The sequence below is a fragment of the Ursus maritimus genome, unplaced genomic scaffold, assembly GCF_017311325.1.
Source record: "Ursus maritimus isolate PB19 unplaced genomic scaffold, ASM1731132v1 scaffold_7, whole genome shotgun sequence".
NCBI classification, from domain to species: Eukaryota; Metazoa; Chordata; class Mammalia; order Carnivora; family Ursidae; genus Ursus; species Ursus maritimus.
In genome coordinates, this window is record NW_024426885.1 from 56,455,929 (window position 1) to 56,516,876 (window position 60,948).

The 60,948-nt window shown below is 40.1% G+C and overlaps 3 protein-coding genes across 11 annotated transcripts in view; 2 read left to right on the forward strand and 1 right to left on the reverse strand.

The window, feature by feature from the left end:
• The window catches only part of RUFY2 (RUN and FYVE domain containing 2), a 45,662-nt gene extending 41,404 nt beyond the window's left edge, over positions 1-4,258 (forward strand). For all 5 annotated transcript variants that reach the window (XM_040624093.1, XM_040624094.1, XM_040624090.1 and 2 more), the window contains 2 exons: positions 1,847-1,924; positions 2,012-4,258. In XM_040624093.1, coding sequence (XP_040480027.1) covers positions 1,847-1,924; positions 2,012-2,155 — 222 coding nt within the window. In that variant the 3' untranslated portion in view covers positions 2,156-4,258. The remainder of the gene's footprint in view (positions 1-1,846; positions 1,925-2,011) is intronic.
• Positions 4,259-5,518: 1,260 nt separating this feature from the next.
• On the reverse strand, positions 5,519-16,127 carry HNRNPH3 (heterogeneous nuclear ribonucleoprotein H3). 5 transcript variants are annotated; one of them, XM_008695947.2, is made up of 10 exons: positions 15,972-16,127; positions 10,901-11,035; positions 10,230-10,368; positions 9,520-9,704; positions 8,982-9,068; positions 8,552-8,667; positions 7,008-7,143; positions 6,120-6,215; positions 5,950-6,042; positions 5,519-5,818 (listed from the first exon to the last, which is right to left on the reverse strand). In XM_008695947.2, the coding sequence occupies exons 2-10, from the start codon at positions 11,010-11,012 to the stop codon at positions 5,742-5,744; spliced, it is 1,041 nt and encodes a 346-aa protein (XP_008694169.1). In that variant the 5' UTR covers positions 11,013-11,035; positions 15,972-16,127; the 3' UTR covers positions 5,519-5,741. The 5 variants fall into 5 exon arrangements, with proteins under 5 accessions (XP_008694169.1, XP_008694171.1, XP_008694167.1 ...); XM_008695949.2 differs by having other exon boundaries at positions 9,565-9,704; positions 15,953-16,123; XM_008695945.2 differs by having other exon boundaries at positions 15,953-16,123.
• A 19,040-nt stretch (positions 16,128-35,167) lies between these two features.
• On the forward strand, positions 35,168-55,636 carry PBLD (phenazine biosynthesis like protein domain containing). The gene is made up of 9 exons (XM_008695944.2): positions 35,168-35,251; positions 45,089-45,188; positions 45,566-45,664; positions 48,292-48,401; positions 48,488-48,517; positions 50,875-50,963; positions 51,226-51,404; positions 54,003-54,065; positions 55,135-55,636. Exons 1-9 carry the CDS (start codon positions 35,168-35,170, stop codon positions 55,245-55,247), a joined length of 867 nt encoding a protein of 288 aa, XP_008694166.1. The 3' UTR covers positions 55,248-55,636.
• The last annotated feature ends 5,312 nt before the right edge of the window (positions 55,637-60,948 follow it).

Genomic DNA, 60,948 nt, shown 5'->3' on the forward strand with positions numbered 1-60,948 from the left:
AGAAGGATCCTCTAATATCCTGTCTGCTGGGTATAAGTTGGGTGGCTGACGTTCTGGAATTGGGCAGAGAATAATAGCCATGTTTACAGAGCAATAGCTTGTTCCCTTCTAGTTTTGACTCTGCTTGAAAACATCGGTTTCCTTGAGGAAGCAGCTTTAGCTCTCTGGACAGGTTTTCATATCTGTAAAATGGGAGCTGTAGGTACTGATCTCTGAGGTCTCTTCCTGCGGACACACTAGGCCTCCCCCTGCAGTGTTACAGCTTTTCTCCTTGGGAAACAGGAAGGGAAAGTTCAGTCCAATTAAAATAAGTCTGGTGGTGCCTGGGTGGCTCAGTCGGTTAAACATCCAGCTTTCATTCAATTCACCTCGGGTCATGATCTCAGGGTTGTGAGATCGAGCCCCACGTTGGGCTCTGGGCTCAGCAGAGTCTGCTTCTTTCCCTCTACCATTGCTCTTCCCCGTTTGCATATGCTCTCTTTCAAATAAATAATTCTTTAAAAAAAATAAAGTAAAATAATTCTGGAAGACCAAGCTCTGATGTCAGAAAGATTACTTCTGCTTGGAAATCTACTTCATAGCAGGCCCTCCATCCCTTAAGGCATAGCTTGGTGGGAAGCAAAGTGCTTCCACTAGGTGGCTTTTGGACACTGGGGAAGTCGCTTTCCTTTTTAATGGCGTTCAACAAGTTGCATTGGATTATCTTTAAGGTCCCATCTTGATTTAAAAAAAAAATTCTACAATTCATTTGATTCTTGACTGGTGTGTTGTTATTCAGGTTTTTCCCCCCTCTGGCTTACTTTATTGTAAGAATACAATAGTATATGTATACATGTAATATGTATACAGTATATGTGTTATCTGTTACTGGTAAGGCTTCTGGTCAACAGTAGGTTATTAAATGTAAAGTTTTGGGGGGAGTCAAGAGTTATATGCAGATTTTTGTCAATGTGGAGCTCGGAACCTCAATCCCCAGTTGTTCAAGGGTCAGCTGTACTTGGTTCTTTGGCAGCAGCAACATGGCTTAGTCTAGACTGTTTTAAAAAAGAACACGTGATGGGAGAGATTAACCAGAAGCATTGAAGACTGTTCCTTCACCTGGGTCTTCTCATATAAAATTGGCATCATCTAACAAAATTGCTTTTGTAGGGAAAAAATGTTCCTAGCCAGGATCTTAGATGGGTTAAGAATGGGTCAATTTAGAAATTTCAGGTGTCATGTTAATTCTGACCTGCTAAGGACAATACATATTTTCTATTCATCTACACAGTAGCCATTAAATTTGTTATAGAATTTAAGGGAAATTAATAGCCATGTAAAAAACTTAAGGTGAAGTCTCCTCTAAAATAATGAATTCTAACATCTGATTTCCAAATTCTCTTCAAATTTTAAGGACTTACTGTGGTGTATAGTATACAGAATGACAAACTCATATGCATTTCATAATGAAAATGTTTCCTTAAATTTTGTTGGACTAGGTAATCTCTAAGCCTCTTTCTTCCTTAAAATTCCCATTAATAAATTTTTAACATTTTATAATGGAAATGTCCAAACATAAACAATTGTACAGGGAAAAACTAACCCATTACCCAGTTTCAATATTTAACAGTATATGGCCTATCTTGTTTCATTTATATTCAATCCCTATCCCTTCTCCCTTACCCAGATTATTTTGAAGCAAATCCCACACTTATTCTCCAGCTATTTCAGTATCTCTCAAAGAAAAGGACTCCTTTCCAATTCCTCTCTCTGTATTCCTACAAGATGTTCTTGGCTGAAAATGTTTTCATATGTAATTCTTAGTGATAACAATTTGAGCATTAATACTCATGCTTCTTCCTTCTAGGGACTGGTTTGGTTGAAAGACAAAGAAGCAACACATTGTAAACTTTGTGAAAAGGAATTCTCACTCTCTAAGAGAAAGGTAAGGGAGAGAGGAAGTGAGTCCAAAGGACTTGATGCAAACATGGCTTCTAATTTAACTTTTTTCTTTGATTTTTCCATTTATTAGCACCACTGTAGAAACTGTGGGGAAATTTTCTGTAATGCTTGCTCTGACAACGAACTGCCTTTGCCTTCTTCACCAAAGCCAGTACGGGTTTGTGATTCCTGTCATGCTCTGCTGATCCAGAGATGCTCGTCTAATTTGCCGTAAGACTCCAGAAGTACCTACACTGAATGGTTAATGTATGAACCATGTACATGATGTATTTAGATAGCCCCTCTAAGCAGCTTTCAGACTGTATTGGTACCAGTTTTCCACATATTCAGCTCATGAGAATTAGAAGCTGTAGAATAGCTCTTCATTGTTACTCAAAAATAACTTTCGACAGGGCATGCTTTAAAATAACTTTCGCTTAATACATAATTGATGTAATCATGTAACATAACGCCACTAAAAAGGCCAGATAGCAGAGCTAACACACATTTGCCTTATCCTGTAAAGGCCTTTTTAAAAACAGGGGTTCAGATTCTTTTATTCCGTAAAATTGTCAAGTTGGTATTCAATGCCTGTAATTTTCTTAATGCACTTTAAAGCTTCACAGTTCTCAGAAAGATCAGAAATGCATTGAACTTTTTACAAGTATTAATATTGCAGTTCAACAGACTTTTCATTAGCTTGCTAAGATTTCAACCTTAATTACTTGTCCTTTCTGCCCCACTTCCTTTGCCCATTTTGCATTAGGAAAGGCCAATATTTTATCCTGTAAAATTTCCTTTTAGTCTTCCTCTAATCAATGTATTTACTGATACTTTTCAGATACAGTAGGTTAAAGAGGTATTATTTTACCTCAACTTTTTCCTTGTTTTGAAAGGAAGTTTAAACCAGTCTTTTACATTGTTACTTGCACATTTTTCCATATGCTACACCTGACTCGCCAAACTGCAACTTTTTTAGGGAGGGCTCATACCTCTTTAAGAAAAAAAAATCCATCCCCAGAAAAAAATGTTTATTAACAGTAAGGGATTACAGGCTCCTGACTGAGTCTCCTGTAAGCATTAAAGGAGAAATCCAAAATAGTTTACCTTTGATAGGACTTAAGTGCTTAAAAATTTTATTTCCATTCCAGTAACTTTTAAGAAGCATGACAGTGTAGCAATCCACTACTGCAGTTATGTATAGAGTGAAATCTTCACCCCACAGTGCGGGCCTCCAAGCCAGGATCTTGAGCAGATGAAGATGTGGTCTCAGCCCTGCCATGAAATACATGATCTATTTCAAGCATGAAAGATTGAATAAACACTAATCCCATTTTACCATACTTGTAGCACACCAAGAATATGTAAAATGTTACTCTGGTATAATCCTTGGAACAGCATCACCACTTGGGAGATCCTTTTCTTCCCCCTTTGGTGTTAACTTCAGCCATGCTAAGTCTGTGAACCTTTCAAACAGGTCAGATAGGAAACTTCGATTACTCCCAGGAGCATTAGATTTAGTGAATCAATCATGGCCACCCCCTCCCAACTAGGACGGGGTTCCTTATTCTGCAGGATCCTTTCCTCAGAGTATATATACTTTCACTAGGGTTTTAAATTAATTTTCTAAATTGCCAAAGTATGAAATCAGTATTTTACTTGAGGATTTATTTTCTCCATATCCAGTTGGCTTTGAGGTCTTCAGTTAGAACTGCTGTACAGATTTTTAGGTGGTCTTTCTTGAATGCCAACAAATATTGTCAAGAGAAGAATTATATTCTTGAACTGTTTTGTATTGATGGGATAAATTAACATTTTTATGATTGCTAAAAATAAGCAAATATGAAATTTCAAATACTAGGTGTTTTTTATAACTGTGCATAAATAGTACAAATTTTAAAATGTGATTTTGCTTAAATTCCAAAGCTGGGTTTCACTCAACAAAGAAACCATGATTTTCAGACCCCCTTTAAATTGTTATTCAAAACTCCTGTTTATCACCATTGATTTTTGGGCTTTTTTAGTCAGGCTATTATGACAGCAATTCAATTTGCTTCATTTAGTTTGGGCTCTTATTTAAAAGCCATTTATACTAAATGTTGGATTTTGTTATCAAACTTCCAGTTTGTACCGTGAATCTACACTTTCTAATCTTCAAGATTTGCCCTCCTAGAATGTATTATCTTAATGAATTTCACATACCATTCCCTTGTCTAGCCAGTACTACCACAATAATGCTGTCATGGTGCCAAGGAATTGTGACTGTAATTCTTCTACTCTGCAATGTTTTAAAATAAAATGTGAATTTTATAAACCAAATAAAAGATATGAAAAATTAGCCTTTCAAAGGGCAACTTGCATTAACTTTAATACCTAGATTTTACTAGGGCAGGTCCTGGTAAAATAAAAGCACAGAGGATCTTTAAAAAAGGTAAGTGGTATGAGCCTAATATTTAAATGGGTAATTGAAGGGAGGGGTACAAACATTAAGATGAATCACTGCTTGAACTGATAGGTTCCATTTAATAAGCTAACAACTTCCAACAGCAGAAATCACTCAAGTGTCACTTTTGTCTGTTTACTTAAGATTATCTTCTACCATTCTGATTTACAATCAGTAACCGACACACAGCATTCTAGGACAGAGGCCATGCTATTCTCCCATGTTGATATTTATTACATTAATAACATTTCTAGCAAAAACAAGTAACAAGGTTGATAACTAAATTCACATTGACAGGTTTCATTTTGATCCATTAGCCAATTTGGGGGAAAAAAAAGCCATATTGATCAAAGGGATTAAAAGTAAAAAGCACCTTTTCCTTGCTACATATAGTATTTTTCAACACAATGGCTCTAAAACTCCAAACAGATATCAAATGCAAAATCCAACTTCCAGGACTCTCATTTTTATTAAAACTATCACATGGACTTGTCTCTTAACATTTGTTTAGTCATTTATACAGTTATTGAAAAACCATATGCTTTATTGGGCAGGAAAACTGAAAATACATCTGTGAGAATTATACTCCACAGTAAATATTTTTGTACTGAATTCTCATGTCACTGAGACTCTTAACCTAGTCAAAGACATTTTGAGATAACTATCACTTTTTTGGAAACATTTTTTGGTACTTCAGTCAAGTGCTGAGTGAATTTTATTCTAAAATCTAGGGCTAGAATTTAAACTTCCCACATTCTCATCCCCAGGTAACACAATTATGAATATTCAGAAATCCAAATACCTCTTAAGATCAACATTTCAGAGCTATGCCTGATAAAGGACATTTGAAAAGAATGACTAAAATAGAAATTAGCTGAATTTATACTCCTGAAGCCACCTACACTCATCTTTAGGTTTTTATATTTACAGTATTTTCCAGGAGAAAAGAAAAAAGTTAGTTACACTATTTTCCAAGCTCTATTCCAGATGTCTGCTTATTAATAAGACTTGAAGTTTATGCAAAGGTGAACCACTGCCCTCTAAAATTACACGATACTACTTCTTGTAGAGCTAATAGTAAAATACATCAACCCAGATCTTATGAAAGCAGCACATCCTTAGGAGTAACTAGTATATAAAAAGTATCAACATCAGTGGTTTGAATATAAAAATTTATTTTTAAGTCAAAGTATGCAACAAATAAAACCTACAGAAAACAGATTTTCCCATCACAATCTGTTGCTTTACCAAATAATATTTTGAAAACACATTCCTTCAGTCATTATAAAGTTCTTAAAATACAAAAGAAATTAAATCTGTAAGAAAGTCTAGTAGACCAGACGCTGCTGTCAGGACTTTTATGTTGGTTGGTTATGCTTTAATACATGCCACGCCATCCACCTCCACTCATGCCACCTTGCCCATAGTAACCACCACTGCCTCCACCACCACGGCCTTAAAAAAAAAAAAAAAAAAAGTTTTAGCAGGACGCATCAGTGCATACTTCACTGAAGATAATACATGAACTTAGAAGTGTCTACACACATGGGGACTAACAAATCAAACCACTGTAACCAGACACTTACCATAACCACCTAAGCCATCAGGAGTACCATATCCTCCACTGTAATTGTTACCCATTCCCATTCTTCCAACAGATCCATAGCCTCCCTGATTATCTTTAAAAAGGAAAAAAAAAAAGTTTGAGATTGATTGCAAAGTGTATAACTCTGCTCATTTAAAAAACTTTACCTACCCATTCCATCTCTGCCATAGCCTCCCATTCCAGAACCTCCCATTCCAGAACTGCCTCCAGGAGTAGAATTCAAGAAGAGTTCAATGTACCGATGTTCTTTAAGACAAAAAGAGGAATAGGGAAGGAATGATGGATCAAAATTTATCAATAAAACCATAAAAAGGATAATTAGCTAGTATTAACCTGAGCTAATATTAACCTGAAAGTATGCTTACATACTTCCTTGTGGAGGATAAAATGAATGCCGGATAGGGCTAAAACCTAACCTATGAAGTTTTGTTCACGAACTGTGCAATGCTAAACACATAAAAGAGTGGTCAGGGCCTCCGTTTCCTTATCTATAAAAAGAGCCGATTCATTATTTCAGAACTAGTTACTGTGCTTCTTAAAAATGCATTCCATGCCCAAAGAAATGAATCAGAATCATGAAAATAATGTCCATGAAAACTATTTACTGACTACAAAGTGATCTGTGTGTGGCCAGATTTACTGGTCAGGTAAAATTTAATGGTTTAAAATAGATTTGATGGCATGCAGAAATAACTTACGCAACTAACTCAATGGATGGGTTAAAAAGTGCTAATTTGCAAATGGCAAGGGAACTCAAGCTAAGTGCCAAGTAATACACCCATTTTCCCTTTTTAATAACTTAAGCTCAGATAACCTGTCAAGTATTTGAAGACTTGAATTAAGTCTTCAATAAAAAGCCCCCTGGGAAGCCATTAAAGTCTGAACTTCTTAGAGGCCATATGGTTTCAGGTCCCAGTGACTGCCAAGAGTTACTACCTACAGACCCTGTAACATCTCACCTTTGAGGAATTACGAATGTTATTTTATAAGCAAGTTCACACCTAAGAAATGAGACAGCAAGCCAAGGATACCACTTACGCATGTTATTCTTATCTTTAGACATGGCAGCTACAGCATCTTCATGTGTCACAAATTCTACGTCTGCTTCTCCTGTTGCTCTGCCATCAGCTCCAATATCAATATGCACTCGTATTGGATTTAGTGGTGAGAAGAACTAAATAAAAGAAAACACTTATTTACTAGTTTTTCTATTCAGATTATTAAAAGTAAATTACCACATACTTTGGTTTTCCCTCATCCATTAAAACAAACCCTTTTACTGCCCCGTATTGCAAAGCTAACAAATCAACTACAAATCAACTACAAACAAATCAACTACACACTTTCGGGCTGTGCAAAGAAATGATTTCTTTAAAATAAGCTAAGTGGGGGTGCCTGGGTGGCTCAATTGCTTGAGAGTCGCCTTCGGCTCAGATCATGATCTCAGGTCCTGGGATCAGGCCCCGTATCGGGCTCCCTGCTCATCAGGGAGCTTGCTGCTGCTTCTCCCTCTCTGTCAAATAAATAAATAAAATAGTCCTTCATTCCCACTCTCAAGAAAGGTTATTTCAGGGCGCCTGGGTGGCACAGCGGTTGGGCGTCTGCCTTCAGCTCAGGGCGTGATCCCGGCGTTATGGGACCGAGCCCCACATCAGGCTCCTCCGCTATGAGCCTGCTTCTTCCTCTCCCACTCCCCCTGCTTGTGTTCCCTCTCTCGCTGGCTGTCTCTATCTCTGTTGAATAAATAAATAAAATCTTTAAAAAAGAAAGGTATTTCAAAATTATTACTTGAAGGATAAATAGGTCACCAGAGACGTAGAAACATGTGCAGAGAATTTAGGTGTTTGACTCAGACCAATGGAATTTGACAAACTGACAGAAACTGTACAGGGTTAGCTCCAAAATATATCACTTAGTTGTAAATCACAAGTTAATCAGGTTAAAGCAATCCTAAAAGGTCCCTGGAACTTAGGACCAATCAGTTAACAGTAAGATTTATAGCTAAATTTCTTTTAGAGCTAGACAGTAAACACTCTTGGCTTTGTTGGCCACTGAATCTCTACTGCAACTACTCAATAGGCAAATGAATGGATCTGACTAGATGCACATGGGTTGGTTTGCAGATACTCTAACCAATTTGAAACCAACCAGTTTCAAATCAGCAATAGCGTCAACTCCATTTTCACAGCTCCTGTTTCTAATCACACTGTAGCTACAAAGCTGAACCAAGCAACTAAATCTTACTGACTTGTTACATTTTTGTTACATTTTCCACTTTCAAAACTTGACACAAGGGCAACAATCTTCCAGTCCTCTCCACTCTAATGCTGAGCCATCTTTTCACTAAATTCTTAACTGGACTTTATGAATACTACTTTCTACTTGCTTGAATCCTAGATAAGTCAGCATACAATGGTCAAAAAAAGATTCATCAACCAGTATAGATAAGAATATGTATACTTTTTCCTATTAAATGGATTCTGACATTAAAACGATAAAGAAAAACATGAGATTAAGAATGCTTCAAAATTAGATACCAGGATAAAATATAAAATCACTGATAAATTACTAAAGCTACTCACATTAGCAATGTCATTTTCAGTTGCACGAAAAGGTAATCCTCTCATATGTACAAAATGACCACCATGAAAACCTGAACTTGCATCACCAGCTCCACCATAGCCATGTCCTCCCATACCTGAGAGTAAAATTTCCAAAGATTATAAACTACTGACACATGTAGTAAAACATTTCAACAAAACACTTCTTCCCTATACATACCTTTTCCTATTTGTATTTTTTTCTTTGACAACCAATTAACCTTAACAGTTGCTCTAAACATCGAATCGAGAATTTACCTGTAAGTATACATCTATATAAGGCCCCACATAGGTATGCACTGAAATATGCTCGAGGTGATGATTTCATACAAGTCAACTATTACCACCACATGGTTATAAAACAAATACTTATTAACATTCACCTAAAAATGAGTAGGTCTTTAATATTTACCTCTTCCATCTCTCATTCTGTCATCAAAGCCATCATTTCCATAGCCATAATTATTATAGCCACCATAGTCATCAAAACCTCCATAACCTGTGTAATTTAATGAGAAATACATGAATACACTTTCAAGAGCTACATTTTATAATCCAGTTTATAAAAATCATTTTGTGGTAAGCAGTCTGGTTATCTTATTATTACAAGTTTACAACTCCCAACTTAGTGCATGTGAAAATAACACTCAGTGGAAATAAAAAATCTCAAAAGAATACATTTAAGAGATCAAAATTAACTTTCATCCTGATGTCAAACAAAAAGTGTCAAAATATACCAATACCTTCATTTTAATTTCTGTATAACTTATCTAGGTGCCAATATGTGCATCAATCAAGTCCCATAGCTGGCCACGGGAATCCATTATTTTCATGAACAGGTTTTAAAACCTAGTAGGTACTGAAATTACTGCCATTTCTGTATTTCTTGACAAAGTGTCAGGAACATTAAGAAAATGACAACAGAACCTTTGTTCATTAGATACACATACCACCATCATATCCATCACCTCCTCGTCGCATTCTGTCATACATACTTCCACGCCCAGCTCCATAATAACCCCCTCTTCCTCCTATCGGTCTATCATATGGTCCCGGTCGCTGGCCCAGCAATCTTCTTGGTGGATCATAAAATCCTTTGATTTCACTCCTGCTACTTCTGAAGATCTCAATATACCTATTTAAAAATGGTTTAAGGTACAGGTTTCAGCATGAATGTATTAGAATAAATAAGACATTGGGCAAAAATGCAGTAAGTTTTTCTACATCTAGATACATAACCCAATTTAAATTGCCTAAATACACCATAAATTAACATTTTTTACACCTACAAACTTAAATAATTAATATTTAAGTTTTACATAGACAAATTAGTCACTTGAAAACAATTCATATAATATAAATATATTTTTTAGCTTGTTTCCTTTAGTACATGATAGATGTTTAGAGAAAATAGCAGATTATACAAAAGCATTTATCAACAACATCCTACAGAGAAATGGAAACAATCTAATTTTAATTTAAGCAAACTATTAGCATTAATTCCCCACCCAAATCTGTAGTTTCCAAGTTAAATTTAGATAATTATCAATTCTTTTAAACTACCCCAGAAAAATGTTATTGTAACCCCCCCATTAAGCAATAGTGACCCACAACCCCCAAAAATAAAAATTTAACACCATCCCAAACTCTCCATCCCCACCTGTGCCCTATTCTTTCCTTGTGTTTCCCCAGAGCATTTTCTGCTATCTCCTTTGAAGCAAACTGCACGAAGGCCTCCCCTGTGCTTCTCCCCTGGTAGTCCATCGTCAATGTTATCCCATTTGGCACGATTTCCAACCCTTTAACCCAAGGACAAATAACCCCATCAAGGGGAACAGTGTTAAAGGCTGAAACATTCCCATCTGAATCAAATATTTAAAACAAGTCTAAACAAAACAAAACAAAAACAAAACAAAAAAGCTTAAGTTTCCCATCACCCCATAATACAAGCGGAAGATTTTTTCAAATATTACTGGATTACATATTTTTTTGCAACCAGTGTCTTTTTAAATTACACACACTAAAAGCTCACCTATATTACATTTAAAAAAGCTAAATCAAATTTAACTATGCTCCATATGGTAATTCATGGTTCATTTCATCATACATAATTACTCTCAATTAAGTTTATTGCACATTAGTTAGGTTTTACATATTCTACATATTCTGTATTCAGTATTAACTGGAGCATATTTCATAACTTAATACATTAACCAAGATATCATACTCAAAAGTCCCCAAAACAAATGGGTTTTACAAATTAAAAACTGAGTAATATAATAAAAATATAAAATTAAAACACAACTGAACTTTGACTAATACTAGAGGTACCTTGAAAGAACTGAACTATTTCCTCTTTGCTGCAACCAAATGGCAGTCCACGAAGTCGTACTGTCCCATCACTAGCGTCATTTGGACCATTATGTTTCATAACCCAATCCATCTCAATAACGTTTGATTTAAATGCTATAAAAAATAAACAAGCACATAAAGCAGTCAATCAAAATATACTCTTGCTACAGGTACTGAAGAAACACCGCTCAATGGTGCACAACAGGAAATATAACATGGCTTGTTGACAATGCCACAATGACACCTTCCCATTTTGGGGTAGGCAAAGACTGGGAAGTGAGTGATACCTGACCCTTCCCTCCAAAAAGTATCCAATTTCTAAGGACCAAACTTCATATAATGCCCAGTCTTAAGAAAACTTACATAATTACAATATTAGTCTTCAAATTCTGTTTCCTGACTGTCATCTTGATACCAACTCTAGCCTTTTCCTCATCTCTCAAATTTTCATTCACATTTTTTCAGGACTTATTCCTTTGAATCATTATGTAAATTTCTTAAAACTTACTCAAAAGCTGCACATAGCACCACTGTCCACTCACAGCAAGAGCCTAAGTCAAAAGTTCATTGAGTACTTCTTTGATGTTAGAAAAATGGCATTACAAAGTCAACTTTTTAGATGCACTTTAATTCTGAACACATCAAATTGTTTTGGAAGGAGGAAAAATTCCTCTCTATTTTAACTAAATCTAAACACTCATCAAAAGCCAAGTTTTAAAATAAGTTAATTAGGGTGAGTTTTAAAATTGAGGTAAAAGTCCACTCAAAAGTGAATGCCTTCCAACAGTACCGGTGTTTTTTGAAGCTACCTATTGGAGTTATTGGAGATAGTACATTCAAAACCAGTTCACTCACTGCTATACATTTAAACACAAATTTTAAAAAATGTAATACATTTACATTAAAAAAAGTATTTTAGAATACAGTGAGAAGCCCTACTAAAAGAACCCATCCCCACCCAGTTCCCTTCCCAAGAGACAACAATCCTTTCTTTCAGAATTCCAACACTTTAAGGAGGCTAATGCAGAAGTCCTTCAGCTGCAAAAACTTACCAGACCTTACAAATTTCACTAAGCAGCTGTAGGAATCCTACTCACCTGAGTATTTCAAACCTTTCCCTCACCACCTCCTCCCCTGTAAACAAAACAATTTGTTCACTTGATTCCTTTACGCTTCAAGATATTTCATAACAGTGTTCACTAGTATTTGATTTCACACACCATCTAATTGTATCAGTCCAACTGTTAAGGGGAGCATCTGCAAAGAGTAAAATTTTTTCCCTAGAATATGTGCATTTAAAATAACCTAAGGCAGACATTTTCCAAATGTGTTTATTAATCAAATACCTCTGCATATGAATACCTTTCATACTTGTTTTGCTGTTTTAAAAATCGTGGGAGTCACTCTAGAAATAGAGATCCAGAGTGGGAAGACTACTATTTTTGTATTAGATATTACAACTAATTTTTAGGAACCTAAATGCCAGATATGAATTTTTAAGAAAGAGAGAGAGAGAGAGAGAGGGAGAGAGAGAAACTGGTTTTGAATCCCTATTCTGCCACTTACTGGCTGGTTGATTTAAGCAAACCTAACCTCTGTGTTCAGCTCTAAAATATAGCAGTGGTGCCCATAACCTCGCTAGACTGTTTTAAGACTTATTTATAATGCTTAGTCTGCAGCATGGTAATCATTCAATGGTATCGGATTTTAAGGGAACGTCCTGTAAAACTACTGAAATATACCACGAACAAAATAAATGAACCTTAAAGGATGGAAAACTATCCTGAGTCTTGAAAGGAATTAAGGATAGTTACAAGTCGTTTCCAAAGTCAGCGTAGGCTTAAGATTTCAAGTTTCACTAGGATTTGTCGGGGGGAGGGGGGAGTGTTGGAAATGTTTACTACGGGTTAGCTAGATAAAAAATACTGTTCTAAAGTAGTCCCGAAAGAAGGAGACCCTGAATCAGTTTGGGAAAAAAAGTTGGACATACTGAAGATCTCTACCATTTTCTTAAAAAAACAAAAAAACCGAAAGAACTTTAAAAAATGGCACCAACTTAAAACAAAAACAAACAACAAAAAAACCCACAAAAGATCAAAACAAAACAAACTCTTTCCTGTAAAGGTTGATTCAAGAATAGAAGGAAAAGTGGAGAGGAGGTAACATCACATGTTACTTCCTCATGAAAAATATTAAGTATTTTGCAAAATCAATCTAATCTGTTGTGAAAAGACCTCAGTGTGATGCTTTTTATCATTTAGCCTTTTCTTTCTTCACTGTACAGACACTGGGGAACAAACAAAAAAGGATGGAAATTGACTTATCTTTTCTATAAAATATAGCCCTTTCCAAGAAACACTAGCAAGCAAACTAGTTTTGATTTTTGGATCAGTCCATACCAAAGAGACCTATATAAAACAAAGCACTACGTCTATAAAAATCACACTACACTGTTAATGCAATTTTAAGTGGACGAAAAAAGAAAGTTAACCAGATTCAGAAGACAAACTATTTTACAGGATGACTCTCCACCCCACATGTATTAAGAGTTCACAACTTAAAGCCACAGAAGATTTCTTCAAAACTCAAAATTTGAGTCTAGAATTCTACTTACAAAACAAAACCAAGAGAAACTCTGAAGGCACACAAAAAGACAATCTGCTCTAATACATTAACAAAGCTGTCTCGGAAACAAGAGTTTACTAATTATTCAGGATAATCCATCTCAACCTTTCTCTGCAACGTCATGACTAATCTCAATTCTGCTTTTAAGACTGCCAAGTGTTAGCACCAATTAAAAATACCAGCAGTTGAACTAAGATAACTGTAGTCAGTTTTGAATAGGACTTTAATTTCCTAAAAGTTAAGTGAAAGAAACCAGTCACAAAGTCCACGTATGGTTAAATGGGTGAAGTTTACGGTATGTGAATCATATCTCAAAGCTGCTAAGCACCTAACAGAGGTCAAATGAAACATCAAATTCCTTTACAACATACAGAGGCAGATACTATCTTCTGAAGTGTAACATATAAAGTTAGGGTGTGATGCACCAATAATGTAACTTTATAAATGGTAGCCCAATGGTCCTAAAAAAATGAGAATGAACTTCAAACTTTGGAAAAAAGTGGTGTGATATGTCTAACTAAAATAAAAAATTTACGTCATTTCCCCTTTCCAATATGCTTGCTCTTTAATTTTCAGTAGAAAAAGTAGACACACCACTAATACCTAAAGGGTATTCTAAAACAAAGTTACCATCACCTACTGCAACTCAGCCACTTGTTTACCAAAATAAGAACACCAAAAAAAAAAGAACATGGTTATTAAAAATATAAAGGCAACCAGCAATCAGATGGATCTCCAGATGATGCAGCTGAAAGAGGGCAGAAAATGGTGTTTCTAGGGTAATCCAATTAGGAAAGCAGTTTTATCACGCACTATTTTACAGGAAACTGGGCTTTTTCAAAGGCTACTAAAAATTAAATCGTCAACAATAGGAAGGTTCTTTGTTTTTTAAAGCTGAAAAAAAGAGTTCTTGTAAGGACTCAGTTATTACTGGAAACTGTTACTCTCAGGCTGCCTGTCACTTTGTATCCTACTCAATGAAAATTACAGACCCAGTTCTCTTGTGTTCTAAGGACCAAAAATCATCACACCACCACATGACTGGACTTTCGGTTTGTCTTTTTGTTGAGTAGGCTTATTTTCTGGGTCAAAATATTACCACAGTCCTATACTAAATAAAAAACATGCTTAGCTACCAAAATAAAAATAAAGGCTAACTGTATTTTACTTCTACAGCCTTTTTGCACAACTTGTAACCTATGGAGATTTAATATTGAAAAGTCAGTAACTCAAATGCTACACAAATTTATGCCATCACTGATCGTGTTTTAACAAATGTTTCCCAAAGGCAAAACTCCTACTTAAATTATAACCCAGTATGTGCCAACTACACAAAACCATTGCTAAACCAAACCACCCCCGCCCAAAAGTTCAGAAAGCTATATCATATTCCCAAACGACCTATTTGCAATATGCCCATTTCACATTCCTATTCGGTAAATCACCCGCTTTACTGCTTACAAAACAATTACCCACAAAGTGTTTACGTTTAAAATAAACGTGAGAAGAAAAAAAACACCCTTTGGAAAATGAGTACGTACTCTTTTCGAAGTTCCAAATCTGGAATATAAGGGCCGGCTAAGCGTCCTTTATTCCTCCCCGGAGACTTTTCGTTTATCTAGCTGCCCTAGAGACCAGAGAGCTAAGGAGAGTACGCCCCCTCCCTCCCCGCCCCCCGCCTCCGTCCGGCTGCCAAGCCTGGCTTTAAAACCTTCGCCACCGGGCGGCGGAATTACAAAGGAGGCCGTCTGCCTCCTTTGTCCTGGATTTGGGAGTTGAGCGCCTTCGTCGCCATTGGCTTTCCTCCCCCAGCTCCAGCCTCTCTCATCCTGGGAATCTGCGTCAGAAGTCACTCGCACTCCCGCCAGCCCTGGTAGCCCAGACGAGACTGCGGAGGAAGGGAGGCCGCGGTGGGAGGCCAGGCCCATCCGGCGCCATTTCCATCGGGAGCGCGCCCGCCAGCCCAGACCCTCCCCCCCCAAGTGCCCAGCCTTTCCCTGCTCGCTTCGCTCCCCACCCTCATCCCTTCCGGGGCGCTCTGACCTCCCCCCCGGCCTTCTAAATCAGTTTTTGGAAGCTGAGGGGCAAAAAGTAGAAAGAGAGAGGAAGGGCGGGAAGCCGAGGTGGCCGCGCCACCGTACCCAAAATGGCGGAGGCAAACCAGCACGGAAAGAGGGGAAATGCTGGGTGACCCCAACTCCAGGCCTCAGTCTCGTCCACTGGCTTTCACCCGAGCAAGACCTCCCCCCGGCAGGCCGCCCTCCTTGAAGTGGGAGATCGCCTGGGAGGCGCAGTCTGGCCGCCTCCAAGCGACGACCTCCGCACTTCCCCCCCCGCCCCACCCCCTCCCAGTCTCTCTTTCGTCCTTCTCCCGACTCCGCTCTCGAAACCACCAGCCCAACCTACCCCCTTTTACTTCAGATACCCTGTCGGGCGACAGTAACACCGACTCCGGTGCTCGCGGGGTCGGTCGGGAAGAGGAAGAAGTCGCCCGCCTCGTGTAGCGCTCGCCACAACGGTTCTTCCAACCGTCTCCGGCGGTCGCAACCGCTAAGGGAGCTGCGCAGCAGAGCGACTGGCTTGGGGGGATGGGAGAGAGCGAGCGAGAAGGAGGGGGTGGGGCGAGAGCAATGAAGACAGGCCGGCCCACTCTCGCGAGACAACGAGTCGATCCCGTCTTGGCGCTGAGGCAAGAAGTGCGCTTGCGCGCTAATGGGTGTTCTGTTTGTTGCGGGAAGAGGTGGAAAGTAGCGGAGCTGGTCCAGTTAGAAAAAGACGAGGATTACTGTAAAACTGTAAAATGCTCAGAGCCCATCTTTTTGCCCACTTCGGGGGGATGTGAAGTGTCAGTAGTGTGTTGAAGTGGTTTGGTGAAGTTCGATTCTCTGTCCGCACCAAGAACAAATTCCGTAGAGGCCGCACCCTTACCCCAGCGTCACCTGCAGGGAAGGGATGCCACGTGGTTCGGCGGCCAGAAACGAGGAGGGCTTTTCTTGTCGTCAGGTTTGCGCTCTGCAGTAAAAAGTGTTTCCACCCTGCGAAGATACAAAAGTGTCCACCAAAACACCCCCATTTTGGCTGTTGGTCTGGGGCTCCTCCCCTGTCACTAGGGAACCGGCCCCGCCCCGCTCCCCACAGCGGGTCTCCTCCACTGAGGCCTCTAGATTTCCCCTCAGATAGTCCCGGGAGAAAGTTACTCGCTTTCTCCTCGTGCCTGCCCGTTCTCTCTTGCTTTTCATCTCTCCACTTGTTTTTCTTGAAGTACAATTAACATACAGTGTTATATTAGTTTTAGGTGTACAACATTGAGTGGACAATTCTATTCTCAGTGCTCATTAGGAAAAGTGTAGTCACCATCAGTTACCACATAACGTTATTATACTAGTATTGACTATATTTCCTATTCTGGGCTTTTCATCTCCGTGATTTATTTATTTTATAACTAGAAATTTGTACTCTTAATCCCCTATATCTATTTCACCCATCCCCTCTGGCAGCCACCAGTTTGTTCTCCCTATTGAGTTCATTTGTTATTTTTTGTTTGTTAGTTTCATCTCTTTATAACCTCAGTGACAAGTCAGGCACTCATGACTGAGGAGTTCAGGTTGTTTTCTAAATAGGGCTTTGCATTCGGAAATTGCACGTACAAGTGACACCTAATACTTTTGGGTTGTGCTGGCCTACCACCAAGGTCCTTAGTGACACCTTATGGCTTTTTTTTTTTTTTTTAATTTTCAAAAAAAAAATGCAAGCCAAATTTCTGTGGGAAGGGTGCAGGGCAGTCCTGGTAAAGAGATCAAAGCAAGTTAAAGTGCAAATGTAGAAACTGTTATGAAGTGCAAGGAAGGGAAGGAAATGAATTTGAACACAGGGATGTTCCTGTAGGTTGGAAATGTGGACAAAACTAGGTTGCAGGCCTTTAATATCCAGCCAAAGACCTTGTACTTTGTACTGCAGATGTTGGGAAGCCCTTGAGGTGGAATGAGGGGGGTATAAGCGGTGTTAGCAGCAGAGAAGCTTGAAAAATTTTTTACCCCATGAGATCTCAAGTGTGTAAGGTGGAGGCAGGAGGCCAATTACCTGCATATAATGGACATTTCTATGTCATGGTTTAATCCACCCTCAAACCTCCTTTAGACAAGTGTGCGACCTTCTTGGGGTTGCAAATAACTTAACTACGCATTCAGGAAACAAGCATTATTTTAGGCAAATTGAAGTTACTTCCCCTAACAAACATTACCAGCTCAGGAGACCTGCAGTTAATGGTTCATTGGCTGGAGACTTTTGGACAGGCCTGAAACTTGTCCTGGTGTCACTGACACCTTGAGCCCCTCTCCCAGTTAAAAAAAAAGTTGCCGTTTTAGTAAGCTCCAAGCTCCCACACTACTGATGGAGTTCTTCGCTGGGTTCAAGTTACATCACTTCTTTACTCTTTCAGTCTTTCAACCTGATTTGGTAGATGGAATTCTGTAATCCCTTTCACCCCTTGCCTGAATTCAAAAAATGTATTCAGTGCCTGATTCAGTTTGTCATTCTTTCCACATAATTTGTATGATTATGGGCCACAATCCTAAAATCATTCTAATGACCTTTCACCACTGAACTGCGATGTTTTCTTTGTGTTTTGGCCACAATTCCCTTATATCAGGCACTCTGCTGTTTGCCAGTGTGAATGCTTAGGAAGGACTTGAAATTAGTACCTGCATTCCTTTTGCTTTTTATTATTACAGCAAGTAGGAAGCTTTGAATTTGAAAAAAAAAAAAAAGTACACTAATTTTGGGGTAAACCTAATCTTTTTTAAAAATGATTTTTGTTTTAATTTTTATTTTTTAAAAGTAATGTCTATACCCAATGTGGGGCTTGAACCTACACCTCAGAGCTCAAAAGGCTCATGCTTTACCAACTGAGCCAGCCAGTTGCCCCAGGGGCAAATCTAATTTTTATTTGGCTTCCTATTTTACTACTTTTCTCAAAAAAAAAAAAAAAAAGTCTATCAACTATTCCTATTTGCATATTGAATTCTCTAAGTCTTGGTGAGAGTGGTTCACCACTGCTCCAGTGATCCCTACAGAATTATTTCCAGATTGATCTCTGTGGAATTGTTACCATAGAGATGGTTAGAACTGAGAGCTCCCAGCTGCTTTTGGGATTTTGTTTTCTCTTTGTCTTCCTTTTGGTCATTTCAGTGCTTCAGTGCTTTCCTGTTAGCATAGAGATCAGAGGGACCCTGGAAAGAATCTTGTTAGAGGGCGCAGTAAGAGAAAAGATGAAAAAGTAGAAGGAAATGGAAGTACCTACATTACTAAGAGGAAAACAAGACGACGAACATGTGATCATGTATTACCATCAGGATGAAGAGGAGAGGAAAATTCCATGCAGAGCGCAGAGAAAGAGAAAGAGAAATTGAAAGACAATGCACCCTTCTGGGAGAGGGGAGGCACATACACTAAAAATTAGTTAAGATAGTTGTTTGCATTACCCCAATGGCATTCTAAAATAACAAAAACTGGATTACCATAATCTTTTTGCCATTATGGAAAGCAAATAAGCTAAAAAAGGTAGCAAACCCCACAAATAAGTTTCTAGGAGTAGGTTTAATTAGTTAATGCCTTTTTAACACTAAATCTGCCTTACTAAGGTTTTGTGAAATGCTTGTTCATATTTACCTATTGTCTTTAGAAAGCAGTGATCTTCCTTGTCATGATTCAAAATTATTTCTCAAGACAAGGCTTAATTACACGGTTTACATTCTTTTTTTTTTTTTTAAAGATTTTATTTATTTATGTGACAGAGAGAGGCAGCCAGTGAGAGAGAGGGAACACAGGCAGGGGGAGTGGGAGAGGAAGAAGCAGGCTCCCAGCGGGAAAGCCCAATGTGGGGCTCGATCCCAGGACCCCGGGATCACGCCCTGAGCCGAAGGCAGACGCTTAACAACTGAGCCACCCAGGCGCCCCCACAGTTTACATTCTTGACACTTTTTTGTTTCTTTCAGTCAACTAAGTGTTCATTCTGGGACTAGGGAAACCCAAAGGTCTCTTCCAATTTTAATTATTATACACTAAGTAAACAAATGGAAACTTCAAAGGAAGAAAGCACCTAGCACATTCTTTCTCTAATTTTTAAAAATAATTAGAAGTATTGAACATTCTTTCTGTTCTAGTGGATTGTTGTGAAGAACAGGGATAACAGCTACAAAAGATAGCTACTTAGGATTTTAAATCAAATTATTGTACAGCTTTTAATGTGACATAAACGCATTAATAACTTAGAAGCAGCACAGATAATAGAGTAACAGACTGTTTCCCGTTGATCTTAAGTTTCTGAGTGGTAGATGAAAATATAGTTTTTGTTATATATATATGCATATATATATTTCAGTGTACAAACAATGATGTTTATATTGGGGGTAGAGCACTTTAAGTAACTAATTCTTTTTTTTTTTAAGTAGGGGCTTGAACTCATGACCCTGAGATGGAAACCTGAGCTGAGATCAAGAGTCAGATGCTTTACTGCCTGAGCCACCCAGGCACTCCATTAGTAACTAATTTTCAGTGCAGTCTAGGAAAGTTATTATTTTATGGACCAAGAAATAGAAGAACCAAGAGATAAATTAATGCTTCAAAGTTTACAAAGAAAATCAATGGCAAAACTTAGAATTATCTTCATAATCAAGGAGTCAGACAGGCCTTGGTTCTAATCCCAGCTTTGAAATTTCCCTACCAGCTGCTTGATTCTGAGGCATTTAACTTTTCTGAATCTGTTTTTTTTTAATCTCTAAAATGGGTGGTTAGGTTGTTATATAGGGTAGAGATTAGTAATTGAAATAATTCTAGTCCCATTCTCTTTCATGCATGTTTGTCATGTCATTGTTTGTAAATGTGGCTCATTCTTGGTAGATTCATTTCAACAGTGAATTTATTAGAATTTTTTTGGTAAGTATGGTGTCCTAAGCACTGTATTGGGGAGCAGCAAATTAGTTCAGGGAAATCTGTGAACTCATATGAATACCAAGGATCACCTCTGGACAGAATAAGTAATATGTCACATGTAATGTACTGCTGTTTTTCTAATATAGGCAGATACAATTACTGTTAATAAAATGGAAATTGAGGGAGGGGGTAAGGGGTAGGGTAACTGGGAGATGGATCTTTTTTTTAAAGATTTTATTTATTTGTTCAACAGATAGAGCACAAGCAGGGGAAACAGCAGGCAGAGGGTCAACATGACTTATCACTGATAATATTAGTTTTGATCACCCAGCTGAAGTAGTATTTGCCAGGCTTCTGCCAGGTTAACAAGTTTCACTGTTACTTTTTAAAATTCTCTTCCTATGTTCTACTCTTTGGGAACAAGTCACTTGAGTGCAACCCACACTCAAGGGGACAGAGGCATATAAGCTCCATCTCCTGGAAGGGAGAGTAGCTAGATAAATTATTTGGAATTATTCTATAAGGAAGATTTAACTCTTCTTCCTCCTTTCCTTCCTCTCTTCCAATTTTTATGTCAGTACAGACCCTTAGATATTGATTTTATAGTTGGAGTATAATTCAATACTACCTTATTATTATTTGTATTTATAATTTTTGCTCAAATTGTTCTTCCTTAGACTACAGAGACTTCTTCAGGTTGGCTCCTGTATCCTTTGACATACCAGTATCCTTTCTGTTTTTTGAGTACTGCCTTATTTTCTGGTACTAGAAGATGCTCCAGGCTCATCTGGTATTTCTTTACCCTGGCCCTAGAATCAGCCATTTCCCCATAAAGTCTCAGTTCCTTAGGGAATATTGTTTAATTTCCACATTTCCCCAAATTTCCTTTTCCTTTGGTTATTGATATGTAATTTCATTCCATTGTTGGTAGAGGACATACTTTTTATGATTCCAAGTATTTAAATTTACTGGGACTTAATAAACTTAAAAAAAATTTACAGGGACTTGTTTTATGGCCTAACTCATAATCTGTTTTGGAGAATGTTCCATGGGCACTTGAGAAGAATGTGTTGTTTACCTTTATTGGGAGATGTTGTATAGATGTCTGTTAGGTCTAGTTGGTTTACAGGGTTATTGAAGTCTTCTGTTTCTTTCCTGATCTTCTGTCTAGTTGTTCTATTACTGAAAGTAGGCTTTGAAATCTCCAACTATTACTATTAAACTGTCTATTTCTCTGATTCTGCCAGTTTTTGCTTCAGATGTTTCAGGGTTCCGTTGTTAGGTGCATGTATGTTTATAATTATTATATCATCCTAATGAATTGATACTTTTATCATTATAAAGTGTCTTTCTTTGTCTCTAGCAACAATTTTGTCTTTAAAGTCTATTTTGTCTGATACTAGTATAGTTACTTCAGCTCCATTTTGGTCACTGTTTATATGGCATATCTTTTTCCCATTCTTTTGCTTTCAACCTATTTGTGTCTATGAATTTCAAGTGTGTCTCTCATAGAAAGCATAGTTAGATCATTTAAAAAAAAATCAGTTCTGCTGATCTCTGCCTTTTGATTAGAGTTTATTCCATCTACATTTGATACAGTTACTGATAAAGTAGGGTTTAAGTCTGCCATTTCCTATTTGTTTTCTACGTGTCTATGTCTTTATTGTTTCTCTATTCCTCCATTACTGCTTTCTTTTGTGTTAACTACAAATTTTATATCTATATATGAATTTGTATATCTATGATAGATCATATATATGAATATATATAAAGAATATATGTATATTTCTTGTAAGCATGCACTTGTTTGTTTGGTGCCAAAACCTGGGATTGAATGTAAGCATGCGTTTGTAAGTGTACATAAAAAGAACAGAACAATATATATAAATAGAGAAGGCTACAAGGTTTTAAGAGTTATTATTACTTTGTTTACTTATTCATAAGATTGTAATAAGATCCATAATATTAAAAAACCCCACTACTTCTCACCATTGCTAAAGTTAAACCCAAATAGTATATGTATAGAGAGATAGACAGTATTTTTCTCTAAAGACTGTAGATTCACTTTTACCCATTCACTTTCACCAAGGTAGAGTGAAACTTCACCTGTGCTTTACAAAAAGATTGATGATTCTTTAACTATAAGACTACCCAAAAATTCACAATTCAAAATATAAATATGCAGTATAGTTGGATAGTCAAATATAGCTTCTTTATAGAGCAATAGAAAGAGTCTAAGCAATTTTTGGCATATGTTGAGAGTTTTATTACTGTATATAAACTACTGAATCATGTTTAATTACTTAGGATCATAACATCAGTTCATCATCTATTTTCTGCAGTCCATTCTAACTCCTTGAATTTCTTTCTTTTTTTTTTTTTTTTTTTAAGATTTTTTAAATTTATTTATTCGACAGAGATAGAGACAGCCAGCAAGAGAAGGAACACAAGCAGGGGGAGTGGGAGAGGAAGAAGCAGGCTCATAGCAGAGGAGCCTGATGTGGGACTCGATCCCAGAATGCCAGGATCATGCCCTGAGCCGAAGGCAGACGCTTAACCGCTGTGCCACCCAGGCGCCCCTAACTCCTTGAATTTCTTAGGGGGCAAGAATGTGGGTCTTATTTTCAAGTAGTCAAAGTATTTTTCTTTAAAAGATTTTTTTTTTTTTTAATTTGACAGAGAGAGAGCACAAGTAGGGGGAGCAGCAGGCAGAGGGAGAGGGAGAAGCAGGCTCCCCCCTGAGTAGGGAGCCTAATTTGGGACTCAATTCCAGGACCCTGGGATCATGACCTGAGCCAAAGGCAGACATGTAACCAACTGAGCTATCCAGATGCCCCAAATAGAGCATTTTAAAAAAAATTTAGTGATAGGGCGCCTGGGTGGCTCAGTCCGTTAAGCTTTGGACTCTTGGTTTCAGCTCAGTCATGATCTGTTTCCTGAGATTAAGCCATGTGTCAGGCTCCCTGCTCAGCAGGGAGTCTGCCTGGGATTCTTTCTCTCCCTCTTCCTCTGCCCCTTCCCCTTCTCACACACACTCTCTCTAAAATTAAAAAAAAAAAAAAATTGGCTGCTAAATATTAAGTCATGATGATGAGAACCATAAACCAACAGAAAAGTGAAAAGTTCCAAAACAGTGGGTGTTTGAACACAAAAATAGTTGAGGAATTCAAAACCAGGCTATTATTTTAACAAAACCAAGCTGATATTTTAACAAAGGCAGTGTTCCAGAGCTTTATTAAGTCTAGGAAATATGCATAAAAGTAAACACAAAGTAATAGAGTGCCATATATATGTAATCTTCATAGCTAGATGAAACTAATTTAAACATACACTTCTTCCAAATTTTGATGTAAAACTTATTTTACTTGTAATTCTTTTTTATAGTTATTTTCTTTTTACCAGCTAGTAAAGTAGACAGTGTTCATGTACACGTTGAAGGCCAGTACTCTCCTTTTAAGTATTTACATTTTCAAGAAACTAAACTGGTATGTACTAATGAATAGCCTAGTTTTGAGGCAGCAGTCAGAAGCAAAAGCTAAGTAGGTTCCTTTGTGCTAACAGCTGGGAAATAACCGAAATCAACTTTCTGTTGTCTGTAGCCACAGGAGACCGTAAACAAAGAGTGCTGCAGAGGGACAGATAAGCATTAGTATTCCCAGGCACACCCATGAGCAGGTTTAATGACTAAGCCATTGGAACAAGGGAGGCTTATGATTTCTTCACATTTTCATGGTAGATTAGAATTCAGGTAAGCGTCCGTAGTGTTCTCAAAAACAAACAAACCTGATAGACCTCTGGGGAAGGTAGTGGGACAGGGAATTGTCAAATGTGATTTTTGTTTTTTCTGTACTAACTTATTTTTTATAAAGCGATCATATTCATATACTAAATTGATGATCAAAAACTAACTTTTAAAAAGATAAAAAAGAGATACAAGTAGTTGGGAAATCATATAAAGTTAGATTTATGAACTTGTACCCTCTGGCGGTGATTGATTTCTATTTAAACAGCATATTTGTTTTAATGAAGGAGAGTTGCAAGAAAGCAGGCAGAGACAAGGGGGCCCTGCCACCCTAAGAGGAAACCACCCTTAGAAGGATTTTACACCACCCTGGAAGGATCCCTCCACCCTCTCCCACATGATGGGTAGATGACAAAAACCTGATTGGGCGACAGACTCTTTCGGAGGGTTAATTAGATTAAAGCTGCCCGCCAGCAATCTCATAAAAACCCCTAGATTAGAAACTCCGGTGACAACCCTCTCGGGGTCCCCTCCCTCTTCGGGAGCTCTGTACTATCGATCAATAAACTTTGCTTTGCTGCCCACCACTCTGGTCTACCTCTTCATTCTTTGAAGCGGGCACCAAAGGAAAAGAAATCCTGTTAACAGTTTAGCATTATTGAACGGCATATAAAGCCACTCTAAGGGTCCAGTGGAATGTGAGTAAAACTAGAGAAGAAAAATTTTAATTATTTTGGTCATTTGAAAAACACCCTGCCTGATAGCTGCACCTCAGGACCAGCCATTAGGTTAACCAGGATGCCAGAATTTGTGCAAGCCCACTTACTGGGTAAAGAAAGGCAAGCTGCTTAAATTTCATCTGCCTCACATTTTCTCTCAGTAATTTAGTAGGAGGTGCTTATTCCTTAGAGAAATGAAATCAAAATTAATTTGCGGGGGGAGAAAAGAGAGTCATCTTCAGAAAAAAGATTAGAACCTTGGGATAGAGGGGTGTAACTCACTCATGAGCCTCTCTCCTCTCCCTGGGTACTCAGCCCTGGAGCCTGACCCACAGTCGCTGTTGAACCGAACTTTGGATTTTGGAACATACAAAGATGAAGACCAAATTGTAGACATCGGGTGCAGGAGATCTCTAAAGCCTCATCTTTACTCTCTCCTATCCTCTTCCCCTCTCTATTTCTGTATCCGGTTTGTTTGCCCTGTCATCAATTCACACGCTGTGCCTACGATGTCTGTTCCCACCTTCTGGAACTGCTGAACACTTTGTGTGTGTTTTTGGACCAACTCAAATGTTACCTCATCTCTGGAGCTCCCTCTGTTTCCTGGGCAGAGTTATTGTTCTCTCTCTCTCTCTCTCTCTCTTTTTAAAAAAGATTTTATTTGTCAGAGAGAGAGAGAGTACAAGCAGGGGGAGCAGCAGGCAGAGGGAGAAGCAGGTTCCCTGCTGAGCAAGGAGCCCGATGTGGGACTCCATCCCAGGACCCTGGGATCATGACCTGAGCCGAAGGCAGACGCTTAACTGACTGAGCCCCCCAAGTGTCCCGAGTTATTGCTCTCTTATTGTGTTCCTAAGCATTTTATCTATATATTACTTTCATATTAGAATTTTTATGTTGGTCTCCCCACTGGTTGAGAATTCTTCGAGAGTTAGTGACTTATTTATCATTTTATCCCCAAAGTCTAGCATGTGCCTGGCATTTAAGAAATACAAAGAGAGAGATAGAGAGAGAGAGATAGAGAGAGAGAATGAGCGGGGGCGGGGAGCCAGATAAGCAAACTCTTCACTGAGCCGGGAGCCTAACACAGACCTCTATCCCATGACCCTGGGATCATGACCTGAGCCGAAAGCAGACGCTTAATGGCTGAGCCGCCCAGGTGCCCCAGGTGCCCTTTCTCTACTTTTTGATCAAGAGTAAAAATTAAATCAAATTATACATTTTAGAAAAATATTTTTTATGCATTTAAGGTGTTAGAAACTTCATGCACTTTCTATAGTGCTTCTCCCAGTACAGCATCAGCAACCTTGGGAACCGGTCAGAAATGTAAATTCTTGGGCCCCACTTCAGACTTAGGAAATCAGAAATTTTGGGCATGAAGTTCAGCAATATGCATCTTAACACCCCCCAAAGATGATTCTGATGCATTCTAAAATCTAAGAACCACTGTTGTAGAACAAATAAAAATGCTTAAGAAACTAACACTTGGTCAACAACTGGTTTTATTTAATCAGAAATAAATCTTGTTTAAGACAATATAATTTTCTAGTATTTCTTTTAATTTTTAAAGGAATTTCACACATTTTTCATAAATGATAACATGACACATTTGGTTTCAAATTCTAGTGTTTCTTAGAAATTAATAATCCCATTTACAATTACACCAAAAATAGTAAAATACCTAAGAATAAATTTAATCAAGGTGAGGTGAAAGACCTATACTCTGAAAACTATAAAACACTGATGAAAGAAATTGATGATGAGGGGCACCTGGGTGGCACAGTCAGCTGAGCATTGGACTCTTGGTTTCAGCTCAGGTCATGATCTTGGGGTCTTGGGATCGAGCCCCACATTGGGCTCCCTGCTCAGTGTGGAGTCTGCTTGAGATGCTCTCTCCTTCTCCCTCTGTTCCTCACACTTGTGCTCACTCTCTCTCTCAAATAAATAAATCTTAAAAAAAAAAAAAGAAAAGAAATTGAAGACAGCACAAGCAAATGGAAAAATATTCCATGCTTATGGGTTGGAAGAACCAATATTAAAATGACTGTAGTACCCAAAGCAATCTACAGATTTAATACAATCCCTATCAAAATATGAATAGCATTTTCCACTGAACTACAACAAATAATCTTAAAATTTTTATGGAACCATGAAAGACCCTGGAGAGCCAAAGCAGTCTTGAAAAAGAACAAAATTGGAGGTACCACAATTCCAGATTTCAAGTTATATTACTAAGCTATAGTAATCAAAATGTGTAACAGGTACAAAAAAAGACATATAGATCAATGAAACAGAATAGAGAGCCCAGAAATAAACCCACGATTATATGCTAATCAATATTTGACAAAGGAGGCAAGAATATGCATGGGAAAAAGACAGTCTCTTTAACAAATGGTGTTAGGAAAACTGAACAGCTACATACAAAAGAATTAAACCGGACCATTTTTTTATACCATATGCAAAAATAAACTCAAAATGGATTAAGGACCTAAATGTGAGCCCTAAAACCATGAAAATCCTCAAAGAGAGCACAGGCAGCAATTTTTCTGACATTGGTCCTAGCAACATTTTTCTAGGTATGTCTCCTGAAGCAAGGGTGCCCCTCTATTTAAGTTTTCTAAAATAATAAAGGCAATCTATAATAAAATTTCCATGTAATTGCATAAATGAACTGCAATGTACTGACAATAACTGCGATGTTCCTAAAACAGAAATGTTGGCTGGCAGATGATTCTGTTTTGAGAACCCCTAAGTATTTGTCAGCAATGTATCAAAGCCCAGTTTTGGTGTATGCTCAGTGTATTATTTACTTACTTAATTCAATAAATATTTATTGTGTGCCAGGCCCTGTTCTAGGAACTGAGATCATCATAGTGAGGAAAAACAAAAAGAGGTTCTGACTTTCTGCTCTATGCAGTCTGGTTAGAATAACCTGAGAAACACAAATAAAAACTCAAGGTATGTTAGCAACATATATGTCGAATGAAGGATAGTTGGAAGAAAGGCAGTCAGGGACAAGGGGTCCCTGCCCTAAGAGGAAACCACCCTTAAAAGGATTTTATAGGGGAGATTGTCCAAGATGGCAGAGGCGTAGGAGACCTTAGTTTCGTCTGGTCCCAGGAATTCAGCTAGATAGCCATCAAACCATTCTGAACATCTGTGAACTCAAACGGAGAGCTAAGAAAAGAATAGCGACAACTCTACAAATAGAAAAGCAACCACTTTCTGCAAGGTAGGAGGTGGAAAGAAGTGAATCCAAGGAGATATATCGGAAGATAAACTGCAGGGGGAGGGAGCCTCCATCAGCTGGCTACCGGAAAGTGACATAGCAGTGGAGCACAAAATCAGAACTTCTGGAAGTCTGCTCCAGTGAGGGACGTCCCTGCCTGAAAGGTGCTCAGGTGGTGAAGTGGGGTGGAATCCTAGGTGGGACAGTGTGGTCTCAGGATCCCTGGGGTCACAGGAAGACAGGGGGTGCTTGAGTGTGGCAGAGCTCCCAGGTATCCCAGCAGGGAGGCCGCCTGCAATCAGCAAGCCTGGGAGTGGGCTTTCAGCTTGGGCTTCATATATCACGAACCATGGCACGGTTGGGTGACTAACTTCTGAGCAGGGGGAAGACCCCCTTCCTCCCCTGGGAGGAGTGGCGTGGGTGTGCACCCCAGGAACCTGCAGGGTTTGGAGACTTGAAAGGGGGTCGTGTGTCTGAGATAGAAATGCTCGGTCACAGGCTGGGTGAGCATAGAGTGCAGAGGGAGACCAGGGAGACAGGAGTGATTGACTGCTTTTACCTGAGGGTGCTCTGAGGAGTGGAGGGTGGAAACTTGCAGCTCTGGGGCTGGAGACTGGAAGGCCACTGTTTTCATTCTCATCCTCTAAAGTGGCAAGAAAAGCCTTCAGGGAACAAAAGCCACATAGAGCATGTGGGTGCAGCTTACTTAGCCTGGCCCCCTGGAAAGGGTGGTGCAGTTCTGCCTGGGACAAAGATGCTTGAGAATCAAGGCAACAGGACCCTCCCCCAGAAGATCAGCAAGAATATCCAGCCAAGACTAACTTTACTGATCATTGAGAACAGCAAAACTCCAGTGCTAGGGGAAAATAGCATATAGAATCCATGTTTTTTTCCCCCCATGATTCTTTAGTCTTTCAATTTTAATTTTTTCTCTTTCCTTTTTCTTTTTTTTTTTTTAAAGATTTTATTTATTTATTCGACAGAGAGAGACAGCCAGCGAGAGAGGGAACACAAGCAGGGGGAGTGGGAGAGGAAGAAGCAGGCTCATAGCGGAAGAGCCTGATGTGGGACTCGATCCCGTAACGCCGGGATCATGCCCTGAGCCGAAGGCAGACGATTAACTGCTGTGCCACCCAGGCGCCCCTTCTCTTTCCTTTTTCAACCAATTTCTTATTTTATCAACTCTTCTAAAATTTTTTTAAATTTTCATTTTTATAGGGATATTCTATCCTTTCAGTGTATTTAATTTTATTCTTTATATATATAAGTTTTTCTTTCTTTACAATTTTGGGATGCAATTTCTTCTAACAAACAGACCAGAATATACTCAGAATCTAGAGTATGGCTCTGTTCTCTTCACTTGTCTGATCATATTGTCTCTCTCTTTTCTTCTTCTTTTTCTTCTTCTTCTCCTTCTTTTGGTTAAAGTCTTTTTTAATTTTCATCTTTACCGTTACATTCTATTCTTTCAATGTATCTAATTTTATTTTTGTATATATGTAAGTTTTTCTTTCTTTACATTTTGGGATGTAGTTCTTCTAACAAACAGACCAAATATACTCAGGATATAGTGTATTGCTCTGTTCTGTCCACCTGTCTGATTATATTATCATTTTTAAAAAAACTTTTTTTTTCTTTTTTCTTTTTTTTGGTTTTGGGTCTCTTCTGATTTGCTTAGTGTATATTTCTCTGGGGTTATTGTTGCCATTTTAGTATTTTGTTCTTTTGTTCATCTATTCTTCTCTGGACAGAATGACAAATGGAAAAACTCACCTCTAAAAAGAGAACCAGAGGCAGTACTGACTGCCAGAGACCTAATCAGTATGGACATAAGTAAGATGTCACAATTAGAGTTCAGAATAATGATTGTAAAGATAGTAGCTAGGCTTGAAAAAAACATAGAAGACACTAGAGAATCCCTTTCTGGAGAAATGAAAGAACTAAAATCTAATCAAGTCAAAATAAAAAAGGCTATTAATGTGATGCAATAAAAAATGGAGGCTCTAACTGCTAGGATAAATGAGGCAGAAGAGAGAATTAGTGATATAGAAGAATGATGGAAAATAAAGAAGCTGAGAAAAAGGGAGATAAACAACTACTGGATCATGAGGGGAGAATTTGAGAGATAAGTGATACCATAAAGTGAAACAATATTAGAATAATTGGGATCCCAGAAGAAGAGGAAAGAGAGAGAGGGGCAGAAGGTATATTGGAGCCAATTATAGTGGAGAACTTCCCTAATCTGGGGAAGGAAACAGGAATTCAAGTCCAGGAGGCACAGAGAATCCCTCTCAAAATCAATAAATATAGGTCAACACCCCAACATACAATAGTGAAATTTACAAATCTCAGAGACAAATAAATCTCAGGGACAAAGAGAAAATTGTGAAAGCAACTTGGGACAAGAGCTCCATAACCTACAAGAGTAGAAACATTAGACCGGCAGAAGACTTATCCACAGAGATCTGGCAGGCCTGAAAGGATTGGCATGATATATTCGGGGAGCTAAATGAGAAAAATATGCAGCCAAGAATACTTTATCTAGCTATGATGTCATTCAAAATAGAAGGAGAGATAAAAAGTTTCCATGACAAACAGAAAATAAAAGAATTTGTGATCACTAAACCAGCCCTGCAAGAAATATTAAAAGGGATCCTTTAAGTGAAGAGAGCACCCAAAAGTATAGACCAGAAAGGAACAGAGACAATATGCAAAAACAGTGACTTTACAAGTAATATCATGGCACTAAATTTATATCTTTCAATAGTTATTCTGAATACAATGGGCTATATGTCCCAATCAAAAATACAGGGTATCAGATTGTATAAAAAAGCAAGACCCATCAATGAGTCTGCAAGAAACTCATTTTAGACCCAAAGACACCTCCAAATTGAAAGTGAGGGGGTGGAAAACCATTTATCATGCTAATGGACATCAAAAGAAAGCTGGGGTGGCAATCCTTATATCAGACAAATTAGATCTTAAACCAAAAACCGTAATAAGAGATAAGGAAGGACACTATATCAAATTAAAGGGTCTGTCTAAGAAGATCTAACAATTGTAAATATTTATGCCACTAACATGGGAGCAGCCAATTATACAAACCAATTAATAACAAAATTAAAGATATAACACATTGATAATAATACAATAATAGTAGGTGACTTTAACATCCCACTCATTGATATGGTCAGATCATCTAAGCAGAAGATCAACAAGGAAACTAGGGCTTTGAATGACACACTGGACTAGATGGACTTCACACATATATTTGGAACATTTCACCTTAAAGCAACAGAATACACATTCTTCTCAAGTGCACATGGAACATTCTCCAGAATAGATCACATACTGGGTCACAAATCAGGTCTCAACTGGTACCAAAAGATTGGGATCATTCCCTGAATATTTTCAGGTCATAATGCTTTGAAACTTAAACTCAATCACAAGAGGAAATTTGGAAAGAACTCAAATACATGGAGGTTAAAGAGCATCCTACTAAAGAATGAATGGGTCAACCAGGAAATCAAAGAAGGATGAAAAAAATTCATGGAAACAAATGAAAATGAAAACACAACTGCTCAAAACCTTTGGGATGCAGCAAAGGGGGTCCTAAGAGGGAAGTATATAGCAATACAAGCCTTTCTCAAGAAACAAGAAAGGTCTCAAATATACAACCTAACCTTATACCTAAAGGACCTAGAGAGAGAACAGCAAATAAAGCCTAAACAGTACATTAAAAGGATTACTCACCATGGCCAAGTGGGATCTATTCCTGGGCTACAAGTCAACATCCTCAAGTCAATCAATGTGATACACTACATCAATAAAAGAGAGGAAAGGGATAAAGAAAGGGGGGGTAATCAGAAGGGGGAATGAAGCATGAGAGACTATGGACTGTGAGAAACAAACTGAGGGCTTCAGAGGGGAGGGGGGTGGGGGAATGGGATAGGCTGGTGATGGGTAGTAAGGAGGGCACGTGTTGCATGGTGCACTGGGTGTTATATGCAACTAATGAATCATCGAACTTTACATCATAAACCAGGGATGTACTGTATGGTGACTAACATAATATAATAAAAAAACATTTAAAAAAAAAAAAGAGAGAGGACAAGAACCATAAGATCCTCCCAATAGATGTAGAAAAAGCATTTGACAAAGTACAGTATCCTTTCTTGATTAAAACTCTTCATAGTGTAGGGATAGAGGGACCATACCTCAATATCATAAAAGCCATATATGAAAAACCCAGAGCAAATATCATTCTCAATGGGGAAAAACTGAGAGCTTTTCCCCTAAGGTCAGGAATAGGGCAGGGATGTCCACTAACACCACTGTTGTTCAACATAGTATTAGAAGTCTTAGCCTCAGCAATCAGACAACAAAAAGAAATAAAAGGCATCTGAATCAGCAAAGAAGAAGTGAAACTCATTCTTTGCAGATGACAGGATACTGTATGTGGAAAACCGAAAAGACTCCCCCCAAAATTGCTAGAACTCATATAGGAGCTTCAGCAAAGTGGCAGGATATAAAATCAATGCACAGAAATCAGTTGCATTTCTATACACTAACAATGAGACAGTAGAAAGAAAAATTAAGGAGTTAATCCCATTTACAATTGCACCAAAACCCATAAAATACCTAGGAATAAACCTAACCAAAGAGGCAAAGGATCTGTACTCAGAAAACTATAGAACACTGATGAAAAAACTGGAGGAAGACACAAGGAAATGGAAAAAAATTCCATGCTTATGGATTGGAAGAACAAATACTGTTAGAATGTCTATGCTACCTAGTGCAATCTATACATTCAGTGCAATCCCCATCAAAATACCGACTTTTTTCACAGAGCTGAAACAAATAATCCTAAAATCTGTATGGAACCAGAAAAGACCCTGAATATCCAAAGGAATGTTGAAAAAGAGAACCAAAGCTGGTGGCATCACAATTCTGGACTTTAAGCTCTATTACAAGGCTGTAATCATCAAGATAGTATGGTACTGGCACAAAAACAGACACATAGATCAATGGAACAGAACAGAGAACCCAGAAATGAACCCTCAACTCTATGGTCAACTAATCTTCGATGAAGCAGGAAAGAATATCCAATGGAAAAAAGACAGTCTCTTCAACAAATGGTGTTGGGAACATTGGACAGCCACAAGTAGAAGAATGAAACTGGACTTTTCCTTACACCATACAACTCAAAATGGTTGAATGACTTAAATGTGAGGCAGGAATCCATTAAAATCCTAGAGGAGAACACAGGCAGCAACCTCTGTGACCTGGGCCATAGCAACTTCTTACTAGACACATCGCCAAAGGCAAGGGAAACAAAGGCAAAAATGAACTATTGGGACTTCCTCAAGATAAAAAATTTTTGCACATCAAAGGAAACAGTCCACAAAACCAAAAGACAACTGACAGAATTGGAGATGATATTTGCAAATGTCTTATAGGATAAAGGGCTAGTATCCAAAATCTATAATGAACTTATCAAACTCAACACCCAAAGAACAAATAATCCAATGGCCAACAGACACATGAAAAAATGCTCAACATCACTCGGAAATACAAATCAAAACCATGATGAAATACCACCTCACACCAGTCAGAATGGCTAAAATTAACAAGTCAGAAATAGATGTTGGCGAAGATGCAGAGAAAGGGGAACCCTCTTACACTGTTGGTGGGAATGCAAGCTGGTGCAGCCACTCTGGAAAACAGTATGGACGTTCCTCAAAAAGTTGAAAATAGAGTTACCCTATGACCCAGCAATTGCACTACTGGGTATTTACCCCAAATACAAACATAGTGATCCAAAGGGGCACCTGCACCCCAATGTTTATAGCAGCAATGTCCACAATAGCCAAACTATGGAAAGAGCCCAGATGTCGATCAACAGTTGAATGGATAAAGATGTGGTATATATATATATACAATAGAATACTACTCAGTCATCAAAAAAATTGCAGTCTTGCCATTTGCAATGACGTGGATGGAACTAGAGGGTATTATGCTAAGCGAAATAAGTTAATCAGAGAAAGACAATTATCATATGATCTCACTGATATGTGGAATTTATAGAAACAAAACAGAGCATGATAGGGGAAGAGAAGAAAAAAATAAAAGACAAAATCAGAGAGGGAGACAAACCATAAGAGACTCTTAATCATAGGAAACAAACAGGGTTGCTGGAGGGGAGGCAGGTGGAGGGATGGGGTAACTGGGTGACGGCCATTAAGGAGGGCATGAGATGTAATGAGCACTGGGTGTTATATAAGACTAATGAATCACTGACCTCTACCTCTGAAACTAATAATACACTGTATATTAATTAGTTGAATTAAAAAATAAAAATAAAGTATTTTACACCTCCCTGGAAGGAGCCCTCCACCCTTTCCCATGTGATAGGTAGATGACAAAAACCTGATTGGGTAACAGGCATCTGGAGGGTTAATCAGATTAAAACAGAGCCAATAAGCCCCTAAAACTCCTAGACTTAGAAACTCCAGTGGCAACCCTCTCGGGTCCCTTCCCTCTTCAGGAGCTCTCTACTATCACTCAATAAACTTTGCTTTGCGGCCCACCACTCTTCGTCTTATCTACCTCTTCATTCTTCATGCAGCGTGACCAAGAACCGCTGGCACTGAAGGGAAAGAAATTCTGCAACATGTCCCCTTTTACATTTCAGGCACTTCATTAAAAACATAACCTAAGCTAGTATGGCTACTCCAAGAAATGATATGATTATATTCCTAAGTATACATACAGTAAAAACCACAATACAAAATTTGAAAATCAAATATCCTATTCATCCAGCATTTTAAAACAAGTTCAATTTAGAGACCTAAATATTAGGGGGTTACCTATCTTAAATGTAGGTGTCATTGCTTGACCTGGGTTGTTGGTGGCTTCTGTACACCAAGTAAAACATTAACGTCCTGACTTGTTGCACCGAGTAGAAGTAGAGCAGGCTCCCAGCAATTCTGAGAGCAAGAAACATGAAGCTCCCTGTTTTTGTAGTAGATGCCTTTACAGCAAAAGCATTTCATGGGAATCCTGCTGCTGTTTGCCTCCTAGAAAATGTAAGTACTTGGTTTTGAAGTGTAGTACCTGAAGTTCTAGATTCCTGGAGAACCAAATATTTCCTATTAAAAAAAAATCAGACCGACCTGTTTGTCTTTGGTTTGTGTTCTATGTCAAATGATATCAGCAATGTTCATGTCTGCAAGTTGATTTTGACCAAACCATATGATGAGAATGCTTGCATCCAGATTCTTTAAGTCTGGAAAAATAGAGATTTATTTAAGGAAGAACTAAAACCAATTAAAAAAAGATACAGAGAGCCCTTTGTTAGCTATCAGGCTTTCATTTAGTGAGCACTAATTGTGAAGGTGAATGAAATTATACGAGTTTTATGTGACTGGACATGGCTGATATTATATTTAACATAAAAGATTTTATTTTATTTATTTATTTTTTTTAAAGATTTATTTATTTATTTATTCGACAGAGATAGAGACAGCCAGCGAGAGAGGGAACACAAGCAGGGGGAGTGGGAGAGGAAGAAGCAGGCTCATAGCAGAGGAGCCTGATGTGGGGCTCGATCCCAGAACGCCGGGATCACGCCCTGAGTTGAAGGCAGACACTCAACCGCTGTGCCACCCAGGCGCCCCAACATAAAAGATTTTAGCTGAATATCTTTAACCTTACCTATTTCAGACAATTAGAAATTCTTTTCAGGACCAAGCGAAAAACATTTTGCAAGGAATTAAGTTAGTAAGTAGAAGGAAGGAATTAAGCTCTAATATAGGGAGAACTTTGTTTCCTGAAAGTCTCATTTTAAAAATGGCTTTTGAGGGGCACCTGGGTGGCTCAGTTGGTTAAGTGTCTGACTCTTGATCTCAGCTCAGGTGTTGATCTCAGGGTCATGAGTTCAAGCCCCGGTGGGGCTCCGTGCTGGGCATGGAGCCTACTTAAAAAAAAGGGGGGGGGAAGGCTTTCGATTAGGATAAGTATTAACAGAATAGTTAAATATTCATTGACCTTAGGTGCTTTGTGTTGGTACCTGACTATTAGGAAACAAGCCAAGGAGACCTTCCACTCAGAGCAGTTAGTTCAAGGGTAGATTATCTGAGAATTATTCCAGAAACACAGTAAGCAGTTGTACTAGTTTGGGCAAAGTGTGTGTTAGGGACTTCAAGTGCAGTGAATGTCAAGCTGCACATGAAAATCACCCAAGAATCTCTGGGGGTGGGACCCAGGCAGCACTGTTCTTTAAAGTTCCCCAACTGATTCTAGTGAGCTCTCAAGATGAGTGGCTGGGGTTTTACTGAGATGGGTGAAGATTGTTGGTGGAACCCTTGTACACTTATTTTCTCCCCCAAGCAGAGCAGCAAAATGGTGAAGAGTCCTTATCTTACCTTAAGAATATATTCATTATGCAACCTTGCAGCTGGCATTTTCCAACCGTAAAATGCGGAAAGCAATAAAGTTAATAGGCTTTATCAAGTAACACAAGAGCTTGGGAGGATTAGTGAGAGAATGATTAACAACCAGATTCTACATCGTGAACTTTGTTTAGAAACAAGCTGGCAAACAACTTCGTGTCAAAGAAATGTGGAAATGACTGAAACTGCTTGTCAAGAGTCTTAGTATATTTGTTGCATGTCTCCATGTAGTATTCTTGAAGAGTTCTGAAAATAGTTTCAAGCAATTTACATACTCAATTTTCGCCAGATGACAAGAATTAGCATTAGTCTTCAACGTATTCCTTTTACTTCCAGTACACTCACTGCACACCAGAGCCTTTCTCTCTCTTCAAATATATTTTATGTGTTATTTATATATTTGGAAAAACTAGGATGTAAAAATTTAAGCAAAGAACTCCGCATAGTTCAAAGCGATCTTCTTCAGTAAGAATGGAAGAAAGAGAAAGAAAATAAGGAAGTCCATGATTCACGAATGTTCTGTGAAGAGTCTCCCAATTCACTTCTGGGCTTTGGATCATTGGTACCAGACTAATTTGGTGGCTTGTTAGGGACAACTGAATAGATAATCTAAAGAATAATTCACTAGTTTTCGATTCTGTGGATGTGAGAATCCTGTTCTCCCGGAGACTAATTTGGCATTTCCCCAACTCATAACCAATAAAAATTCTAATGGAAGTATATATTGTAGTTTATGCCCTTGGACTCTTTTGCCCATGGCTGGACACAGTGGATGCTTGAAACGCCTGGAGAGAACACAGGTAAACTCAGGAAAATATCAGAGACAAGTAAGTGCTAAACCTCATAATGTTGCCCACAGTTCAGGAGGTGTTTAGCCTATCATTACCATATTCTACAAGTATTTATTGACATCTACCACAAGCCAGACTTTGGGATACGGATAGGAAGTACAAAGATTAGTAAGTTTGCCTGCCCTCAAGGAGCTCAAGGTCTAGTGAGAGAAACAGACTTGTAAACCCAATGATTATTCAATAGTTACCATAGAGGCTAAAAGATTTCATGGTACCAGGTACAACAGGGACTCAGAGAACAGAACAATGTTGGACTTTACGGAGGAGAAACTACCTCAGGTTTTAAGCGAAGGGCTTCAGAGGAATATTCTTTTTTGTTTCGTTTTGTTTAAAATTATTCGAAAATTTGACCAAGATGAGACTAATCACAAAAAAAACTTGGTGGACAGACTTAAGACAAGGCAATTGCACTTTGAGCTGTTTGAATACTTGAAAAAAGAGACTTCTTTTTTTAATAGAAGACTTCTGGAAGTAAGGAGAGTAAAAAATTCTGGGTCGCACCATTCCAAGAGCTTCTAGACTATTCTAAAGTTTGTTTTCTTTTCTAGACAAGTCCATTTTTTAAAATTTTCACATGAGTAACTTATAACACTGTACATTAGCTGAAAATAAAAGCAAATTAAGGGTTAAATGAAACATGGAACAGATATTTGAAAAAAAATATTTAAAACCTTAAAAAATTGATGGTGTCCTCAAATGCCTGACAATCGATTTGACAACAAAGATCATGGAGAGGTACGGAAAATGTATAGAAACAATATTTTAAAAAAATTTTGGAGGGCACCTGGGTGGATCAGCAGGTTAAGCATCTGCCTTCTGCTCAGGTCATGATCCCAGGGTCCTGGGACCGAGCTCCACACAGAGCCCCGCATTGTGCCCTGAATTGCATTGGGCTCCCTGCTCAGTGGGGAGTCTGCTTCTCCCCCTCACTCTCCCTCTGTGTGCTCTCTTTCTCTTTCTCAAATAAATAAATAAAATCTTAAAAAAAATTTTTTTAGGGGAGGAGGGGCAGAGGGAGAGAGAGAGAGAGAGAGACTCTTAAGCAGGCTCCATGTCAAGCATGGAGCCCAGTGCAGGGCTTAGTCTCACAATCCTGAGATCATGACCTGAGCCGAAATCAAGAGTTGGATGCTTAACCGACTGCACCACCCAGGTGCCCTTAGAAGCAATATTTAAAAAAATATATTTTATGTATTTATTTGAGAGAGAGAGCGAGCAGGAGGGAGAGGGAAAGAGAATCTGAAGCAGACTCTGCACTGAGCGCATAGCCCGACGTGGGGATCCACCCCACAACTGTGAGGTCATGCCAACACCTGAGCCAATACCAAGAATTAGAGCCACTAGGCTCCTCTAGAAACAATATTTTATTTATTTTTATTTTATTTTATGATTAAATATTTTATTTATTTGAGGTAGAGGAAGACTGAACGAGAGAGCAGAAACAGGGGAAGAGAGGGAGAGGGAGAAGCAGGCTCCCCACTGAACAGGGAGCCCGATGCAATGCAGGGCACAATGCGGGGCTCAATGCGGAGCTTAATCCCAGGATCCTGGGATCATGACCTGAGCCGAAGGCAGATGCTTAACTGACTGAGCCACCCAGGTGCCCCCAGAAAATATTTTTATATTTTTAAAATAAAATAGATATATTACTTTGACAGCTATGTAAAGACTACAGGAACTCATGGCCAACTACTTGAATAGGTCAGAGGGCTGGGGTAGCGCTAAGGGGTGATATGTTGTTTATTTTTCTGCCAATCAGACTTAATTACTGAAAATAACATAACAACAGGGGTAGGGAGCCCGTATTTATTCTTCATGTTCTAACAAAGCCTCAAGTTGTTTTGTTTTGCTGTTCTTGCTGTTGTGCATATGTGCACATGCACGTGTAGGTGTGTGTTTAGGGAGGGGCTTCTCAACAGCGGGTATTGATACTCTGGACTGGGTAGTTCTTTGTTGTGTGAGGCCGTCGTGGGCAATGTTGGCAGTATCCTTGGCCTCTGCCCACTAGATGGCAGCAGTCTTCCCTTCGCCCCCTGTCAGGACAATTAAAAATTGCCCCCCCCCAGAACGACTGTGTCAGAGGATCTTTTCTAAAGACTGATTTTATTTAAAATTTATCTATCTATTCATTCATTCACAGAGCATGAGCAGGGCAAGGGGCAGAGGGAGAGAGAGAATCTTCAAGCAGACTCAGTACTGAGCGTGGAGCCTGAGGTGGGGCTTGATCTCACAAACCTGAGGTCATGACCTGAACCAAAACCAAAAATTGGACACTTAACCAACTGAGCCACCCAGGTGGCCCTCAGAGGATCTCTTCTAAACAGCGCCTTATTCTTGGGTTTTCCTGTTGCAGTTATCCATAAGAACAACAGTGCTGTGTGTCTCGTGTATGCATGCACTCCCATCCAGCTGACATTTACTGGCTACGTACCATGTGCTGGACACTGTGCCAGGATCAAATATAATATTCATATCTATGCATTTTTATTGTTTGAAATACTAACCCAATCATTTCCAGTGACAGGAAGGAGGATTGGCTTTGCACTTTTAAAGAGGAATGCCTAGTTTTAGTTCCTAAACTAACTTGCTTTCCAGTTTTCCTGGTTAAATTTAGAGGGTAACAAAACCCTTAAAAAAAAAAAAAAGCCTCTTTGCAGCTTGGTCTGTTTTGTATTTAGGAAAAACGAGTATATAGCAATGCTGTGTTCAGTTTGTGCTTTAACTCATTTGGGGAAGCTCATGATGCAGTGGCCATTTCCCAACTTGGTGCCTTTCCTTAGAGGATCACTGGCTCTGCGTGCCTACACTGGGTCAGAGGCTCCTACGATTTCTAAGGTGTTCCAAAGTTATATCTCATTTTTATGCCCCAAAAAAGGCATGATGAAGAGTGCGGAGAAGATTTTTCCAGGGCACTGAAGGTTTTCTCTTGCCCAGTATTTGAGGGAAAAGAGCAATACAAGGGAGGGGGAGATGCTGATGTGGGAATTTCTTTCACTGGCTTCTAGAATATAACTCTCAGCCATGGCTATGGGAGCAATGACTTCAGGCAAGTTCAGCCAGATACTGTGCTAAATTGCTTTTTATATATTATCTCATGTAACCCTTACATCTACTTTAAGAGAAGGTCCTTTTAAAAAATTTTTATTTTAAACTAGGCTCCACGCCCAGCATGGAGCCCAGTGCAGGGCTTAAACTCACGACCCTGAGATCAAGAGTCAGATTCTAAACTGACTGAGCCACCCAGGCACCCCTAAGATTAGGTCCTATTATTAGTATCATCCCCATTTTATAGATGAGAAGACAGAGGCCGAGGAAAGTTAAGTAATTACCTAGATGGCTGACTTCAGGATCCCACCACAGGTCTGCCTGACTGCAGATCCCATGCTTTTAACTCATCATACTTACTGCCAGACTAGATGTCCTCCCCTTTTATGTTCTCCCATGGTACCCCTTACTTCCCAGTTGGTAGCATGTGTTGCTCTTGTTGTAATTCATTCAATGGCTCTCTTCCTCACTAGACTGCACATTCTATGACATCTTAACCTCTTCTAACTTATTCCATGACACGTGGCTTAGCAAACGAGAGGCACTACATAGCTATCTGTTGAGTGAAAGTAAATCTATTAATTAAATTATGGCAAGATCTCTTTCTAAGAATTCTAGCTGACTAACAACTACTGATCTTTTATTGTCGTTGGTAAGTTGAGATGGGCAGGCTATGCAAAGTGAGTATGAGCTTTGGGTTCTATGATGGAGCTGGAGAGACGAGGCACCCACAAGAATCATCAGGAACAACTGAAGACTGCCTACAGTTTGAGTGCTGCATTGTATGGACATCACTTCAAAATAGGAAATCCAAGTGCTTCAGAAGGAATCTCCCATTTCTTCCTGGATGATTTAGAACTTTCCGTATCCAAGTGCATTTCCTTTGCTGGGATCTATCTACAGCAGAGGGACAAATGAACAAAGACAGGACCGGCATGTTTAGGCTGTCATATTTCCAAACTGCCACAAGATGGGAGTATTTTAAAACTTTGCTCTGATTTTCTCATTAATGTTTGTGGGCCATATGGTGATGAAAGCTTAGCGTCCCAATGCAGCACACTGGAACTCAGAAAAACAAACATGGCTCTGTCTTCGCTGTCAGAAATTTGACTCATGAGATCGCCAAAGGGAAATGGATATTAAAGCAAGAGAATTCACAGTTGTTGGTGTGTGACTGTTACGTGCTGCATTTGAAAATAAACAACTTTAGTGTAAAATGAAAAAATTGGAACAAAAATTCATTTTTTTGCATGATTGCAGTCTTTTTGTTTCTCAAGCTCCCAAAGTTGCAGCAACTTTAGCCTTCTAATGATTCACCATTATCTTGACCTTTGGCTCCAGCATAGAAATTCGGCTGCCTGTCGTGCATATCGAGGAGGGCTGCTATTAAACTTTCTATGGCGTGTCTGGTCCCTCAGGCAAATAGCAAGTGCATTTTGAGTGTTCTGGGACATAAACTACAGTTGCAGAAATTCAAATGGCAATTGGTACAATACACCAATGTAGAGAGGACAGAAGAGCTGATGGTCAGTGAAGTGTGTATTCCAGCCGGTGTGCAAAAAAGCCCATTTGCAAAGAAATCCGTTAACAATAGATGGTGAGCTTGGCTACAATGTAGGATGCTTTAATGTTTTTTGAGACTCTTGTCCTAAAGGTGGAGGGAAACAAGAGACAAGGAAAGGAAGGACGAGGATAAGGAGTTTGGCCAGATCAGAGGAAGGACAGGCAGGCACCGGAAGTTTCTGCAGCCACCGCGGCAAATCCAGAAAGACCAACGCGGGCTTTTCTTTATCAGCCCTTCAATCCCCACCGACGCCTGTGACTGCAGACTCTGTAGTGGGGAATTAATTGGCCCCCAGTTTCTCAGGTGTTGTACGCCCAGGCATGCGGGCCGGTTTCCAATAAGCCGAGAGAAGTGCTTCTTAACATTGTTGCCTGGTTGGCTGGGACGTCCCACAGACCCCAGCCCCTCTACTCGGGGGGGACTGCTCACTCCCCAGGCCCACGGGTGTGACAGGTGTTCATGCCACTTCATTCCTACCATCCTAATTCTCCTTACCTCGGCTCGCAGAATCCTAGAGTGTCAAAGATTTAACAGAAGGAGAATAGAAGTGAGGTCAAGTGACTTTCCTAAGAAGCATCTCCAACACAAAGCACTTTGCCCGCATTCTCCTCTCCAGCTCACCAAAATATGCTCTTTTCCTAAGTCCACCTCACAGCTTCATCTTCAAAGTTCTAGAGTACTTTTTGTCAAAATCTATGTGTCTCAATTACATACTCTCAGGTGTTGCCCACTGTTGCTGATTCTCCGCAAGATGCTAAGCCCCTTGAACATGGGTTCGTATCGTAACCACCAGGGCTTCTCAAACTTTGATATGCACGTGGATCACCTAGAAATCTAGTAAAAAAAAAGAAAGAAGAAAGAAAGAAAGAAAGAAAGAAAGAAAGAAAGAAAGAAAGAAAGGAAGAAGAAAGAAAGAAAAATTCTGATTCAGAAGGTCCGGGGTGGGGCCCGAGACTCTGCATTTCTAACACATTCTCTCGGTAGTGGTGCTGATGCTGCCGGTTTGGCACAGCACTTGGGAATTGAGTGATTGCTGCTTTCCCTTCCAAACGCTGCGGACTCCGTCTTAACTGATAGACATTGGTTCTCCCGTCTGCAGTGTGCTACAGGGATAATAATAGTCTGTCTTTGCTATGGGAGGCAGAGTGGTGTGGCTGGTTAAAGCATGGGTTTCGAGCCACTCAAAATCAAAGCTAACATTCACCAAGTACGTGCTATGTGTTAGGCACTGTGATGAGCACTTAACACGCATGACTGGATTTAATCTTTTGACAGAAAAGTGTTAAATAAAACACAAAGCCATTGTGTTACGTTTGGGTTTTCAGACAATAAATATCAATTTCTTAAGTCATTTCTCTCTCTCTAGGACTACAGAGCGTCTATAGATTTTGAAGACAGTGTCCCTCTAAGAAAACCTTAGTAAGTCCGCTAGGATTTTTGTATCAGCTGATAGTTTAAAAATCATGACTGATTTCTCACAATAACCACTGTTTTGCGCCATATATGCCATATACGTGTATGTGGAAAGTGTTTCAAAAGAATTTGAATCAACTAAAAGATGATGGGTGTTTAACTCGCAAAAGTCAGATAAGTGAATTATGAATTTATTAGTATAAAGTTATAAATCTTATTTCTGGGTTTCGGGGGCTCAAGAATAGTAAATTTGGCCAAAGCAAAAGTGAGTGCATTTGTCTTGAGACTTCTTTAGAATTCAAAATCTAACCAGTGAGTATTTGTGGATTAAAAATTCGATTTTCATTCTCTAAAGGAAAACTCATATTTCTGACCCATTTTTTTTCTTGAGTTAAGAGGAATGTGTGTGTATGTATATATATGTATTTGTGTGTCTCTACAGGAACTCTTTCAGCTAAGTGCTGTTGTCCTCATTTTAAAGGTGTGGAAACTGAGGCTCCATGAGATTAAGTGACTCGCTCACTCTTGCACTGCTACTAGGACCTGACCCAGGATACAAGTTCAAATTATTTTTTAACCATTTATTTTGAAAAATTAAAAACTTACAGAAAAGTTTTGAGAATGGTACAATGAACATCCGTATACCTTTCCTCTAGATTTACTGGACGTCACCATTTACAAAGCCCACATTCCTAACCACTCTACCATTTATTTGGCATATTGTGACCTTAGGATATTACACAACCTCTCTGTGTTTGATTTCTTTATATGCAAGTGGATTAAAATATCTATACTGAAGGTTTTAAAGATGAAGATGAAGTGGGGTGCCTGGCTGGCTCAGTCGGTAGAGCATGTGACTCTTGATCTCAGGGTCGTGAGTTCACGCCCCATGTTGGGCATAGAGCTTACACACACAAAAAAAGTAAAAATGAAGACGGAGTGAATAATGTATTCTTCCAGCAAATGTTTCTTGAGCTCCTACCATTCTGGGATGAATACAAGGTATAAGTCAGAAAAAAGCAAGATAGCACATTGTATGCCCTCATAAAGTCAGATGTTGGGGGACAGACAATGAAGGGACACACTGGGTGAATTCAGGTGGTCTAACCACTGGGAGGAGACAAAGCCTTTAGACAGAGCAGTCTGGAAGTCTTCCTGGAGGAAGTGACCTCTAGCCTGAGGCCTGACTCATAAAAGGGATATAGAAGGGAGCAGAATGGGCCAGCCTACCCAGAGTGGATGCTGAGGATATTTTTATCCAACAAGAAAGGGAGATTGTGGAGTTTCCCTTTGTGGAGACTGTTTAGAAGAGAGCACATGCTCTCAGGTAGACTAGAAAATAATCTGATGAAAGACAGGGCCAGTAGGTTTTCCAGTCTGTTCCAGCCTTGTGCATCTACAGCTCTTCATAAAGTGCTACAAGCATAGATTTCCGAGAAACAATCTTTATAAAAGTGTCCTGACTTCTTGGCAAGTATTTCCTTTTAGGCATGTAACTTTTAGTATTAATAAGCTGTGTTATTAACTAATGGCAGTTGCTGTCCAAGGAAGTCTGATTTGTGTTTCTGGAGTCTCAATAAACTTTTGTTTCTAATTTAGAAATTGGATGAAGACATGCATCAAAAAATTGCAAGAGAAATGAACCTCTCTGAAACGGCTTTTATCCGAAAACTGCACCCAACTGACAACTTTACACAAAGTAAATATGCTTTTTTTTTTTTTTTAAGCCATTCTTGAACGGTACCAGAAGCTGCTTTTCCAGTGGGGGGAACGATATTTCAGAGAAATGCCCACTGACTATTTGCATGCAGACAGGAGAGAAGGCGGGGAGATTCTGATTTGGTTTTCAGTTCATCTGGGGGAGCAGGTGTTGGGTAATTTGAATGCTTCAGCTCCAGATCTGGCACCGGGGAGCCTTAGGATGCTGGCCTAGACTTCAGACTTGACTCCTTCACAATGCGTTTCCCCTATTAATCATGCTAGTGTAATATTTAGAAAAGAATAAGAAAACGAAAAGTTTGTGACCCACTTGTTTGGGAATGATCTCATCTCTCTTTGGCTTTTCCTCCTCTGAAGGTTCCTGCTTTGGATTAAGGTGGTTCACGCCGGCGAGTGAGGTTCCTCTCTGCGGCCACGCTACCCTGGCTTCTGCAGCTGTGTTGTTTGACAAAATAAGTAATGTGATTTTCTTTTATGAACCCGTCACTGAGCAAAGAGCAAGTATTTTTAAAAATTCTCACTCTTTGTGATGAATCAAAGTCAGTGGTATCAAGACATTACAGAGTCTATTCATGCCCATGACGCTGAAACAAATATAGCCCCCGAAACTTTGGCCTTTCTGAATATGTGCTGGGCCTGTTGGAAAGCTATGGTCGTTGTTCCCCAGAATGCCATTTTATTTTGAGCAGGAGCTCTCTGGTCTCTGACCAACACAGGAGGGGAGCTTGCAAGACATAATAGGCGTCTCACATGACGTAGTATTGGGGAACCATAAGGCACATTTTGCTCCGGATTTGTCCCTAACCACATTGAGATTCATTTCACAAGGGTTCTTCTTCTTGTTCTTGTTCTTGCTCTCTCTCTTTTTTTTTTAAGTAAACTCTATGCTCAACATGGGGCTTGAACTCACGACCCCAAGATCAAGAGTCACATACTCTATGGTCTGAGCCAGCCAAATGTCCCTCACAAGAGCTTCTTTACTCTAAAGTTTAAAGATTCATGAGCCCCGACTATCTACATTTCCCTTGTGAAGAGATGATGCTGTACCAGTTTTCGTCTTGCTACATTTAGTATAATAAAGATCAGGGCTCTGTGGGAATGAGGCTGAGGAGAGACGCCTGGAAATGCCCTAAAAGTGGAGATGGAAGCAGCCGTGAATAGGTCTAGACAACAAACAGAAAGTTAAACAAGGAAATAAACAGGACGATATGGCAGAGGGTAACTGTGGGGAGAGCAGCGTTGGAAAAGGAGGTTCTCTGGGGAGTGACTTAGATGGGGAGGGTACGGGGAGGTGTTATAGGGCAAGTTCCCCTGGGAAGCACATTGTATGCGGGGAGAATTGCAGGCAGTGTTCTTGGAGTCAATATTGGTAGGGGAGTAAAGAAAGCAGAATAGAACAGAGGGACATGTAGAACTGCAAGTGGTAGCAACAAAGACAGGCCTAGGCCAAATCCACAGGGAGATCCTTCAAGTAGTATAGTTCCAAGTTCCAGATAGAAACAAAGGTTCAGGCCTTTATACTCTCCACTGACCAGCCTCTAATGCCCAGAAAAGCAGCCTGACTTTGGGTAAAGTAGCTCTACTCACCAAGGGTGATTCGCAGAGTGGGACTCAGCTGAGAGCTGTCAGTCCCCAGCACCCCCTGCAGCTGGGACATGGCTGCATAAAGGGGGAGACAATCAAGGCTTTGGGCTGTGCCTGAGAGTAGGCGCCTCCTTAAATGCTTGCCTCTGTGTTTCCCTGCCTCACCTAGTCCTGGCCTTCACAGGGCAAGGTTGAAATGCCAGACAGCAGCGTCCACTAGAGAAGGGGATCTTCAGGCTGAAGACTAGGAAGCCATGTGTGCAAAGAATTTGAGTGGGAGGAGGAGTATTTGGGCAGAGGCAGCAGCAAATGCAAAACTCCTGAGGTGTAGTCTGTGTACCTGGAGTGGCTGGAGTTTCCTGGGGATAACTGGGAGGAGATAACACTGAGGACCCTCTATAATGTAATCCACTATATGTCTTAACAAGATAATTTTGGTTTTTGTGGATAGCGGACAAGAATGAGGGCAGGCGAATAACCTGAACTATGGCTTAGGAACTCAGTCTCGAAAAAAAGATTTTACTGAAGTTGGATTGAGTGCTTTTTGAACACCCCACATTGTTTGGTGTGAGGCAGAGATCTGGAACAATAGCCTTCAGATGGATCACCCCACAGGGTGGTCTTAAGGTTAGATAAGATAAAGTATGAAAAAATGCTTTGCAAATAATGATGTCTTCCACCAATTATAATGAGAAAAATTAAACTTTGGGTTTTAGAGTATACATTTTATATTCAGTGAAAGTTAATCAAAATGCCAAATTTCCTTACCTTTTAGACAGGGTTAAGTTTTACAGAAATATTAAGGGAGAGTAAAGAATTAGGTCACAGATCTTTGTTTTCACTAAAAATGTTCCCCACGTTGAGTTCATTGAGGTGGTCCAAGTTGTATCAGTAACATTAAGGACTAGTATACCAGCATTTGTGGTTCAATCTTTAAACAAAAAATTCATGTGTAGCTTGGTTTATTTAGGGTAAGCTCGATTTGTTTCTAGTAGACTGTCCATAATTTGTATATTCTATTTGTCATCCCCTTGGCATATTTTAGACTAGTATTATTTGTAACAATCTAGTATTGTAGGTGGATATTTAAAAATCTGCATTAGAAAACACTATTTAATCCCTATGAGGTAGGTTTAATTAATACCCCATTTTATTGATGAGGAAATTGAGGCTTAAGGAGGTTAAATAATTTGCTCAAGGGCACAGTTAGTCAGCATAAAGGAGCTGGCATTTGAAGCCCTGCAGTATGATGTCAGGCCCAATCAGTTACGTTCTTGGTTCTCAAGAGAGAAGTTGGTGAGGGCTGTCTCTACCCTGGATCCCAGGAACCCAAACCCGAACCTCTCCTTACACGGAAAGGCAGCATTGCCAGGGACAACACTATAGTGATCAAAACAGATGTGCAAATATAGAACAACATTTATTTTCCTATTTCTTGATTTCCTTTCAAAGAGTTTTCTAATTGTCAAAGTAAGACACTTTTTTTTTTTTTTGGCAAGAAAACGTGAATAGCACTCTAACCTTTGTCACTCTGAGTGGGGAACTGAAGGCCAGAAGAGCAGAGGACGGTATTATCCTGGATCTACCTCTTTATCCTGCCCACCCCCAGGTCAGCTCTTTATAACTATTGCCACGAACCATATTAACTGACAGCTTTCGGACCTTACAATGGTCTTGTCTTTCTTCCCCATCTAGGATTTCCATGAAGTGGAGGACTTGATAAAGGTTGGTGAAAAGAACTAAACCTAAGTTTGTGTAATATGTTTGTGTCATATGTTGTTTGAACACAATGATTCAGTACCGTTTGGGGGTGCTTGGGTGGCTCAGTCGGTTTAGTGTCTGCCTTCAGCTCAGGTCCTGGGATTGAGTCCCGCATCACGCTCCCTGCTCTGCGGGGAGCCTGCTTCTCCCTCTGCCTCTTTCTATTCTCTCTGTCTCTCATGAATAAATAAATAAAATCTTAAAAAAAAAAATTCAGTACCATACGACCCCCAAAGACAGGCCTTCTATCAGTATAAGCGTTCCAGCCTAAGCTTGGATGAAAAGTGCATGGTGCATTTGAGGTGTGAATTATAATGTTGAATCTATTTGGTGAGAAGCCTGAACAGTTGTCTCTGGCTCTTCATGGCCAGCATTAGCCTCCATGAGGGGGAGGAGAGACTGCTGTGTGGTGGGCCAAGCGTGAAAGCAATGGAAACAGCGGGGCAGGGTGCCCCGATTTCTGTGGTGGAGAATGAGGCTGAGGTGAGGGGCTGTGCTTTGATGGAGGAGGGCAGGAAAGCCTGGGCAGCTTGATAGAGAAGGCAAGATTCACAGCCTGGCTTCCTCAAGAGATCTAGGTAGGGGTGGGTCTTCAGAACAATAATAACGATCATGCTAATGAACATTTTTGAGAGTAGCCCCTGGGCAGTACCACGCGGTAAGCTCTTCACATGCATTTTCTCACTTAATACTGTCAGGGTGAGGAAGGCGCTACAGTCGTCCTATGGGGATTCCAGAGGGCAGCACTGGACAACCCAGTTCTTAGTCTGTAGAGACGAAAGGGCCTGGTCAGGACGAGGGCAAGGGCTGCGGTGAGAAAATCAATTCTCACTAAATGGCTTATTGTGGGTACCACTGGGGTGTTTCTCGGTGAATTTTCAACTACAACATTTATAATCTCTTTAGCGTCTTGCATTATCTATGTTTTCAAAGAGTCGAAGCAAGCCTTACAGATTTCGATTTTACACTCAGCGCCACCCATGCCTTGGGTTTTGGAAGACAAGCCAAATTCATAAATGAACTACTTTAAGCATGTGGACAAGAAAACGAACAATATTCACAGTACAGACCTTGTTCATGGTGGAAAGAACTTAACATGGTGTCTCTAAGCCTCAGGGTCAGCATTTGTAAAGTGGGGATGCCAGAGGGTTATTTATCCTGAGTGTTGTTATTTTGTCTTCCTAGAAACTGGTCATGATTCCCAGCTGAGAATTAGACTTTAAAATTGACATCAGAATTCGTGCAGAGGAGGGCTGAATGACCCCTTGGAGAAACTGGAAGGCCCTGAGAACAGATGGGGTCTGGCTGCAAGTCTTTCCATTTCCAGAGGGAGGGACATTGTTCAGCTGTGGTCACAGGGGCAGACTATCGAGGCACCACCCAAAGCGGAGGGAGTCTTGGATTTGGGACCCGGAGCATCTTAGTCCCTAAAGAAGGTTAGAGAACCTGAAGCCACCTAATGATAGCCAGACAACTACAATGTAATTCTCATCTGCTCTGCCTACAGGCAGTGGTGGTGCCAAAGGGTGAGTTGGAGGGGCTTCCCCTGCTCATCAGCCCCTCAGCACTCCAAGTCAACAAACACACAGACACAGAATGTTCCAGGGTGTTAGCAAGACTATGCACAGTCTCAGGTAAAGGGTGAATCCGGGTACCTCTAGGAAATGCTGCTACGTTACTGATCTGCAGCATACAGTCTACGTGAAAACAGGGCTTGCCGAGCAGAGTGGCATTAAGATGAGTGGTCCAGTCCCCAGTTCCATTCAGACTGCTGGCCCCGAGTCCTTGCCATGTAGAACCTTCTAGCTCCTGCTGCTGGGACTCCACATGTATTATTTCATTTAATCCTCACAACGGTACTAAGAGGTGGGCCTGAGGCCCCCATTTCTACAGACAGTAGACAATAGTGACTCAGAGCTTTGACTCCAGGGCCCCTCAGACCTGGGTCAAGGGGTGTGTGTGTGTGTGTGTGTTTGTGTGTGTGTGTGTGTCCCTGGGCCTCTCTAAGTCTTCCTCCTTATTTGTGAGGAAAATGCCCATTTGAAGGATTAGCGTGTCGAGGCACATGGTAATACTTGTGAACAATGCCTGTCTTCTGCTCTCAGAAGATGAGCTCAACCCCCTTAAAGGTCTCTGGTCTTCAGAAAACTGGCCTTCCTTGGGCAGCCCCTGGAGTCCTGAAACTGAGCTACAACTCGGGATTGGAGACATTGGGTGTGCCCGGCACTCAGGAGATGCCCCTGAGAGGCTGTTCCCCATGCAGAAGATCGATGATTTGGCCCAGGGCGCACTCCTGAGGGGTTTTTGGTCTGTGTCCACAGACTGCCATAGGTGATACCCGGGTCCAAGACATGTGCTATTCTCCAGATACCCGAAAACTCCTTGTCCGGCTCAGTGATACTTACAAGAGGTAAACAAGATTTTTGGCTTTAGCAGCACTTTGGGGAGGGCTGAGAACCCAGATTTATAGCCCTGGCTTTGTCTGGCTGTGCTAGGTCCAGTCAAACCATGACTGATGCATCAGAGAGTTTTGTTCCCCGGGAGGAAGATACTCCACTTGACCCCTCCTCCCCTCCTGCTGAGCTGTTTGGGCAAAAGCTGCACCCTCGCTGGCTTCCCAGAGTCTGTGTAGTGGTCTGGGTTTGTCCTAATGCATCCCATTTATGAAGCAGGTCATTCCTGGAGAACCTGAAGGTGAACACACAGGATCTGCCGCAGGTGGAAAGCACAGGGAAGGTGAAAGGGCTCATTCTCACCCTTAAAGGAGAGCCTGGGGGGCAGACCCCAGCGTTTGACTTTTACTCCAGATACTTCGCGCCGTGGGTTGGTGTGGCCGAAGACCCCGTAACAGGTACTTTTTGACTTGGGTCCTGGGGACGGTTCAACAGTGGAGGAAGGTAACAAATAGCTCTTTAAGTGCCCTTCACATGACCCTTCAGGTTGTTTGGGTTTTGAGCTGTTTTTGTTTCCCAATCTCCCCCTACCCTATTCCTTCTCTGAAGTCTCATGTGAAAACCACTGAACTACGGAGGCAGTACAGCAGGGTTAAACCTTCACGTTCAACAGCCTGGATTTGCCTCCTAGCTGCCTAGCTGTTGACCTTGGGAAAATAAGTTAAGTTTTTAAAGTTTCTATTCCCCTTGTTGTGATGAGCACTGGGTGTTACATGAAAGTGATGAATCACTGAATGCTACTCCTGAAACCAATATTACACTCTATGTTAACTAACTAGAATTTAATTAAAAACTAACAAATAAAAAAATAAAGTTTCTATTCCCTCCTCTATAAAATATGAAAAATACTTCATAGGGTTATGTAAAAACAATGCATGGTAAATGCTTAGCGCAGTGCCTGGCACATGAGAAGTGCCTGATAACTATTAGCTATTTTAATAATAATGACAGAACTGGTTCCCTGAGCCAACACTTCCAGATTTGCCATTTGCAAAATTCAGGGGCCGAAGTCCACTATAGTCACAAAGCCTTTTTTGTTTTTTTCAATGATCAGCCTGCGTGATCATTGGCACCTAAATAGGAACTCCTGGGTTGTAGGTGGGAACTACGGACAGGAATAGCGTTCCCAGAACTGCCCCCCAAAGTGGGTGGGATGGCTTTGGGAACATGGGGATTCAAGATCTATCAGCCAGAAGCAGAGGGATGAAATCTAAGATGGGCAAGAATGTGAAGCTTCCCCTTTTCATCCTCTTAGAGAAGAGTGGGCTGTGCAGAAAAAGGGAGGAGTGCTTGATGGAGGAGGCTGGTGGATGGGATGGTGGCCAGGGCAGAAGGAGGCTGGAAGGAACTTCTAAAGCTCCTGCTCTGAACAGAAGACAGAGGCTCAGATGGTTTCAGGACTTTGACTTAGTTACTCTCTGAGAAACAAAACACATGTATTTCAAAGCTTAGCAAAGCACTTTTCTTAAAGACTCGGGAAAATGCCCAATGACACCCAAACAGGTACAGTTTGACCCTCCCCCATGGAAAAGAAGTTTCGAGTGCATTTACACATGCACAGCTGCTTCACAAAGATTTTAACTGGTACAGGGAGCAAGTGTTTCCCCTGTAATAATGCTTTTCTAAAGTGGGAAGTTCAGTGATGATCAACCGTCTCAGCTTGCTTGAGACTGAGGGATTTCTCAGCATACAGGACCTTTGGTGCTCAAAACAGGGCAGTCTTGGGCAAACTGGGATGACTGGTCACCCTAGGTGGGCCTCCCATGATATTTAGGAAGTTTGCCTGAAAAAAACCCCATCCTTTTCTCCCCCAAAGACTTTTCTATCAGTTATTACTTTACATTTTGTTTCTTCATTTTAATATCTATTCACTGATCTAAAACTAGGGCACAATTGAGTGAAAAAAAAAATGCCTCACTAAAAGAAAGTTCTTTTGGCACTCAAAACCTAAAAGTTTTGGCTTGGTGGAAAATTTAACCTTTTGTCAGAGTTCTCAGTTTTCCTTGCATGTTCATCCTAGGAGGAAGGAGCTATTTCCCTTAAAAGATAGAGAAAGATTTAGGTGAAGCCTAGATCTTCCTACCATGGGCTGACAATGAACTGATTGGACAAGAATCAAAACCTGCAGTTTAATTAATTCAAAAAGATATATACACCTCTATGTTTATTGCAGCATTCTGTACCATAGCCCAGGTATGGAAGCAACCCAAATGTCCATTGATAGAGGAATGGATAAAGAAGATGTGATGTGTATACACACACACACACCCCCACACTAGAATATTATGCAACCATAAAAAGGAATGAGATTTGCAACAACATGGATGGACCTAGAGGTATTGTGCTAAGTGAAATATGTCAGACTGAGAAAGACAAATACCATATGATTTCACCCATATGTGGAATCTAAGAAGCAAAACAAATGAAGAAACAAAAAGCAGAATCTGACCTATAAATACAGAGAACAAACTGATGGTTCCCAGGGGGAAGGGGGTCAGGGGATGGGTGAAAAAGGTGATGGGGTGTGGGAGGTACAGGCTTCCCATTATGGAATGAATAAACCACAATAATTAAAAGCACAGCACAGGGAATATAGTCAACAATATCATAATAGCTTTGTATGGCGACGGATGGTAGCTACACTTGTGTGGGCACAGCATAACATGCAGAGAAGTTTAATCACTGTGTTGTACACCCGAAACTAATGTAACATTGTGTGTCAACTAGACTCAAATTAAAACATTAGGAAAACCCCCCTGCAGGTTAATTCGGCCTTCAGAAACTGTAAAGCATAGCAGTTACTTTGTTTGGAGGAACTTACCCATAAATTCTGTGTCTTCCTTTCTGTGTTCATTCATCATTCCACACTCTGCTGTGGTCATGCCCAACATAATGACGAAGTCATCTAAGGTTTAGTCAAACTGGATAGTGACTGCTTATAAATGTACCACAATGTCACCCCTGTTTTTGTATCATAACTTTTTATTTCTTTTAAGGGTCTGCACATGCTGTTCTCAGCAGCTACTGGTCCCAGCAACTGGGGAAGAAAGACATGCATGGTAGGGCAGTTTTTGTTGTTTTTTCATTTTTTTAAAAACTTGGTAACTTTAAGCTAGCATTCCTTCTCATATGTACTATTGACTTGAAGATGCAATAAAATGTCATATATCACCCATATGAAAATGAAAGGGTTTAAATTCCTTCACCCTGAATCCTCTACTCAGAATATCTTCTACCCCTGTTCCTCCCAACATAGGGACACAATTCTAATACAGTAAGTGCCCAAGAAATGTTTGTTGAATAAAATTAACCAGCTATATAACTTTGGCCCAGTGAGGTTATTTAGAATGTGACAAGTTGAGATGGGATGATGGCCAAAGTTCCTTATTGCCATTGCCCGTCACAGGATTGAATCAAACATGTTGCTTTTGAACCAAGTGCCCTAATGACTTGGGGAGGGGGGAGAGGAAATAGATTTCAGCCAATGGAGGCTACACAGTCCCTATAATCAAAGTAGGAATCTCACCCTCCAGGATGGAGGTCTTACCTAGCGGGAGGGTCAGGCCTCCGTGACTCTGATTTGGGGATAGCAGGTTGGCCGGTCTCTCTTTGGTGAACCTAGTCTCTCCCCTGCACACTGAGCCCCAGGAAGGCAGGGGCTGTGCCTCTCATTTGCCTGACATGTGTGGTTGCTTGATAAGCACATGGGTGAACAAGCTCCATTTGTCCTTCAGACCTGGAAAGATGGGGCTCTCTCAGGAGGGCCAGGATCACCCCTCTTTATCCTTTTAGACTTCTAGTCCATGCCTCTATCTTATCACAGGTCCTCACTTACTCCTAGACAGAAGTGGGGAGGAAGCTATGGGCGGGGTGTGTCTGGGACATTACGGGAAGTGACAGAGGAAATGACTCAGGAAGAGAAGAGAAGAAACTGTGTTTGTGCTCCCTCGGTCCTCTGGAGAACAGGGCAGGCTGGGCAGTGCTATGGATAGAGGACGGAATTTATTCTTTCAACTGAGTTGGGAGGGTTCTGGAGCTTATAAGAAGAGGTCTTTCACTACGTTCTGTGAATTAGAAAGGGTGAAAATGAACAATATTAATGCATGACTTGTTTTATGTTTTCTTTAGCCTTTCAGTGTTCCCGCCGAGGAGGAGAACTGGAGATGTCACTGCGTCCTGATGGACGGGTTGACATTAGGGGTGCCACTGCTGTTGTTTTGGAGGGCACGCTAACAGCCTAGAGGTGGTTGTGGTTCGATGCTAAGATTTTGAATAAGTATTTTCTGTATAAAAAGAAATGTAAGCGGCCTTTACCAAACTTGCATAGCAGCTCAGTTCATCCTCATGTTAGAAATAGGAAAATGAAGACATATTAAGGGAAATTTCATCATGCTTCCTGACTAATTAATTAACGGAGTTTTGGCTCTGCCCATGAGTGTATTTGAAATAGAAGTAACCAATAACAAAGAACAATGTTGTCACCTTTGATTCTGACTACCAATCACAGAATGAGGGGCACATTTATGAGGAGTAAGATCAAACCATTTAAACTTAGGTGTGAGTATCTGATAGACTATTTCGTAGCCATTAAAAAGACCCAGTAACTATGTGGAAATACTGAAAAATATCTCATGACATAATACGAAGAAAGGGAATTACAGCAGACTACAAAATGTTAGCAATGTTGTGTTATGCCTGTGGACAATATGAATGTATATGGACAAAGACGGGTCATGAAGAGAAAAAGGTGACAGCTGTTCATATGTGTGTCGGGGTAAGATTGGGAGTCATTTTAAAGCACCTGAAAAAGTATTTCCCTTATTGGAACACACTCATGTTCAATAACTAAAAACCAGGATATATAACAGAATACAAAACACCCAGAAATTTCAAAAAATGTATGTGTATTTAGTGTGATAATAAAACTAAACACTAAAAGAAATATAATATCTTTATCTTGATGTATAGCTTTAGAGTGATAACTTAAAAGGCATTCTTCTCTTACCTTAATAAAATTGGTTCTAATGTCACTTTGAATTCAGTTAAATCTGTAAGGTTGAATCATATAATTGATGTTGGGATGGGGACTTTTTCAAGTCATTAACAATGTTTTTTTTAAGGCGATCTCATCGATGACAATTCTCAGCCATCCCAGAAACTGCAAGCTAATCAGTTAGAAATTCCAGTAGTGTCCCAATTTTTGTCACCTTACTGCTACCATGTTTTCTATTTTTATTTATTTTTGCTAAGACATGTGACAGTGAACTTCTTCTAGCAGTGATCTTGTGTTTCCCCTAATTTGCAATGAAGTAAAAATTCATGGGCTTCAGGGCTTTAATTTAATGAGTTACCAATGACCTGCCACACACCTCACAGCTTCTCCCAACACATCAGTGGGTCATGACACCGAGGGTGAGACTCACTGGGCGGTTTTCACAAAGTGCAAGGTTTTCTCCACCTTGAACTGAATTGTATGAATGATTTTATATAAATGCATAGTTGAAAGGGTCTGAATTTTATCTCCCCAATGTATGCTAAGTTCTTTTTAAAAATTATTTATTTTAAACATTCCAGTATAATTAATATACAGTGTTATATTAGTTTCAGGTGTGCAATATAGTGACTAACAATTCTATACATTACTCAGTGCTCATCACGATAAGCATACTCTTAATTTTCTTCTAAGTTCTTAATACATATTTTTGGGATACAAGTCCCTGAGGTGACTTTGAGTTCTTTTTTTGCATGAAAGTTGCTATTGGAAACATCTGAGTTGAATTTTCATCCTATATTTTTAAAGATTTTTATTTATTTTTTTTGATAGAGGGAGAGCGTGAGCGGGGTGGGAGGTGGGGAGGGTCAGAGGAAGAGGGAGAAGCAGACACCCCACTGAGTAGGGAGCCTGATTCAGGACTCGATCCCAGGACCCTAAGATCATGACCTGAGCTGAAAGCAGACGCTTAACTGACTGAGTCACCGAGGGGCCCCTTCATCCTGTATTTTTAAATTTTTGTTCACTTTTATAAGTGACTTAAAAAAAATTGTCCATTTAGAAATGAGCAGTTGAGTCAGAAGAGTCAGGGCACTGATCATACTTATTGTGTTTACTCTGTTGACCTGGTCAAAAGTTGAGGGGTTGTACGGGCCATGGTGCTCAGAAGTAGCAGCCACGGAAGCAGGGATGGGGGCAGGAGAGGCATACCTAAACAGATAAATAAGAAGAAATGAAATGGCATCTGTGGGCAGCAGGAGCAAAGAGCTTCTAGAATTAGCATACTGTGCAGAGAGAGTTTTTTGTTGATATGAGCAGGGCAGTTTTGTTCCATGGTCATGAGAGGCCCAGGCTCATTTTGCCCTCTGCTATTTCAACATGTGGCCTCCATGGTTGCTGCAGCAGGAGGAAAGAATGTGTGGAAATCTCACTCTGTTTGGCTCAGAAGCGATAGGTGTCGTATACCCCCATTTAAGAGCAAGGGAACTGAGAAACGTGGGGGAGCTCATGGATATATTCTGCATATGGTAAATATAGCTGCCACACCTGGAGGAGATTTTCAGGCCATTCAGACAGTACCCCCTAGGCTGACATTACTTGGGTAAATTCATCCCAGTCCAGGGGCTCAGGGGTGCAGGCTCAGAAGCCTATTATGTAAATGTACCGAGAGCAAATCTATCTTTCAGGTACAGATTCACATTTAACTAGTGCACAGAGACTGATGTATAGAGCCAGAATACAGATTTTTTATTTTACAATGAGAAGTGTAATCACAGAATGGATTAGATCAGAGCATTTTCTCTCCATTTGCACATCTGTTTGGGAAGCTAAATTATAATCAGAAAGTGGCTTCATGACTGTGGAGCTGAAACGAGGAGAGTCAGCAAAATGGACCTAAATGGCAGATGTCATCAAGATGTAAGATTTCCCACTTCAACAATGTGTTAGAATCCCATCATAATGCATTTAATTTACTTGAATTTAATTATATATGCTCATGGCTTGGCCAAATGTGATTTTAGGTTTAAATACATTTATTTTTGGAACGACCACTGTCCCTAATTCAAGCCAACAACTTTATCTAGCCCTCAACAAAACAGTGAAGTGTTCCAGCCCTAGAGAAAAACCTGGCAGTATTGGGCTTGTGCACTAGGATATCAGTCTACTGTGCTTTATAGGTTATTTACAGGATTTTCAAGGATAATTTGGACAGCACTCAGTTTTTGCCTTATGTACCACATATGGTAGCTTGCCTCCAAAATGGATCTCAACAATCCCACCCTCTGTGCTCAGACCCTTGTGCAGTCGCTCCCACGTTTCACCAGGGTTGGTCTGCATGACCAAAAGAATATTCAGCAGTGACGGTATGTTACTTCTGAGATTAAGTTATAAAAAACGGCATTTTATGTTTTGGTAGATGTGTGTGTGTGTGTGTGTGTGTGTGTGTGTGTGTGTGTGTATGTGTGTGTGTGTATGTGTGTGTGTGTGTGTGTGTGTGTCTTTCTCTCTCATCACTTGCTCTGTGAGAAGTCAGCTGCCCCTTGTGAACTGCCTTAAGGAGAGGCTGGTGAACAGCCACCTGAATGGGCTTGGAGACAGACCCTCTAGCCCGCCAAGGCTCGGATGCCCCTGACACCTTGACTCAGCCTTCTGAGACCCTGAACCAGAGGCACCAGCCTAAGCTGTGCCAAATTCCTGACCTGCAGAAACCGAGATGACAAAAATTTTTTTTAAAGATTTTATTTATTTATTTGACAGAGATAGACACAGCCAGGGAGAGAGGGAACATAAGCAGGGGGAGTGGGAGAGGAAGAAGCAGGCTCATAGTGGAGGAGCCTGGTGTGGGGCTCGATCCCATAACACCGGGATCACGCCCTGAGCTGAAGGCAGATGCTTAACTGCTGTGCCACCCAGCGCCCCACAAATGTTTGTTTTAAATGACTAGGTTGTGAAGTAATTAGTTTAGTAGCAATAGATAACTAATGCACATGCTGTCTATGTACTTTATTTTTCATTTTGTTCTGAAAATTTCAAACATATTCAGAAGTATAGAGAGTATGCAATGAGCTCCAATGAACGTATCACCCAGGTTCAACAATTTCTCACTCATGGCCAATCATTTATGCCTCCACCTACCTCTCCTCCCCCTCTGGATAATTATGAGGCAAACCCATTGTTTTGAAGCAAACCCATTGACAGACATCATATACTTTTGCTGGCAAATATTTCAGTATTTAGCCCTAAAATATAAGGGCTCTTAAAGAAAGTAACTGTGTCAACTATACTTCAATTAAAAAAATAAAAAAAGTTACTTTAATACCAGTATCACATCTATGGTACACAGACTCTTAAGGTGACCCCATGATTCTTGCCTCCTTGCGTTCATGCCTTTGTATAATCACTTCCCTTTGAGTGTGACTTGCCTCTAACCAAGAAAGTATGACAAAGATACTTTGGGATATATGTGATTACATGGACATGATTCCATGATTGTACTACTTACATAAGGCTGTTGCACTAGTCTTGCTGGATTCTCTCTCTTGCTCACCCAGAGAAAACAAAGTACCATGTTGGGGAAGCCTCTGGAAGCTAAAGGTAGCCTCTAGCCAACAGCCAGGACCAGAGGGAGGCTCTCAGTCCTACAACAGCAAGGAACTGAATTCTGCCAATAACCTGAGTGACTTGGAAGCAGACCCTTCCGCTCAGTTGCAGAGAACCCAGCCCTACCTAACACTTTGATTTCAGCCTCGCAGAGAACCCAGCTAAACCATGCCTGGCCTCCTGACCCACAGAACCAGCGAAATGACAAATGTCTCTGTGTGTGTGTGTGTGTGTGTGTGTGTGTAAGATTTTATTTATTTATTGTCAGAGAAAGGGAGAGGGAGAGAGAGAGAGAACAAGCAGGGGGAGCAACAGAGGCAGAGGGAGAAGCAGGCTCCCTGTGGAGCAGGGAAGCCCGACATGGGGCTTGATTCCAGGACCCTGAGATCATGACCTGAGCTGAAGGCAGATGCTTAACCGACTGAGCCACCCAGGTGCCCCAAATGTGTGCTGTTTTAAACCATCAAATTTGTGGTAATAGTTACACAGCAATAGAAAACCATTAGAGCATTAAAAAAAATAGAAACAGTTACTTAATATTTTTGAATATCCAGTTAATGTATCTATTTTCTTGCCTTACAATTTTTTTTTTTTAATAGGAGATCTCCCCTAGATCCAACTTGGCTGGGCCTTGGTGATGCTTGTCTCCCGGAGCAACCTTTCCCAGGGCCTCCACTGCTGACCAGCCCTGTCTTTCCACTTCGATCAGATCAGATTATAGTCAAGCTGTTCCATTCCTTTAATGTTGTCAGACATTGCCCAATACCCTTGAGGTAGGGGCAGGGGGCAAAATCAATCACCTTGGTTGAGAACCACAGCTTCAAGTTGACCTCGTTTTTTCCTTCTCTGATTTGCTTTTAAAATTTTTATTATATATATATATATATATATATATATATATATTTAAAGATTTTATTTAATTCTTTGAGAGAGAGAGAGCACGAGCGGGGGAGAGGCAGAGGGAGAAGGAGAAGCAGACTCCCTGATGAGCAGTGAGTCAGTGTGGGGCTCTATCCAGGGCTTGATCCAAGGCTCCATCCCAGGACCCAGAGATCATGACCTGAGCTGAAGGCAGATGCTTAACCATCTGAGCCATCCAGGCACCCCTTATTATATATATTTTTTTATGGTTTAACTCTCAGAGGGTAGATTATTTGCCTCTTTCCAAGATCTTCTGGAATCTTTCTCTTGCTCACTCAGAGGAAGCAAAGTACCATGTTGGGGAAGCCTCTGGAAGCTGAAGGCAGCCTCTAGCCAACAGCCAGGACCAGAGGGAGGCTCCCAGTCCTACAACAGCAAGGAACTGTATTCTGCCAATAACCTGAGTGACTTGGAAGCAGACCCTTCTG

Bases quoted from the DNA above. Each gene is read 5' to 3' on its own strand.
- HNRNPH3 (XM_008695947.2), bottom strand. From the start codon at position 11,012: ATGGATTGGGTTATGAAACATAATGGTCCAAATGACGCTAGTGATGGG. The intron at 10,369-10,900 runs GTACCTCTAGTA...CTTGGGTTAAAG, and splicing joins AATAGTTCAGTTCTTTCAAG to GGTTGGAAATCGTGCCAAAT. The intron at 8,668-8,981 runs GTAAATATTAAA...TTTTACTCTCAG, and splicing joins CAGAATGAGAGATGGAAGAG to GTATGGGAGGACATGGCTAT.
- PBLD (XM_008695944.2), top strand. From the start codon at position 35,168: ATGAAGCTCCCTGTTTTTGTAGTAGATGCCTTTACAGCAAAAGCATTT. The intron at 35,252-45,088 runs GTAAGTACTTGG...TTTCTAATTTAG, and splicing joins CTGTTTGCCTCCTAGAAAAT to AAATTGGATGAAGACATGCA. The intron at 45,189-45,565 runs GTAAATATGCTT...CCTCCTCTGAAG, and splicing joins AACTGACAACTTTACACAAA to GTTCCTGCTTTGGATTAAGG.